The following is a 72089-nucleotide window of genomic DNA, read 5'->3' on the forward strand; positions in this document are numbered from 1 at the left end:
TATTCCACCAAACCTTCCTTCCCTTAATCTCAGAAGGGATCGCCTCCTCTGACAATCCATCATCTGTGAGGTCCACCCACTGCTGCTGCACACATGAAAGCTCCCGTCGAGTAAAAAAATATGAATTTGTACTGGCAAGCAAAGAATTTTGCAACTTCGCATTATGAAGGAATTCAGATTTCACTCGATGTTGAAATAAAGTTAAAATGACTGATTGCCCTGTAACATGTAGGTCACTAATATTTAATCACTAGCTAACTGGTCTTTTAAATATTCCAATTGAGATTGTGCCCTGCAGGCCCCACACCCACAGCTGCAGATTCACTGCCAAGCCAAAAGTAATATTACAATTAGACCACTCCATTACGATATCAGACAGGTGCATTGAAACTTGAACTCTCCTGCTCCGAACATGCCTCAATATTATTACCAGGGCCAATGGATCTGGCTAGAACAACTGTCCTGTATGTTCACTTTACTGTGAAATAAATGGCTTAGGACTTCTGATCTGGCCTATTCTTTGTTTTCTTGGTATGCTTTCATAGAGGTTGAAGAAGGACACAAACATCTTTACCAAGGTTAAAGGGAGAATTGTCCCTGGGTTGTGTTATCATTCAGGTAGATGTAGGATGATGTGAGTTTACTTTCTTAAAAGTGACACACTCCAACCACTTATTGGTGCTAATGAAGCCATTGAACCTTAAAAGGTAAGTTCAGATTGATAACTGTACTCTTTAAAGGAATAGTACAGCTATGGTATTACAGCTGAGTGTATGACAGAATAGTCTGATAGTGACTCTCCCAAAGAATCAGAGTCCAGGCAGCTGTGTTGCCTGTCCCGGGTTCAGGACATCTGCTGAGGGCTGGAGAGGAACTTGAAGTGAGAGGGGGGAGGATCCAGTTGTTGTGATCCATGTGGGTATCTCCAGAAACCTCTAGGAAAGAGGTTCTGCATAGTCAGTATGAGGAGCTGGGCATCAAATTAAGAAGTAGAACCTCAAAGGCAATAACCTGTGGATTATTATCTGAGCCATGTGCAAATTGGCATAGGGCAAATCAGATTGGAGAGATGAAAGCGTGGCTCAAAGACTGGTGTGGGAGAAGTGGGTTCCATTTCGTGGGGCATTGGCATCAATACTGGGGCAATTGGGGCCTGTACCATTGGGATGGCCTACACCTGAACCGTGTGGGGACCAATGTTCTCATGAGCTACTTAACTAAGGAGCTAGGGAGGGCTTTAAACTAAACAAGGGGAGGGTGAGAGATCAAACTTGTGTAAATGTTGCAAATCATGGGGTAGAGTCAAGCAGGAGAGCAAAATAGTAATATGGGAAATGAGGGTCAGGGAACGGCAGCAAGGGAAAGAGAGAAAAAACCTAAAAATTCACCAACAGTCAAGACTACAAAGATAACAAAAATATAAAACTAGAGGCTCTGTATCTGAATGCACGTAGCATTCATTACAAAGTAAATGAATTGTGAGCATACATTGAAGTGAACAAATGTGATCTGATAGCCATTACAGAGACCTAGCTGCTGGATGAGAAGGATTGGGTTTTGAATATTGAGGGGTATACAACATTCAAGAAGAATAGAAAGTTAGCTAAAGGCAGAGGGGTAGCACTGTTCGTTAAAGATGGTTTTGTGCAATAGTTAGAGATGACCTTGTTTCAGGAGATTAAGATGTAGAATCGGTTTGGGTGGAGATGAGGAACAGTAAGGGAAATAAGTCACTAATGGGAGTGATCTACAGGCCCCCTAACAGTAACCACAATGTAGGACAAAGTATACAAGAAGAAATGTTGAGTGCTTGAGATAAAGGGACAGCAATAATCATGGGTGATTTTAATCCACACATAAACAAAAAAATCAGATTGGCAGAAATAGCCTGGATGAAGAGTTCATAGAATGTTTTTGAGAAAGTTTCCTGGAGCAGCACATTCTGGAACCAACAAGAGAACAAGTTATATTAGGCTTGGTATTGTACAATGTCATAGGATTAATTAGTGACCTCAGAGTAAAGGCACCCCTAGGTAGAAGCAACTCCACAATATGAGTGAATTTCACATCCAGCTTGAACGGGAGAAGATTAGTATTTTAAACCTAAATAAGGCAACTATGTGGGCATGAGAGCTAAGCTAGCAGAAGTGAACTGGGATACCAGGCAGGAGGATAGATCAATAGAGGAGCGGGGGTATTTCAGAATATTCAGAATTAGCTTACTGCTTCTATAAAGAAATATTCTAGGCAGGGTCACCATCTTTGGTTAACTAAAGAAATTAAGGAAAGCATTAAACTTAAGGAAAAAGCATATAACTGTGCAAAGGTGAGTGCCGGTCAGACGATTGGTCAGAATATAAAGAATGGCAGAGAATCACTAAAAGGTTAACCAGGAGAAAGGAATTAGAGTTTAAGAGGAAGCAAGCTAGAAATGTAAAAATGGATAGCAAGTGTTTCTTTGGGTATTTCAAAAGAAAAAAAAATAAGTAAAGTGAGTGTTAGTCCTCTAGAATGTGACAATGGGGAGTTAATAGTACATAATAAGGAAATGGCAGATTAAATTAACATATATTTTGCTTCTGTCTTCACGGCAGAGGATACAAAAAACATTCCAGTAATAGAATAAATCAAAAGGTGGAAGGGAGAGGGGAAATTACACTCACTAAGGAAGTGGCACTGAGCAAACTGCTGGAGCTGCGAACTGACAAGTTTTCGGGTCCTGATGGACTTCATCCACAGGTCTTTAAAGAGGTAGCTAATGAGGTCTAAAATAAGAACATGGAAAATAGGAACAGAAGTAGACCACTTGGCCCCTCAAGCCTGCACCGCCATTCAACAAGATCATGGCTGATGTTCTTGTGTTTCAAATTCATATCCACATCTACCCCAATAACCTTTGATTCCCTTGCCTATAATAAGAACATAAGAAATAGGTCATGGACGACTTGATGTTAAGTTTCCAAAAATCACTAGATTCTGGAAAGGTTCCATCAGGCTGGAAGACAGCAAAATAATTATTCTATTCAAGAAGGGAGGGAGGCAGAAAACAGGAGAATATAGGTCAATTAGCGTGACGTCTGCTGTGAGGAAGATAATTGGGAAGAGTCAGTATGGTTTTATGAAAGGGAAATTATTTTTAACCAATTTATTGGAGTTCTTTGAAGGGGAGCTTGTAGATGTACTATACTTGGATTTCCAGAAGGCACTTGATAAGGTGCCACATCAAAGATTATTGTGGAAAATAAAACCTCATGGTATGGGGGTAACATATTGGCATAGATAGAAAATTGGCTGGCTGGGAGAAAACAGAAAGTATGCATAAATGGATCACTTTCTGATTGGTAGGATGTAACGAGCAGTCCCGGAAGGGTTTGTGCTGGGGCCTCAACTTTTTACAATTTATATCAATGACTTAGATGAGGGCAGCGAAGGCATGGTAGCTAAATTTTCAGGTGATACAAAGGTAAGTAGGAAAGTATGTTGTGAAGAGGACATAAGGAGGTTGCAGAAGGATATAAACAGGTTTAGTGAGTTGGCAAAAACTGGCAGATGGAGTACAATGTGGGAACATATGAAGTTGTTCACTTTGTTTGGAAGAATAAAAAAGCAGAGTATTACTTAAATGGAGAATGATTACAGAATTCTGGGGTGCAGGGGGATCTAGGTGTTCTAATGCATGAGTCACAACAAGTTAGTATGCAGGTACAACAAGTAATTAAAAAGACTAATGGAATACCATCCTTCATTATGAGAGGAATTGAACATAAAAGTAAGGATGTGATGCTTCAATTATACAGGGCATTGGTGAGGCCACGTCTCGAACGCTGTGTGGAGTTTTGATTTCCTTATTTAACAAAGTGTGTTAATGCATTAGAGGTGATTCAGAAGAAGTTTACTAGACTGATACCTGGAATGAGTGGGTTGTCTTATGAGGAAAGGTTAGACAGATTGGGCTATTTCTGCTGGAGTCTAGAAGAATGAGCGGTGACTTGGTTGAAGCATATATGACCCTGAATAGTCTTGACAAAGTGGAGTCGAAAGGGTGCTTCCTCTTGTGGGTGAGTCCAAAGCTAGGGGTTTTAGAATTAGGGGATGTCCTTTTAGGGCAGAGATGAGGAGAAATTGTTTCTCTCAGAGTGACTTTGGAACTCTCTGCCTCAGAAGACAGTGGAGGTGGGGTCATCGAATATCTTTGAGATGGAGGTAGATCGATTCTTGTTAAGCAACGGAATCAAAAGTTATAGGGGGTAGATAGGATTGTGGAATTAGTAATACAAACAGATCAGCCATGATCTTACTGAATAGCGGAGCAGGCTCGATGGGTCAAATGGTGCACTGCTGCTCCTATTTTATATGTTCGTATTTTGTGACAGTAATTGTTCACTCTCACTGAGACCGAGAGTCCAGGTTGTTGTGTTGCTTGCCCAGTGCTATGTTTCGGGACATCTGCTCAGGGCTGGAGACTAACTTACAGTGAGAGTGGGAGGATCCAGTTGTCGTGGTCCATGTTGGCACCAACAATGTAGGCAGGATGAGGAAGGAGTATCCACATAGTTAGTATGAGGAGCTAGGCACCGAATTGAGAAGCAGAACCTCAAAGGTAATAATCTCTGATTTGTTACCTGAGCCACGTACAAATTGGCATAGCAAAATAAGATTAGGGGACCAAATGTGTGACTCAAAGCCTGGTGTAGGAGAAGTAGGTTCCAGTTCATGGGGCACTAGCACCAGTACAAGGTGTGCCATTGGAAACATCTTCACCTGAACCATGCTGGGGCTGGTGTTCTTGCAAGCTGCCTAACTAGGGAAATAGAGAGAGCTTTAAACTAAATAGCAGAGGCAAGGGATCAAATTTGGGAAGATATGGTAGATCAAAGATCAGGAACAAGGTGAGGGAGAAAGGTATTATTATGTGAAATGATAAACAGAAAGTGGTAGGAAAGGATAGAGAGTACAAATCTAAGAGTGAATCAGCAGATAATGCTAGAGATGACAAAAATATTAAAAAGGACAAAACTAAAGGCTCTATATCTGAATGCACAAAACAAAACAGATGAACTGTTAGCACAAATAGAAATAAATTAGCCCAATCTGATAGCCAATACTGAGACATGGTGCAGAATTTTCCCTTCTGGGACTAAGTCCCATGGCTGGGGCAGGGATGGGGAGTGTTTGTTGCTGAGGAGGCCACAATGAATTTGTGCTGTATGGCGTGAGCCTGGCCTCATTTATTAAGTATGCAGTTGGGCATTTACTGATATTTTGCGCAGTGGGCAGGTGGATGGCATGCGCCCCACCGTGATTTCCAGTCGCTATTTTTAAAAGGTGCCTGGGCAGCAGTCTACACAATGCTGCATGAGGAGATGGCCAGAAGAGGACAGGGAACTCCGACACCTCCCGGGGTATCCTGCTTGACTAAGTGGAGGCCAGGAGGGACACCCTCTATCCACCAGATGGGAAGAGAAGGCTGAGCAGGGACATGAACCTGCATGGGAGCAAGTCTCAAGGGCAGTCTGTGCCTTGGGCCTCCAGCAGAGAGTTGCCCTACAATGCTGAAAAATGATGAATGACTTCACCACGCTGCCAGGGTATGTGAATCCCTCAACTACTCATACTCACCTCAATGAATGGCACAGGAGACATGGGCCTCAGTGGCAACATGATAAGCTGGTGCCTCAATGCCCCACTGCAGTCCATCTACTTTGCAAGTGGAGAGGACACTGTGGGTCCCTCAACCCTCCACATAGAGCGCTCACATGCTGCCTGGGAGTGGTGGGGGTGGGGGGGGGGTGGTGGTGGTGGGAAGGAGCTCAGGTATTGAGGGCATAAGCAAGCACCACTAATAACATGCCTCTTTGAACTGTATCCTTATCTCTGCATGGGCTCACTGCTCCAGAGGGTGAGGTCCCAGGACCCTTCTGGACAACCTGTAGTGCATCAATCAGATAGTGCACAATCCAGTAGGTTATGCGTAAGACTGGAAGCTTTGAAAGATAAATGAAACCCAATTGCTCTGATCCCCATCTTCCCTCTTTGTGCATGAGAAGTGAGGCCATACTAAAAATGGGAGGAGGCTGGAACACATAAGAGAACTGATCAACTTCAAGGAACGGGCAGCCTAGCTGGCAGGGGTGGAGCAGGACCGATCCATTGGAGATTAACCTGCAGCCTCCATCCAGTAAGGATCAAGGGTGCCTCCATATTGGAGACAGATCATGCAGTCACTCGCTCTCTCCTCTCTCACTTACAGGTGTCACCAGGAAAAGGGAAAGGCCTGAAAGTGAGGTAGCCCTGTTCAGCATGCACACAGGCCCAGAAAGGAGCAAGGACATCGCTGATAAGAAAGGGGCCTGTGGAGGCGTTACAACAGACACCTGCACCCTCCACCAGCCCAGAGACACACATCTTGGTGGGTATGAGTTCTAGTTTAGAAAGGGTCTCACATCCTGGTGTTCACTGAATGGACACATGTCTACAGTAGTAGGAGGAAGGGTCAGCCAAGCTCACAGACACTTGGACGAGTACTGGGGAAGAGGCACATGCGAGTCTGTGCCTGATGATGAGCCTCTGGAATCAGCCTTCCCAGAGATGCTGGAGAAGCAGGAAGAGAAGGGGTACTATCAGCCAGAGATGTCAGAAGCCATCAACAGGGTGGCATATGAAGCGGAGGAGTCCATCTGTCTGCTGGCTAATGAAGTGGTGATGACCTGTGCACACATGGAGGTCTCCATAGGGAGAGTGGCAGACCCCATGGAGACCCTGGTCCAGAAGATTCTGCCGGAGAGGCGTGCAGGCCTGCACTCCATCACTGTAGCCATGAGTGAGCTTCTGCAATGGCTACGCGAGAGGAGGATGGGGCAATTCAACTTCCCCTCCAGGAGTCAGACAGGGCCCTTGGGCGCCCAAAGGGAGCACGAGCGGCAGTTAGACACCTCGGGACCTCCACTCAGGACTCTCTGAGGGAGTCTGGCCCTTCGGAGTCCCATTTGCCTTTGACCCCTTCAGCCTCGTCCTCGCCCTGCGTGACAACAGAGGGAGGAGCTGCCCCACAGCAGGGCAGCCAAAGTAAGCTGGAGCCCTCCTGTCCTCAGGTCTATAGAGAGCGGCCTCCAAGGTTATCCAAGGCAACAGGGCCAATGGGTCAGCAGAATGCTTCCACCCCTGCTGCGGGTATTGGGTTGGGGAGGCTGCAGGCACTTAGAAGAAATGTTGGGGAACGAAAAATTAAAAAGTTCTGAATTCACAAGAGATTGCATGGGCGCACTATGAATGTTATACATACCGTACTTTTGTAATTATAGCTAATTTGAACTTTAATTATGTCTGATGTGGTTTATTTGTGATAGTTCTTAAGCCTGTGCACAACTCCTCCTCACCCATCATCTTCTGAGAGACCCCTCTCTCTGAACCCCTTTCCCCTCTACAAACCCCCAATGCTTTCCATACCTCTACACCTCATGCCCCTTCACATCTGCACAACACCCATGCCCCTTCACATCTGCACAAAACCCCATGACCATTCACAGCGGCACAACACCCTCCTCCCTGCTCTCCAGCACGGCCCTTCCTACCCTTCCTGCTCGTGCCAGCTCACCCATTCCACGATCCCCGCAGCAAATCTCTCTTTCCCCAACCAACCCCAACCTTCCCCACCTACTTCTAGGCCTCCACACCTGCTCCACCTCTTCATTCCTCTCCTCTCCATCTATTCCCCCACCCCTGCCAAGCACAGACCCTTGTCTCCCAGAAGTACCTCACATAGCCTTCCAGCTGCATCTTGCAGATCCGGACACTGGGAGAGGTTGCAGATTGGAGATCCAAAATCTGGAAGAAGGTTCTGTGCCAAGAGCAACTGCCTCCTGGATGCTGCTGTGCAGAGATGATCCATGTAGTTGATGCCCCACCTGCCCACTACTGCACATGGTGTCCCAAGATCCGGTCATTGGAGGCCTCCATCTTCTCTTCATCTCCGCAAACTGCCCCAGGCCTTCTTCAGGAAAATGTTGACTTTTACATACCATGTTGGTCCAGATGTGCTCTGGACCGGTGTGGTTTCCCGCTGGCAACGCGGATGATCGAGTGGGGGTGGGGTTTGTGCGATTCCAGTTGGGGTGGTTGGGCTTTCATCTGCGTCCCATTAGTGGGATGAAAATTGCTTTCATGCTGGCCTCTGGCTGGAATTGCAACCTGCCATAGCAGACTGGAGCGGAAGATCCCACCAATAAGGAGGGATGACATAAGTACAGGAAACCAGGATGTAGGAGTAGTTTGGGTAGAGTTGAGGAATGATAAAAGCAAGAAGTGACATGTGTGAGTGGTGTATGGGCCCCCTAACTGTACCTACACAGGACAGAGCATAAAGGAAGCAATAATGGAAGCTTGTCAGAAAGGTATGACGATAATCGTGGGGGATTTTAATCTACATATGAACTGGAAAAATCTGATTGGCAAAGGTAGCCTAGATGAGAATTCATAAAGATTTTTTTTGAGATAGTTTCTTAGAACAGCATACTCTGGCACCAGCCAGGGAGGAGGCTATAATAGACCTGATATTGTGCAATAAGATAGGGGTTAATTGATGATCTCATGGTGGAGGCACTGCTAAGTAGCAGTGATCATATAATGATTGAATTTTACATTCAGTTTGAGGGAGGGAAGAGTGGGTCCAAGGCTAGCATTTTAAACTTAAATAAGCGCAATTATGAGGGCATGAAAACAAAGCTAGCTAAAGTAAGCTGGCAAGTTAGATTAAGGAATAGGTCAGTAGAGATGCAGTGACAAACATTTAAGGGGATATTTCAGAATATGCAGAATAGATACATTATAATGAGAAAGAAAAATTCCAAGGAAGGACCTACCAACCTTTGTTAACTAAATAAGTTAAAGACAGTATCAAACTTAAAGAAAAAGCATATAATTATGCAAAGATTGGGCATAATATAAAAACAGTAAAGAATGAATAAAGGTTGATAAGGAGGGAAAAGTTAAAGCGCCAGAGAAAGCTAGCTGGAAATATAAAGAGAAATAGTAAGAGCTTCTATGTATAGTTAAAAAAGAAAAGTTATCAAAGTGAGCATTAGTCTTATAGAATGTGAATCTGGGGAATTAATAATTGAAAATAAGGAGATGGCAGTTGAATTGAACAGATGTTTTGCATTGGTCTTTACTAGAGAGAATACAAGTAACATACCAGAAATAGTTGTAAATCAGGAAATGGAAGGGATAGAGGAACATAAGAAAATTACAATCACCAGTGAAGTGGTGTCATAAAAGCCGATTACAGCAACTTACAGGTATGTTGAACTTCTTAAGGAAGACTTGTGTGTTTTAAAAGAAATACAAGCAAGGACACTGAGCAAAAGATGGCTGATAACTTAAAGTGACCACTTTCTGCAAAATTCCCATGTGGATTATATTGACAGACCTGTCCTGAGAGAACATGAAAAGTTGCACCTGAAAAGGTGCCTTGGGCTTGTTCAGGCAGAGGCACTTGAAAGGGAGATAGGGAAGGGGTAAAAGACTGAACTTTAATCTCCTGTGGTTGCAGAGAAAAAAGACTGATTACCACATCTCAGCCGTCAATTAAAATCCATCTCCTGTTGGTTCATATCTCAGAATGTGTAAAATGGTTAGAGATCAAAGGAAACTGACGCTGGGGGGCAAGACATGGCTTTTTCCCTTACAGGAATGCACAGGGCAAAATGGGTTAAAAAGCTAGCTGCAGAGCAGTGCTAGTGTGTTAGTGCACTGTGGGAGTGACAGCACAAGAAGATCAACTAGTTACCCCCGCAGTTACAGGTGAAATCTCTCATCCTCTCTCTGTTGCTGGAGGCAAGTTAGCAAAGCCACAATCACAAAGGAAATAGGATGCTTCTCCAACCAACCTGCAGAATCAAGTGTCTCCAAATCAACTACTAAACTGTCAGAATCTACCAGAATCACCCAACTTAACAGCTGTAATGTATCACCACCCACACTTCACAGACAAGCCAAATGCTGATTTGTATACCATCTTAAACTTTTATTGGGACTCAACGTCTCAATTCTGATCCATGTGTATGTGTGTTGCATTTTTATTACTTTTTCTTGGGTTTTTAGTAACTAATAAACTTACTTTTTCTGACTCAGGTAGCTTCGTTATCTGGGCTCCTTCTAAAACATAAATACATTTGGACAGGGAAAAGTTATCTATGGGGGAAGGGGTCCCTTTTAAATTAATCTTGTTGCAACCAACCAAGGGAGTGAATAAAGAAGGGGAGACAGCTCATTCCCCCTCAGCCAGGAGCATAACAGTATCGAGGTCTCATTCAGGAAGTTAACAAATTCAGGGAAATTCAGGGACTCTGAAGAAGAGTCATACAGAATCGAAACACTAGCTCTGTTTCTCTCTCCACAGATGCCATCAGACATGCTGAGTTTTTCCAGCATTTTCTGTTTTTATTTCAGATTCTCAGCATCCACAATATTTTGCTTTTATCTTGGACAATCTAGGCTTGTTGAAGGTTAAAAGAGTAAGTGGCAAGTTGATTGAAGGGTCTTGACAGGTGGATGTGGAGAAGATTCTTGTGGGAGAATCTAGAACTGGGGGGTCACTGTTTAAAAATAAGGGTTCACCCATTTAAGACAGAGATGAGGAAAAAGAAATTCTCTTAGAGGGTTGCATGCCTTTGGAACTCTCTTCCTCCAAAGGCGATGGAAACATTGGCCAGAATTTTTCCCTTGTCGGGTGGGCTCAGCGGGGGTGGGCGGGGGTGGTTGGAAACCCAACAGCTGCCCGCGATAGGCTCCGCACCGCGATTTTACCCAGGAAAGGGAGGAGGAGGCCCCCCCTACCTCACTGAAAAGGCCTGGGAGGAGGTGGCATCCAAGATCAGCAGCCATGATGTTGTGAGGCACACATGGGTGCAGTGCTGGAAGCACATCAATAATCTCCTGCGATCGGGACAGGTGAGTACCGTGTTGGCATGGGTCACTTAGCACAGCAGTTAAGATCTGCCCATCCCCCACTTGGACCTCAGAGGTCTTAGTGTGGGTGGCAAATGTCAATGAGGCAACATCTGGCTAACGGGGTGAGCTCTGGCTACTTGCACTGAGTGTCTTGCAGCTCCAGGGTCACCAGTCAGCTGAGCCCTGCGAGGTATTGCTCAGGTGGGGTTGGCCAGGCTGCAATGGCGCTGCAGGTACAGGGTGGACTAATCAATGTTCCTCTCTCCTCTCAGGAGAAAACATCCCATCATATTGCAGAGAGGTCGCAGGCTGGTGGGGGAGTGCCCCACCTACTCATCCTCACTCAGTATGAGCAGGAGGCTCTGGAGTTGGAGAGGCGCCATGTGCCTAGGTCAAGCAGCCGTGGTGAGGCTGGGGTGCTACAGGGAGGTAAGAATGCAGTGCACTGAGGTGAGAACATCTGTAATAGCAAACATTCCACTGTAGCCTCTATATTGATGTGAACCTTGGATTCCTATTGATGATGGAAAGTCTAGGGCACCCCGATGCATATCTCTGTCTCATCTGGGTGCCAGGCATGCACGTTAACAGTGTAATGACATGTCCTTGTTCTTCCTTTCAGGCTCACCAGCAGCCCATCGGGATGAGGAGCCTGAAGGCCCACCACTGACTCCTGAGGATAGCAACCATCACAATGCACCTGCGTCACCCACTCTTTGCCAAGCAGGCACTAGCGCAGATATCAGCACTTGGTGGGCATTAGATCAGTAGCTAGTATCCTGATGCACATTGGTGAGGGCACTTCACACTCGCTTGAAGTGCAGGTGGAGGCAGAGAGTGCCCAGGGCGCCAGCAGTCGGAAGACTGCTGGGGTCCAGGAACATGCTCAGCCGATGACTGATGATGTGCCCCTGGAGTCGTCCATGAGGCAGCAGATTCTGGACATCCAACAACGTTTTGGGGAGGATCTCGTGGAGATACATGAGGGGCTGTGTGCCATGGTCTCCGTTGTGGAGGAGTCCTTGCGGAGTGTGTGCAATGCAATGATCCTCATGGCTGAGCGCAATGCCTCCTCCATGGAGAGAGTGGCGACTCTCATGGAGTGGCTTCTCAAGGAGCTCAATCAGGAATTTCTGGGGATGCGCTCAGAGCTGCCAGCCCTCACACTGGCAATGATCTCAACTGGTCCAGTATCCCAGCCAGGTACCCATCCATCAATGGTGAGCAGGGAGTTTGAAAACGACCTCACGTTGGTGCACAAACTGCCTGTTGTTGCTGTGGGCTCCTGTCAGAGCACTCCAGATGATGGCAGCAGCTTCTCCCCCCCCCATTGCTAGTGAACATGGCATCCAATGAGGCTGTGGCGGCTGGGGAGATGTCAGCCACTCACTCCAAGGCGGGGCCAGCACAGGCTGCACAGGCCAGAGGATGCCCGCCAAGTTCATCAAGGCCAACAGGACAGCAGAGTGAGCAGGCTGTTTCCAATGCCAGTGCCAGCGAGGGGGGAGCACCTAGATGTAGCATCCACAAGCAAAAACTTAAAACATCTTAATCACAACATGGCCTGATCACAGTTGATATTTGTTTCCCCCACTTTTACATTGTCCATTGGTATGATGGATTACACCTCTCAATTTCATTTGTATAATGTATGCCAGGCACCATATCATTAAATGTGTTTTTGTGCAGCAAGCCTCTGGGTGCTTCATTTGTTCTGCAGGTGTAGAGTAACCCATGATGTTAAGAGTGACTTGTTTCTCATTAAACTTTATTGAAATGGCATATAGTGCATGTTGTTCAATAAGCAAATGTTCCTGCCAGAGATCGAGTATGGAGCCTACAGCCCTGGCATGTGGTTTTGGCTTGTATTTGGTAGGCTAGCTGAAGGAGCATTGGATCAAAGTGTCCCAGGTGTCCCTGCCTCCCTGGAGATTACCCAGGTCAGCATCTATCCCTTCACAGTTCTCCTGGCTGTAGTCATTCTCAAACTCATTACAAGTCTCATCACCTGTTTCCTGAGCAGCTGTGCCAAGATCTTCTTCCTCCACTGTTTTCCCCCTTTCTAGCACCAGATTGTGGAGAGTGCAGCATGCAACCACTATCAGTGATACACGATCTGGGGGGTATTGTAATGCACCCCTGAACAGTCCAGGCATCAGAAGTGCATCTTGAGAAGACCTATGGCTCTCTTTACCACGGCCCTTGTGGAGCCATGGCTCCTGTTGTACCGCTGCTCGGCCTCTGTTCTTGGGTGCGTGAAAGGCGTCATGAACTACCCTATGGGGGGATAGCCCTTGTCACCCAGCAACCGTCCATCCAGTCAGGCTGGAACATTGAAGAGCCTTGGCACCTGGAAGTGTCTCAGGATGTAAGTGTCATGGGAGCTGTCAGGGTATCTTGCACAGCCTTGCAGAATCTGCATCCTGTGGTCACTATCCACACGTTCATGGAGTGGAAGCCCTTCCTGTTGATGAAGGCACCAGGCTCACCCGCTGGCACCTTGTTGACAACATGTGTGCAGTTGATTACAACCTGGATGCGGGTGAGCCCAGTGATCATTGCAAAGCCTCTGGCTCGCTCTGACAGGCTGGCCTTGTCCACGCTGTAGTGAATGAAAGTCAATGCACATCTGAACAGAGTGTCTGCCAATGGCTTGACACAAGTGTGGACAGCTGATTGGAAACCTCCACAAAGATCTCCTGCTAACCCTGGAAAGAGCCAGAGGCATAGAAGTTGAGGGCCATCATGACCTTTAGCGCCTCTGGCATGGGATGTCCACCCACACAGCCGGAACTGGTCTCAGGGCTGATCATCTGACAGATGGAGGCCACTGTCTCCCTTAAGAGGCGGAGCCTCCTTCGGCACTGCACCTTAGACATATTGAGGTAGCTGCTTCACTGCCTGTAAACCCTGGCAGCAGAATAGTGGCGTCTTCTGTGGTCCCTTCTGCCTTGGACTTCCTGTTGGCCCTGCGCCCCTCGTACCTGCGCCTCTACCCCCCACAGGTCGGTCCCCTAGAGGCTGAATAGGGATACCTGGCCTCCTCCGCCTTCTGGCCCTCTCTTCCTCCTCAGAGGAGGTTCCTCCAGTGGAGACCACAATCCCCATTCCCAGGGTAAGGGAAGGCTGTCATACCTGGAAGGTTCCAAGTGGTATGGATCCTCCGGGGGCCTGGAAAACAACACTGAGTCCTGAACTGAAGCCTCTTATTTTTGTCAAAGCAGCTCTGAAACGAAATGAAGATGCTCTGTTCAAACAAGCAAGAAGCAGCAAATTATGAGATAAAGTACAAACTACTCGCATTAGCAAGCCCACTCACTCTTTTTATCCCGCCCGTGGATGAGGTTCTTGAAATTGTGGCCTGCCCGCCTGCCTGTTTTGCCTGTGCGATGGCCTGAAATTCGCACAGGCTGCGTAAACTCCGAGACAATTAGTGTCTCAAGGGCCTTAACTGGCCACTTAATTAATGGCGGGCGTGCCTCCACCTTCATTGAGTGCCCACCTAGCGAAATAGCTGGAGGGTGCATGTTGATGTTGGCACGCTTGGCTGACATCAAAGTCTTTATTTCTTGCTCGGATGTATTGGGCACACACCCGCACACCGACCTAAAAACTCTGTCCATTGTCTTTGAATATTTTAAAGGCAGAAGTAGATAGATTCTTGATAAACAAGGGGGCGAGAAGTTATCGGGAATTTGGAGTAGAGCTTAACAGCAGATCAGCCATGATCTTACTGAATGGTGGAGCAGGCTCGAGGGGTCACATAGCCTACTCCTCCTAATTCCGATATTCGCATGGAGATGAAGGTATAGGGAGCAGCGATTGAGGCAATGACACGGGAAAATGCCCTTTTTGCATTCCCAATTTTTCACTGGAGGGAACTTCTGATCATCCAGTACTAATTGTCATAGAAGAAGCCTGATCAGTCAGCTATGGTAGAGGAGTCAAAAGAGGTAGTGGTAAGGCTGGTTGTTTTCAGTGTACATGTTGAATCTGATATTGTGTTTTTGTATGATGATGCTGAGGGGCAGCATGTGGATGAGAAATAGGAAGGGACTAAAGGTAGGTCTTTGGAAGTGGGAAGAGCAGCTGGGGCAAGTAATTCTCTGGCTACATCTGGATAAATAAGAATGGAAGCTGGAGAGTGCAGTCCCACCCAGCTGGGCCATGGAGCTGAGGCACTGGGGGAGAATGGTGTGGTCACTCATGTCAAGGGCTGCTGACAGGCTGGGAAGGAAGAAGGTAAGTTTACCATAATTGCAACCACATAGGCTATAATTTGTTACTTTAGTTAGAGCTGTTCCACTGCTGAGGGTGGGACAGGAACCTGATTAAAGATCTTCAACACCAAATTAAAAAGGTCAGCTGCATAATAAGAATGCTTTATCCAATTTAATACCAATTTAAGAACAAACATGAGAGCCCTACAAAATGCTGACACGCCGGGTGGAAGTTAATGCCTCCCATGAGGTGAGTTTGGTGGCGGTGGAGGGTGGGGGGCACTTAAGCAGGCAAGAGTGTGGCAGTTGGGGACTTGCCTCCTTCCTGTCTCTGCCCTGATTAAGTCCAGGGCAGGAAGGCTTTATGTCATAATGGGGGAATCTATAAGGCTAAGACAGGACTTATAAGCCATCTGTAAATCTACAGCCAACACTGACATTTCATTTCCACCCAGCCAGCTGCAAAGGAGGATCATCCTCGGCACGAGGGATTGCCGATGATGATGATAATGATGATGACGATGACCATTTCACAACTTCTGATGTATGTTCAACATATTTTATGCTGAAAGGCAAAATCATTAAATCAAGCCAATGATTTAATATCTGTGGAGCTGGAGGTTCAATTAACATTTGCTGTTCTTAGCATTTTATACGGTCCTTCTATTTGTGCTTTAATTCACACAGATCAGGGGAATAATAAACAGTTGGATTTCAGTTTTCACAATTTAAAATGGGAGTATACATGGCACACTGGTATATGTGGAGGCATTGTGCTTTGATTTTGGTAATTACCCCCAATATTGTTGAATCAAGTTATCTCAATGCATTATCTGAATTTGCATGTTGGAAGTCAATGAAAAGGTGACATCCAAATGCGAAATATTTCACTGTAGTAAATTGCAGGTCTCTTACTCATATGTTAAGAATGATTAATCTACATAAATACTCTTCAGAATCTGTACAAGGTATTGGTTAGGCCATAGTTGGAGTTTTGTATATAGTTTTCTACGCCAGGGTAGAAAATGAAACCATGGAAATAGTGCAATGTTGATTAACTTGATAAAACCAGGAATAGTAATGACAAGAGACTTTAAAAATTAACTCTGTATTCCTTCAAGCTGATAACGTTAAGGGGGGAGCTAATAGAACTGTTTGAAATTATGAAAGGCTTTCAGAGTATAAATAATGAAGAATTATTTTCACCAGTAAGTGAACTGCCAACAAGAGGAGATAAAGCAAGGATGGTGGCATTTTTCTTTTATTCAAAGGGTTATTTGAATATGGAATATATTACCACAAGGGACTACTGATGCTGAATCAATTGCAACCTTTGAGAGGGAGATTTAAGAACACAATTAAATGGTACAGTGAAAGAAAAAACATCAGACAAGATTAGATAGGGCTAATTCTCTAGAGTAGTTGCTGTGAAGAGTGAAGAGTTGAGCACTGTGTTCAAAAATTACATTGTGCCCCTAGAAGCTTTAGAGAAGATGGATTTCCCATTCTTATTACTGGTATCTCCTGACTCTGGACTTCGCATTATGAGGGAAATTTGTAATCTGTGAGGGAATGCAGCCCAGTGAGTGGCTGGCTCACTCAGTTGCATGTCACTTGCTGACTTTTCAGCCAGAGTGCCCAGGATGTCAGCAGCTGCCCAGCTGGTGGAATTGGGCAGCTCAATAGCTACCACCTCCAACCCAGAGAGATCCCTGACACAAGTTAGATGCATTAGATGTCAGTGAGGAGGCGAAATTGCTTGGCAGCAAAGCCACTACTTCTCTCCTGCTCAGCCTTAAGGTGAAAATGGCAGTGGGACCCTAATGATGTCTTCTATTCAAAAAGGTTACTCTTGTGATGTGACCATTGCTACAAAAGGTAGCTTGTGATGCCTATCCCTTCCTCACTGACCTGAGAGGATTGTGATGAGCTTTCTCCAACTGCCTATCCTTGCTCAGCCACTTCTGAGTACAAGCGACATTGGAGTGGGAGTCAGTATAAACCAGGCCAGGTAAGGACAATAGATTTCCTTCATTAAAATAATCAGTTGGCTTTTACAATGATCCAATGATATTTGGACAGCTTTACTGCTACCAGCTTTTTCCTAAGTACTGCATTCAAATTCTCAAACTGGTTGTTCTACAGGATAATTAGCCCATGTCTCTGACTGTTACATTAATACAACCACTGCACTTGCCTCCTTGGGCAGAATTTTCTGCCTAGCGGGCGGAGTGGGAGTGGGCACGGGCGTGCGCGGACCCGATCGCCCCTGCAAACAGGTCCAAGCCGCCATTTTACGCGGGCAGGCCAATTAAGGCCCGTTCAGTATGAATCGCAGCTCCCGAGGACAGCGGGAGTGGGCGGGCGGCGGTGGGACTGCAATGACCACTGGGTCCAATGGTGACCCGATGGCCTGGTTTAAAAAGCTGCTGCAGCCTTTCAAAGGTTGTGAACCATGGCCAATGGAAGGTCTTCCCAGAGCACAGCTGGTGTGCAGGCCAGGCAGGAGGGTAGGGCAGGGGGTCACTGTGCCCCTTGTTTTTCAGATGATTGCCTTGCTGCCCTCCTCGAGGAGGTTGCAGCATGGCGGGAGGTCCTCCAGGATGGGAGGAGAAGGCCCCACCACATGACCAAATGTGCCTGGGAGGGGGTGGCGGAGATACTGATCTCCTGCGATGTGGTCCGGCGCACCTGGATCCAGTGTCGCAAGTGCTTTAATGACCTGTTACGCTCAGGAAGGGTGAGCACCATGTTGGCATTGGTCACTTAACCCAGCAGGTAGGCTTTCCCACTGGTGCCTCCCCCCCCGCACCCCCCCCCGCCCCCCCCACCCAAGACTGAGTGTAGTGACTGCATTGAATCATTGACAGCATGTGTCCTTCACAGGGTGGGCCAACAGATATAGCCCATGCTGAGGTCACCCTGAGGATGGTGAGCAGATGGGTTCTGCACCCGCAGCATGTGGTACACTGAGACCCACATTACTGTTTTGGGGACAACGTGGAGGAGATGCACCTAGGCGCAGTGCTGGAACTCCAGGACATGTCAAAGTAAGGGTGATGACATGCTGGGAGGGGAGCTTCAAGGTGGCATGGCACCGATCGATCTGCTGTCCTCTGTGCTCCACGCGCTTGTGCCTCCTTGCTATGGAAGGTTAGACCGTGTGGTGCCTAATGTGATGTAGGCAGCATTTGGCCAAGAGGGTGGGGAGTGGGGGGACAGGCCTAGCATCTTTGTGTGAGTGTTCGGCAGCAGTGGGCTGAGGAGGCACTGGAGCCCTGCAATGTCCCACTCTGGTTGGGGTGGGCCGTCCGCGAAGAGAATCCAGATACAAGTAGCACTGATCAATGCTCTTCTCTCCTTTTCAAGAGAAGAATGCATATAATGCTGCTAAGCTGGTGAGGACAGCGGGCTGTCACAGTTGATGATTCTCAGCCGCTTCGAGCAGGAGGAACTAGATTTGGAGAGGCTCCATGCTCCCAGGTCCACTGGTGTTGGTGAGGCTGGGGTGCCACGCACAGGTATGTTTGCCCAGCAGTGAGGTCAGCATTGTTCTCCCAGCAGCCATGGCAGTGCTGAATGTTCAGTGATTTAATTTTGCCACATGGCTTGACCATTGCTTTTGGAAGGATGAGCGCATAATGATCTGGGGGACAGGGATGCACATTGACATTGTCTCCATGTTAACTGATCCAGTGTCCTTGTTCTTCCTTTCAGCATCAGTGGGGCAGGGCCAGGAGGAGAAGCAGCAGGGGCCCCCTCTCACACCTGAGGGCCCTGAAGTCTCACCAGTGTCACACCATCTCTGTCAGGCAGGCACCAGCGCAGATACTAGCACCTCGGTGGAATTAGACATCGGCTAGTGTCCCGGGGCACAGCGGTGAGGGCACTTCACAGTCGCTGGAGCAGCTGGCAGAGACAGAGAGTGCCCATGATGCTGCAGTCGGAGGACTGTAGGGGACCAGGCACAGGCCCAAGTCGGTGCCTGATGATGTGCCTCTGGGGTCATCCGTGATGCAGCAAATGCAGGAAATGCGGCTGGGTGTGCGGAAGCATCTGGGGGAGATACATGAGGCTATACTTGGCTTGGTGTCTGTGGTGGAGAAGTCTACACGGACTATCACCGAAGCAATGAGCCTCATGTTCAAGTGCCATGCGTCTTCCATGGAGAGAATGGCAACTCTTGTGGAGAGGCTCCTCCAGGAGACCAGTCAGGGCTTCGTGTGGCTGCGCTTGGACCAGCAAGCCTTCACATCGGCATTGACCTCGGGTGGTCTGTGCCAGTGTGGGAGATGGTCTGGGCAACAAGTTTCCCAGCTCAGTGTCCATCCATCTATGGTAAGCAGGGAGGTCCGAACTGACCTCGTGTTGGCGCAGTAGCTGCCTGTCATCTCTGTGGGCTCCTCTAAGGGCATTCCAGATGAAGGTAGCAGCTCCTCCGCCCTTCTGCCAGTGACTGTTGCATCTGGTGAGGCTGCGTTGACTGGGGAGTTGCCCGCTGTGGAACTGGCAGATCCCGCCCAGACTGGGCCAGCACAGGCCCCACAGGCCAGAGGGCAACCACCAGTGTCTTTGAGACCAACAGGACAGCGGAGTCAGCAGACTCAGATGCCACTCACAATGAGGGGTCAGCACCAAGACATAGCACCAAAAACGTAAACATAAGGCACCTTAGGCAGACCACAGGTTTATCACTGGTGCTTTTGTGTTGGCCCAAGATGAGGTCTTTATGAGTTGGAGTGATTATTAACACTTTTGTCATTTTGCTTCTTTGAGTTTCTTTGGTTGTAATATTAAATTCAGGCATGTCACCATGGCTGAGGGTACCTCTTTTCTTCTGCAGGTGGATGGTTTCCAAAAATTTTATGAGTATTTTGTGGGACATTCAGCTTTAATAACAAGGCCCTTAGTTAATGTTCCTAACCAGGCAGATTTTGCACTTAGGTATCGAGTATGGAGCCTACAGCCCAGGCTTGTCCTGGAGGTCCATCTGTGGTGTGCTAGCTGAAGGTTCATTGGATTAAAGCCTCTCTGGAGTATGCCCAGGTCAATGTCTACCCGCTCAGCATTTCCCTGTACGTGCTCATCCTCGGACTCACTGTTAGACCCATCATGTGCAGCTGCAGCCATTGCGTCTACATCTTCATCATCCACTGCATCTCCTCTTTCCAGCGCAAGATTGTGGAGAGTGCAGCATACAACCACTATCACTGACACACGATCTGGGGGGTACTGGAGTGCACCCTCTGAGTGGTCCAGGCATCGTAAGTGCATCTTGAGAAGCCTGATGGTTCTCTCCATCACAGCCCTTGTGGTGCCTTGGCTCCTATTGTACCACTGCTCAGCTTCTGTTCTTGGATGGCGGAGAGGCATCATGAGCCACCTTCTGAGGGGATAGCCCTTGCCACCCAGCAGCCATCTATCCAGCCGGGCTGGAGCACTGATTAGCCCTGGCACCTGGTATTGTCCTAGGATCACAGTGGGAGCTGCCTGGGTACCTTGTACAGACTTTTAGAATCAGCATCCTATGATCACACACTATCTGCACGTTCATGAAGTGGAAGCCCTTCCTGTTGACAAAGGCACCGGGCTCACCAGATGGCCACATGTGTGCAGTCTATTGCACCCTGGACGGGGGGAAGCCAGCAATGGGCGCGAAGCCTCTGACTTGCTGTGTCTGACTTGCCTGGTTCCAATGGTATTGGATGAAGGTCAATGCACGCCTGAACAGAGCATCTGTAACCTGCTTGATACAACTGTGCACAGCTGATTGGGAGACACCGCAAAGATCACCCACTGACCCCTGGAAGGAGCCAGAGGCATAGACATTGAGGTTAGCTGTGACTTTTAGAGCAACTGGCATGGGATGTCCACCCACACAGTTCGTGAGATCTCAGGCCCAATCATCTGACAGGTACTGTTGACTGTCTCCCTTGAGAGACGGAGCCTCCTTTGGCACTGCACCTCAGTCATATTGAGGTAGCTGCCAAGCCGCCTATAAACCCTGGCAGCAGGATAGTGCGTCTTCTGCAGCCCCTTGCACCTTGGGCTACCTCTTGGCCCTGCGCCCCTTGTGCCTGTGCCTGACCTCCCTGGAGGCTGAATGTGCACTCCTGGCCTCCTCCCCCTTCTAGCCCTCTCTTTCTCCTCAGAGGAGTTGCCTCCAGTGGACAGTTCAACTCCCATTCCCAGGCTAAGGGAAGGCTTCCTGAAACCTGCAGGCCCAAAAAAGATTCCTCACTGCAGAGTTCTGAGCTGAAGGTTGTGAGTCCAGTCCAAGCAGCTGGTATGCATTTTAAAGTATTGCAGATCACAAAGGCAAGTATCAGTAACTTTGAAAAATCAATATCTGACACAGCAAACTCGCGACCCCACTGAGCCCTCTTACCTCGCCCGTGGATGAGGCTTAAACAAATGTGTCCTACCCGCCTGCCTGTTGCACCAATGCGCTGACCGGAAGATTGCACGGGAGCTGAAAAATTGACATCGATTGGTGCCTCAAGGGCCTTAAGTGGCCTGTTAATTAATGGCGGGCGCGCATCGGATATCATCATGCTCCCGCCCAACAAAATATCGCGATGACACGCGGCGAAGTCAGGACGCTTGCCCGGCGTCACCACGTGTCATTTTACGCGCAGGCATGCAGGGCCCATCCCTCACATCAACGGGAAAATTCTGCATCTGGTCCCAGCGGTTTAAAATCACAGTCGGCCAGATTAGGGCACCGACAGAATGGGTAAATTCCCCCACTCCATTTTAACAGCCCCCTACAGGGTTTCTGCTGAGCTGGGAGAAGCGGGTGGAGAGTTCAAACTGATGCCCATCTTTCACTATTTCTCATATGTTTGGAGTGGATCATTCACACGGATCACATACTGGTTAGCTATAATTGTTCCAGGGAGATTTCCTGTTGGCTTTTGGGACAACAAGATTTTCCTGGGAAACTGGATGTGGGGGCAGAGTGTAACAGGTGGCATTGTTTCCTTCCATCCCCCCCACCCCCCCACCCCACCCCCACTCAAAGAGTTGGTGGCGAACGTACCACCTCCCATGCCAGCTAGCCCTGAGCCATTTAATTCCCTGACGGGTGTTAATCAGCTGGAGGTGAGGCTTCAGCCCCTCAGTTGGGAGGAAGACCTGCCTCAGACAGCTGCCTGCCACTGGGAGTAGTGGCCACTGCTGGGACTGCAAGTAGTCCCAGCAGTCAGTCCCAGAGCCAGGATGGAGGCAAGTGCCAGGGTGTGCCGTGATGGGATGGGAGGGGAATCCCCCGGGCGGAAGTATTAGAGAGGGTTGGTGGTTTTTTGTTGGAGATGCCAGGGTGGCAGAGAGGCCCTATTGGAAAAGGAAGCCTGTGAAGGAGGTGCCCTCCCTCCTTTTTCCCACCTGGGACCCAAGCAGGGTAACCTGCTGGCTTTCCCCTCTCCATCCTTGACCTCCTCCTGCTGGTCTCAAAAGCTGGTCTTAAGTCACTATTAGTTGGCCACTTAAGGGCCTCAATTGGCATGAGGGTTCACTGGGCACCCTAGGCCTCTCCCACCCCTTATAAAACTAAGGACAGGTTGGGGGCAGGCAGGAAGGTGGTGGGATGGACACTTAGGAATTTCATTGGTTCCTGGCCACCTGCAAACGCACTAGCAGGGGCCTGTAAAATTCTGCCACTAAATCCATTCAGTCCTCAATGCGGGTGATCCTGCCTTATAGTTCCACAATCATACATAACATCACTATGTACTGCAAACTGTGCTTAAAGTTGATTAGATCACCAGGACTGGATGAGATACATCCAAGGACCCTGAGGGAAGTAAGGGTGAAAATTGCAAGGGCAGCGGCCAAAATCTTCCAATCCTTCTTCGATACAGGGTTGGTGTCAGAGGGCCAGAGAATTACAAATGTTACACTTTGGTTAAAAAGAAAGGTGTAAGGATACACCCTGCAACTACAGCTCAGTCAGCTTAACCTCAGAGGTGGGAATGTGTTTAGAAATGATAACTCAGGACAAAATTAGCAGCCACTTGAACAAATGTGGATTTATTAATGAAAGCCAGCACAGATTTGTCAAAGGCAAATAATGTTTAACTAACTTGCTTTGAGTTTTTTGATGAAGTAACAAAGATGGCTAATGAGGGCCATGCCGTTGATATGGTGTCATTGGACTTCCAATTTACAGAATTGTCAGTAAAGTTGAAGCCCATGGAATAAAAGGAACAGTGGCAGTGTGGACACAAAGTTGGCTGAGTGTCAGGAAACAGAGTAGTGGTGAATGGTTGTTTTCAGACTGGAGGAAAACATATAGTGGGGATCCGCAGGGATCAGTGTTAGAACCACTGTTTTTCATGATATACATATTAATAGCTGAGACTTTGGTGTAAGGAGAACAATTTCAAAATTTGCAGATGACAGAAAACTTAGAAGCATTGTGAACTGTGAGGGGGATAGTGATAAACTTCGAGAGGTTAGTGGAATGGGCAAACTAGTGGCAGATGAAATTTAAAGCAGAGAAGCGTGAAGTGATTCGTTTTAGTAGGAAGAGTGAGGACGGACAATGTAAATTAAAAGGTACATTTCTTTAGGGGCTGCAAGAGCAGAGGAACCTGTAGTTATATGTGCACAAATCATTGAAGGTGGTAGGGGAGTTTGAAATAGTGGTGAATAAAGCATAATGGATCCTGAGCTTTATAAATAAGGGCATAGAGTACAAAGCAAGGAAGTTATGATGAGCTTGTATAAAACACTGGCTTGGTCTCAACTGGAGTATTGTGTCCAAATGTGGGCTGCACACTTTAGGAAAGATGTAAATGCATTAGAGTGGGTTCAGAAAGGATGAGGAACTTCAGCTCCATGGATAGATTGGAAAATTGAGGCTGCCATCCTTGGAGAAGAGAAGATTAAGAGGAGATTTAGTCGTGGTTTTCAAAATCCTGTGGGGTTTGGACAAAGTAAGTAGGGAGAGATTCCCATTGGCAAAAAGGTTGAGAACCAGAGGACATCGATTTAAGGTGATTCGCAAAAGAATCAATGGTGACATGAAAAAAACAATTTTACACATTGCGTGGTTAGGATCTGGAATGCTCTGCCTAAGAGTGTGGTGGACGCAGATTGAATCGAGGCCTTCAAAAGAGAATTGGATAATTATCAGACAATCGTTTGCAGGTCTACAAGAAAAGACAAGGGAGTGGGACTAGATAAGTTGCTTTTCCAACGATGGGTGAAATAGTCTCCTACTGTATTGTAACCATTCTAATATGCGCTCTACAATTCTATGACATGACACCACCAAACTGCTGGTTTTTATTGTCTCCAAATAATGCAGATGTCAATTAGTTATTCCTCAGTGTGACAAGTTAATTTTGGGTTGCAAAGAATCAATCTTGTTACTCTTTCTATTGTAGATAGGAAACATGTGAATCTAGGAACCAGAATAGGCTTTTTAGCCTGTTCCACCATTTATTGAGATCATCACTTATCTGTGACCTAACTACACAAAGCCACCAAAATACCTTTTGATGACAAAATCTATCCTTCCCAGTTTTAAAACTTACAATTTATCTAGCATCAATTTTCATATGCATAAGAGTCCCTAACTTTTAATGCCCATTGTGTGTGGAAGTGTTTCCTAATTTCGGTGTTGAAAGGTCTGACTCGAATTTTTATGCTTTGGCCCCCAAGTCCTAGACTCCCCTGTCAGCAGAAAAAGTTTCTCCCCTTTCTACCCTAATTGTCCCTCTTAATATCTTCAAATCTTTGAGGAGATCACACTTTACCTTTTTAATTCAAATCTATATAAACAATAAAAAATAAAAATTTTATTTTGTACAAAGTACAAGGTTAGACTTTTTAAAATGGTGTTTTATTTTTAAAAGCCATCTAGTTAGTTGCCAGGCAGACTTCATTACAAATTAATTAAAAAAAACTACAAGCACATAAAGGGAACAGGACTAAAATTTAAACATGTTTTCAATGCATTGTTCCTTAGTTCCTGCAGATATGACTCTAGTCGGAAATCTTGTTCTGATCTCCAGGCGCCAAGCAAGCACACTTGGTAAATAATTTAGAGAAACGGGCTAGACCATGAGCATTATTTTGTATGTTCCATTGTCCTTCCTTGCTCATGCATTGGACTTAACATTTTTTTCAGCAAAAATAAAAATAAATTGGCTTATTTATTTTAGTTTCATGTATAAGTAAAAGATCTAATAAGTGTTTTTGTAACCTAGGCCATGCTCATTTGCTTGTCCCTACCTTAAGGATGAAAGGATAAAGAAAACATTTGGAAGGTGTGGGAAACTTAGCAGCTAGCAAACATCAGTTAATTAAATATCTGTGTGGGAGGCGAGGAGACAACAGGTACAAATGGCACAAAGTGATAAATTCAATTAAGCATGATATAAATTTAGCTAAAATTAAAAAAAAAGTGTTGAGTTTCTTTTCAAAAGAAACAGAAGCAAATTAAAAATGAATTGACAAACAGAGCCATGAAAATACACAGAGATCATTAGGTGTGGAACAAGGCAATTAGTGAACGGTAATAGCAGAAAGTAAACAGCAGCACTAGGGAAAGCAAATATTCACTATCAGCAGTTATTATTGAGTATCTCCATGACAGTGCCAAGCAACATTTCCCCGCTGTGATTCACATTATTGTTAGTTAATGCTCAATATAACAATAGAAAATTGAGCAGCTATCTGGTGAATAGTTGAACCCGCTTTGTGGGGTGGAACCAGGGAAGGGTTTGAGGAATCAGCCAAGCTTTCTATTTATGGTCACTATCCAAGAATGCCTGCTAAAAATATGAACGATTGGATGCCAGATAAGGAACGAATCAACCTCGGCTGATCCAATTGTTTGCCAGCACTCTGTCAAAGCTTAGACATGAATAATAGCTAATTAGACAAGGCAGTGGTGTACACTTGCCTTGGGAAGATGAGGAGGGCAGGGAGAGAAATATATGAGAATAAGGTCTTAATTCTTTACCAGTTGGTTGTTTTGTATTTTCCCATGTTATATGGGGTCACCACAATGCTGGTTAATCACCTTCACAACAACCACCATTTTTGCATTTGGCAGGGGGCTTTACAGCAAGATAACCTTCCTACCTCCAACCCTCCCTACTGATCCAGGCTGGCAACTGGCACAGATGATGACAATGACCTGCTTACACCATTGGCTGGTTTCATTTGTAGCCAACAAGTCCTGGAGTGGAACTTGAACCCAGGAACCTTCCAGCTCAGGGGCAGCAGAGCAACCCACGAGCCACTCCAGATCCCTGCCTAAAAGCTTTGCCAAAAGAGGCTATTACAAGGGTTGGCGGTGAGGGACTGGGACAATGAAAATTTTAACAAACTCAGCAGCTTTAAACAAGTTTCACAATAATGCACCAAATCTTGCTGGAGCATCTCGTGGCGTGTATTGTTAGATTTTTCCTGCACCATTCAGCTTGCATATTTTTTGCAGGACGATTAGCTGGAAATTTGAGCTGATAACAGTGCGGTGGGACGTTAGGGAACTGAGTGAATGATAGGGCCAACAGTCTCTCACCTTAATCAATGAGATTTAAGCAATGAGAAAGAAATTGCGGAGCGACTGAGGAGGAAGCAGGGCAAATCAGAAATTAGAAAGGCAGAAAGTTGGAGCAATCTGAGAAAAATTATAGCAAAACAACACCTAGTGAGAAGATGGACAACTGGAGTCATCACTATTATCCCTATTCTGGACCTCAGCTGCCAGACCTCCTTGCAGATTGGTATGCTGGGTGTGAGGAAATACTAATATAGAAATACTGACTTTATTCATGGGAATAAGGGTGACCAGATAACTACAAGAATGTCGACCTGCAAATAACAAAATCAGTGAGATAGCCTTTCCAAAACCTGCGGTGACCTGGGAACTGTCTGAAGGTCCCAGCATTTTTCAGGGAGAGAGTCCAGAGGGGGAAAAGTCCTTCCACCCTCTCAGATACCTCAAGCATTTTTGGGAGCCTTCTTGTGAGATGATAGCTATTTATTTGGATGAGCTTACCCGAAAAAAAAAGGAATATAGTTTGAAATGATCATGCTACCAAATGGGTACTGATGTCCAGCTGTTTCCATTCTTGCATATTCACTGGAAGTCACTTTAATGTGGTTCACTATTCCCTTGTTCTGTTTCCTGCTGCTGCAGCAAAAAAAAAAAGCCCTTGGAGGTTCAAACCTATGTATTGGGCCATATTTGTAGCCACTATCCCTCCCAGTATTGCTTTAGGGTCCAAATAAGGCCTGAAGAAGGTATTGCTTTTCCAAATGAGGACTGAAATGCAGCCTAGTATAGAGGGGGCAGTCATCTGCATTACTCCTGGTACCAAGTTATTCCCATACAAAGTCCATTGAGCAGATGCTGCTTTTACTGATTTGGAAGAATCATTAAGGATTGTTGCAACTTTTTCTCAAGCATCAGCACATGAATTGCATTCTCCCAGCTACTGATAGATGAACTCATCCCTCAGATTTTTTCATTTTTGATGGATGAGCGCATAGACAGGAATACCTTCCATAAAGCTGTCACTTGAGACAGTCATTCAACTCTCCTTGTGTTAACAACCATGCGACATGTGTGGCACTGAGAGCTTCCTCTTACACTGAGAACAGTCTGCCAGTGCAGGAAAAGGTCAATGACCTGACAAAGATAGGCAATGCAACAGGTGGGCACTGACTCATTCTCTTTCTTAAGTTTTAACATACTGTTAGCTCTACAATATGGCTGGCTACACAAATCACCCACCTCACAGCGCCATGGTTTAAAGGTACATTGACCCAAATCTTGTGTAACATGTTAATAACTGCCTATGATCGGTAACCGCCCTTAGAAGAGTGAAGGAAAAGCACTTCTGCCACTTTATTAAGATGCTACCAATGGACATGCTACAATCAGATAAAAATCAATATGCCAAGTAGATCAAGGGCTGTCTTTCCCTCCATCCACTGGATAAAAGTATTTTGTAAGGAGGTCAAAATGATGAAGTTGAATCTGTCTCTTGCTGTGTACCAGAGGATAGTAAATGCATATATAGAAGAGGTTAAATGCAAATTGAGGCTTTACAGAAGTCACTTGATTCCTCCCTGGCATGTCAGCCAAGGAGTTGAAGAGATTTCTCCTCCTGGGTACTTACGTGTCTGATAGTTATCACTCCTCCCAATAATGTTTATTGTCAGTGACCTTTTCCTTTGCAAGGGGAACACAGGTTGAATTAAGTGACTAATTCAACATTCAATTTCGCCTAGGAGTCTGAAGACAATCTATTGAAAGAATGTTGTCAGGTGCAAGTTCTGCATCACCTTGTAATTTTTCACTCCAACATCTGGCAGCCTTGTTTTGATGTGGGATACAGGCACAGTGGAATGATGGGATAGGGAAGTAATGTGTGAGATCTATTGTGAATATTCATTCACCTGTTCAGTTACACTGTTAGGACACAGTGCCTATATCAGTCCATCATGCTTTTAGCAATCGTTCAAGATGTGTGGGTGCTCATGCCTTTAATTTACTTTGGCCAACCTCAAGAGGGTAATGAAAGTTCCTGACACAGTGCCATTCCTGGGATGTGTAAGATGGTGTTCACTATTCCTACGTCATCTCCCTCCATGCTGTGATGAGGCTTCCAATCAGGAGTGCCAGTGAGCCAATCCCTCCTTGCCTTTGTCTCTGCCAATATAACTGCCCCACGGATTTGTCTGAAAATCTTGAAGCTCTTACCACCACGGACACCCCCGATGCTGTTCGTCCTGCCATTGTAAACCAGTTTCTGCTCTTTCTCTCCTGAAAATACCTCTGACACTTTAAGCAGCGAATATTTTAAATGTTACAGCTGATATTTCCCATTCTTCCCCTTACCACCCTTCAGGAAGAAGATGCGGGTTTCCTGGTTTGTTACTGGAACTAAGGACAGTATTTTCTGCCTGTTGGGCGGGCGGTGCAGGAGTGGGCATGGATGGGTACGGCAATCGAGTCCGCATCGCCATTTTACGCAGGCGGACCAATTAAGGCTCGCAAAGCGTGAATCATGGCTCCCGAACAGCGGGGGTGGCTGGGCGGCAGCGGTGCTGCAATGACCCGGCAGCCTGTTTTAAAACATTGCTGCAGCCTTTCCAAGGCTGTGAATCATGGTTACTGGAAGGGCTCCCCAAAGCGTTGCTGGTGAGCAGGCCAGGAAGGAGGGTAAGGCAGGGGGGCACTGTGCCCCTCGTTTTTCAAATGATTGGCTTGCAGCCCTCCTCGAGGAGGTGGCAGCACGGGCGGGAGGTCCTCGCACCCCAGGACAGGAGGAGGAGGCCCCACCACATGACCAAACGTGCCTGGGAGAAGGTGGCGGAGATAGAGATCTCCCGCGATGTGGTGCGGCGCATGTGGATCCAGTGCCGCAAGCGCTTCAATGACCTCTTGTGCTCAGGAAGGGTAAGTGCCAGGTTGGCATTGGTCACGTAACCCAGCAGGTAGGCTTTCCCCAGTGGCGCACCCACCCCCAAGTCTGAGTGTAGTGACTGCATTGAATCATTGACGGCATGTCTCCTTCCCTGGGTGAGCCAAGATATTGTCCATGCTGAGATCACCCTGAGAGGGTGATGAAGAGATGGGTGCTGCACCCGCAGCATGTGGTGCACAGTGACCCACATTACTGTTTTGGGGGCAACCTGGGGGAGCTGCACCTAGGCGTAGTGCTGGAACTCCAGGACATGACCAATTCAGGGTGATGACATGCTGGGAGGGGAAATTCAAGGTGGAGTGGCACCGATCGATCTGCTCTCCACGTGCTTGTGCCTCCTTGCTATGGAAAGTTGCACCATGCGGTGCCTAATGTGATGTAGGCAGCATTTGGCCAAGGGGGTGGTGGGGAAGGTTGGGGAGAGAGGTCAAGCATCTTTGTGTGAGTGTTCGGCAGCAGTGGGGTGAGGAGGCAGTGGAGCCCTGCAATGTCCCACTCTGGTTGGGGTGGGCCGTCCGCGAAGAGAATCCAGGTACAAGTAGCACTAATCAATGCTCTTCTCTCCTTTTCAGGAGAGGAATGTACATAATGCCGCCGAGCGGGTGAGGACTGGCAGAGGGCCGGCCCAATTGGTGATTCTCAGCTGCTTGGAGCAGAAATCCCTAGATTTGGAGAGGCGCCATGTGCCCAGGTCCACTGGTATCGGTGAGGCTGGGGTGCCACGGGCAGGTATGTTTGCCCAGCAGTGAGGTCACCATTGTTCTCCCAACAGCCATAGCAGTGCTGAATGTTCAGTGATTGTAGTTTGCAACATGGCTTGACCATTGCTTATGGAAGGATGAGCGCATAATGATCCGGGGGACAGGAATGCACATTGACATTGTCTCCATGTTAACTGATCCAATGTCCTTGTTCTTCCTTTCAGCATCATTGGAGCAGGGCTGGGAGGAGGAGCAGCAGGAGCCCCCTCTCACACCTGAGGGCCTTTAAGTCGTGGGCTCACCAGTCTCAAACCAACTCTGCCAGGCAGGCACCAGTGCAGATACGAGCACCTCGGTGGGAATCAGAACATCAGCTAGTGTCCCAGGGCACAGCAGTGAGGGCACTTCACAGTCACTGGAGGAGCTGGCAAAGACAGAGAGTGTCCATGGCGCCAGCAGTCAGAGGACTGTAGGGGACCAGGCACATGCTCAGTCGGTGCCTGTGATGTGCCTCTGGGGTTATCCGTGATGCAGCAAATGCAGGAAATGCAGCTGGGTGTGCAGGAGCACCTGGGGAGATACATGAGGCTATGCTTGGCTTGGTGTCCATGGTGGAGGTGTCTACGCGGACTATTGCTAATGTAATGAGCCTCATATCTAAGTGCCATGCATCCTCCAAGGAGAGAGTGGAAACTCTTGTGGAGAGTCTCCTCCAGGAGACCCATCCAGCTTCCTGGGGACGCATTCAAACCAGCAAGCCCTCACATCGGCATTGACCTCAGCTGGTCAGTGCCAGTGCAGGAGATGGACTGGGCACCAGGTTTCCCAGCTCAGTGCCCATCCATCCGAAGGGAACTCATGTTGGCGCAACAGCTGCCTGTTGTCTCTGTGGACACCTCTCAGGGTGTTCCGGATGAGGGCGGCAGCTCCACCACCCCTCTACCAGTGACCGTTGCATCTGTTTCCTTAAGTTCCCTTAGTTATAATATTAAATTCAGACATGTCACCATGGCCGAGGGTGCCTCTTTTCTTCTGCAGGTGGATAGTTACCAATAATGTTATGATTGATTTGTGGGACATTCAGCCTTATTAACAAGGCCCTTGGTTAATGTTCCTATCCAGGTAGATTTTGCACTTAGCAAGTATGGAGCCTGCAGCCCAGGCTTGTCCTGGAGGTCCATATATGGTGTGCTATCTGAAGGTTCATTGGATTAAAGCCTCCCAGGTGTCCCTGCCTCCCTGGAGTATGCCCGGGTCAGCATCTACCCCCTCAGCATTTCCCTGTGCATGCTCATTCTCGGACTCACTGCTGGACTCATCATGTGCAGCTGCAGCCACTGTGACTGCATCTTCTTTGTCCACTGCCTCCCCCCTTTCCAGCGCAAGATTGTGGAGAGCGCAGCATGCAACCACTATCAGCGGCACTTGATCTGGGGCGTACTGGAGTGCGCTCCCTGAGCGGCCCAGGCATCGGAAGCACATCTTGAGAAGACCGATGGCTCTCTCCACCACAGCCCTTGTGGAGGTGTGGCTCCTATTGTACCACTGCTCATCCTCTGTTCTTGGATGGCAGAGAGACATCATGAGCCACTTTCAGAGGGAATAGCCCTTGTCACCCAGCAGCCATCCATCAAGCCGGGCTGGAGCACTGAAGAGCCCCGGCACCTGGGAGTGTCTGAGGATGTAGGCGTCGTGGGAGCTGCCTGGGTACCTTGCACAGACTTGTAGAATCTGCATCCTGTGGTCACACACTATCTGCACGTTCATGGAGTGGAAGCCCTTCCTGTTGACAAAAGCACCCGGCTGACTTGCTGGCGCCTTGATGTCCACATGTGTGCAGTCTATTGTACCCTGGACACGGGGGAAGCCAGCAATGGCCGCGATGCCTCTGGCTCCCTGTGCCTGACTTGCCTGGTCCCAACGGTAGTGGATGAAGGTCAACGCTTGCCTGAACAGAGCATCTGTAACCTGCTTGACAGAAGTTTGCACAGCTGATTGGGAGACACAGCAATGATCACCCCCCGACCCCTGGAAGGAGCCAGAGGCATAGAAGTTGAGGGCAGCTATGAGCTTCAGAGCCACTGGCATGGGGTGTCCACCCACACAGTTAGGAGATATCTCAGGCCCAATCATCTGGCAGATATAGTTGACTGTCTCCCTTGAGAGACAGTGCCTTTTTTGGCATTGCACCTCAGACTTATTGAGGTAGCTGTTTCGCCGCCTGTATACCCTGGCAGCAGGATAGAGACATCTTCTGCGGCCCCTTCTGCCTTGGACTACCTCTTGGCCCTGCACCCTTTGTGTCTGCGCCTGACCTCCCAAAGGTGGCTCCCATGGAGGCTGAATGTGCACTCCTGGCCTCCTCCCCGTTCTAGCCCTTCCTTCCTCCTCAGAGGAGCTGCGGTGGACAGTTTAGCTCCCATTCCCAGGTTAAGGGAAGGCTTCCTGAAACCTGCAGGCCCAAAAAAGATTCCTCACTGCAGAGTGCTGACCTGAAAGTTGTGAGTCCAGTCCAAGCAGCTGGTATGCATTTTGAAGTACTGCAGCTCACACAGGGAAGTATCAGTGAGTTTGAAAAATCAATATTTGATAGAGCACACCCGTGACCCCAATGAGCCCTCTTATACCCCTGTGGATGAGGCTTATACAAATGTGTCCTACCCACCTGCCCGTAGCACCCATGCACCGACCCGAAAATTGCACGGGTGCTGGAAAATCGCCATCGATTTGGCGCCTCTAGGGCCTTAAGTGGCCGGTTAATTAATGGTGGGCGCACATTGGATATGATCATGTGCCTGCCCAACAAAATATCGTGATGACGCGCGGTGACATCGGTACACTTGCCTGACATCACCGTGCGTCATTTTACGTGTTGGCATGCGAGTCCCGCCCCTGTACGCCAACGAGAAAATTCTGCCCTAAAAGTAAATGTCTTAAACTACAGACTTTAACTCCAACATAAAATTGAAGTTATCTGTATTCTACACTTAAAAAAAAACAAAACTAGGAACAGGAAAAAAACATGAAGAGGAATTGGTTTTCAGTGAAGTGTTGAGCTGACCTAATGGTTTGCCTATAAAAATTTTATAAAGTTATAAAAATTTCCTGCCCATAAGCCTTGCTTCTTCACAGGTGAGTCTTGGAATTATCAGTATTGTGGAATAGGAAGGGGTGAATTTTATGATCTAAAAGATGGAGGCAGATCGCAAACCAATTTAAACATGCTTATAACTTTATTTTTAAGAGAGAGGTACGTCAAAAATGTTCGCGCTTTCAAGTAAATGAGACATCACTAACTCTTGTTATGAAACTAATGGTGTAAAAAAAATCTCAAAGTTCTGGACATTCCACTTCCATAAAATATTTATATTTTTTGGTTTGTACCCATAGCTGAGAACATCTTACACCTGGTTACGAAATGACATTGTCAAATATGAAAATATGTCAATTGTGGGAGCTGCTAGTTGTGAGCAAATGCCCTCTTGGAGTTGGACATGAGATCTGGGTGAGGCACGAAATAGACAGTGGTGTCTAAGAAGTCAGTTCACTACACTAGGTACAAATGAACTTCAAAGAAAGGCCACAGCTTTCAAACCTCTTCACAGCCTGTGTTTCCTGAATGATAATGCACCTGTCCCATTGCTTTAGTCACGCAAGGCCACATTGCCATGGTTACGGAATAGCACAGACTGTGACATTTTACTGCTGTTTTAAAGAAAGCATAATTCTTCCGCATAACCAATGTGTTTCCAAATTAGATTCATAGAAACTAGTTTCCTTCCAGCCAAGGCTTGTTTTATCCCTGATGAAGCTTTCGTTTATAAGCTGTCAGCAATTGCTATTCCTCCCTCTTTCCTCTCTCATTTTAGTCCAGCTGAATTTTTTGAAATAATAATTTTGAGGTTACAGGTATAATATTGAAGCATATTGTTATGATGTGCTTACTTACTTTGAAAAATGCATGGGGCTGGGGTGTGATTTTCCAAGGATACTGTAGATGTTAAAGAGCTTATGGCATGGTCAAGGTGCAGCCTTGAGCTACAATGATGGTTTAGTCTGCCTTTAACACAAGGTTCTATCTTGGTAAAGGAATTTAACCGCACACTAGGAACAGCCATCCTGGGGATCATTAAGGCTCTGACTGAAAATTAAATTACCTTCCAGCACTCATTAAAGAGGTTGCACACCATTTTGCTAGCTAGTGTTGGGATTAACAACTTCTCATTACAACTTCCAGCTGAAGGGGGGTATTAAAATCGTTGCTGAGAATTTTGAGTGCTGTTTACAGCCGTGCTCAGCTTTCATTGTCCACTTGCTGCTGGAGGGCGACTGATGGCATTGTGTCCAAGGAGGACTTTCAGGTGCAATAGGAGGCTTTCTGGGACAATTTGTCACAACTTCAACATTCTATCAACATTTTTCTCACAAAATCCCTGTGGACTTGACCTAAACAGAATGAGCGCTGTGGTACTCTGCTTTCAGGAGAGGTGGCTGAAGTCATCAAGAGAAAGGGAGCGCTTGGTTGCAAGGATCTTGCTAGATATCCAGCTTGAGCAACCAGTGGGAGTCCTAAAGTGTTCAAGCTGGGCAGCCCGCACCTTTAAGGAACACTCACCATGTCTCATTAAAGGCTGCCTTTCAGGCATATCCTCCGACATCTGACTTTGGAGCACTGTTGCCACATGCCTTACCTTCTATGACTAAGAAACCATCAATCGGTCCACCATCAGCACTCAATCCATTCAAACCCTTCCCCATGAAGGGAAATAAAAGGGACCACTGAATCCAGCACTACCCAATCACCATGATCACTCTATTTAAAGCAAAAACAAACAGTTGGAATATGACAAAACCAACAGCACCTTCACATACTGAAATATTTACCCAGGTGCTTACCTGAGTGACTATCCTGTAAATGGTTCAAGGCAAAATACCACGGACGTGGGGGTTTCAGCAACCCCTCTCCCCTCTTCCTGATGCCAAGTCCCTTGATTGGGAGCAAAGTGCCTGTGAATGAGGGACCCTCCCACCTCCCCCCCACAACACAGTAAGGTCACAGGCAAACCCAACAGGGTTCGCTGCCCTGGCTTGGGAAGCATGGGAAAACTGTTAAAGTTTGAGGGAATCCCTGAGCCGCAGTGAATGGCTGTTACTTATTTTGTTTAGCTGAAACAGATGCAATGTGTTTACATGTTCTTTCTGTCTGCAAAGAACAGGACCCTGTCTATTAATATATGTAACTTCCAGTACACACAAATGCACCACACTGCGAGCTTAACTGATAATCTTAAATTGGTTGTCAATTGGGCTTGCAGTGTGGTGCATCTGTGTGTACTTGAAGCTACATATATTAATACACAGGGCCCTGTTCTTTGCGGACAGAAAGAACATGTACACGCATTGCACCTGTTTCAGCTAAACAAAGTAAGTGACAGCCATTCACTGGCTCATTCCCCAGGCAATGTCTTGACCAATCTGACTAATCAGAGTCAAGCTGCCTAGTTTAAATTTCAAACAAATCTTGACAGTTAACTGCCAGTTAATATCAACTGGTGCATTCTCCATGGAAACACTTCTACTAATCAAAGTCCACTTGCTAACCAATCAGCACTCTCTTCTCCTACAATATAAATTTGCCGTTTCCCCTGACATTGGCATTTTCTTGTGAATTGTCCTGATGAGTGCAAGACAAAAAGATTCGACAAAAAATGTTTCTTTTTTCAGCAATACTCAAGTTCTGTTCTACCAAATGACTCTCCTGTTCTTCATCAAAATCCAGCCGTGGGATCTTTTACATCTACGTGAGACGGCTGACTGGGCCTTGCTTTCAGGTCTCATCTGAAAAATGTTCGGCAGCATTGCCTGTGTAGCAATGCCTCAGGACAGCAGTGTTGTGTCAGCCTTGAGTTTTGCATTCAAAACTTATGTGCAACTTGCATCCTCAAACCTCCGAGAAGCTAGAGTGCCACCAACTAAACCAAGGCTAACACCTGACATTCAGGTAAGTAATAACTAAAAAGTGTTTATACTATGAGGACCTATATATATTGCATATTATACAAATACACTCTGTGAGTCAATTCAAAGTCAGGAACCTAATGCCTGAATCATGTTCTGGTCCTGACCCTGCACAATGTTATTTTGAAATGGAAAGTCATTAACTGGGCAGGAGTTGTGCTCAGTGATGCTAGACACTGCTTAGAGAAGGAAACTGGCTCAGATTGCACTGCTCAAAGGCAAATGAAAGCCATAGAACAGGGTTTGCTATTGCCTTGCAGAATAGAGCAGGCAGGAGGGTCAGCAGTGTCACAGTACGTACCAGTGGCTAAATGGTCAATCATGAGGTAGTTTGACCCGCTTTGTTTGAATCACCGTAGTCTTCCAACAATTTTATTCATCACTAAGTTAAAAGCAAGACTGCGGATGCTGGAAACCTGAAATAAAACCAGAAAATGCTGGAAAAACTCAGCAGATCTTACAACATCTGTGGAGAGAGAAACAGAGTTAACGTTATGAGTCTGTATGACTCTTTTTCAGAGCTCTTTTCTGAATTTTTCAAGCGTTTTCTGCTTTCATTGCTTTTATTCATCAACCAGGTCACATAATGGCTCCCATGTTGCACCCGAAAGCTAAGCATTTACATGCACCAGACCATTCGCCTTCCTAGTCTCCACTTTGCAAATTTCCATCTGACCCTCCCAACCCATTAACATACTCTTTCAGAAGCTTAACAGGCGTTAATTGGAGCCGAGTGGGTTGATGGCTGCACCCCACTCCCGCCCAGGCTTTGAAAATAACAGGGTGTTCCAGAGGTATCAGAAGACGGACACGCTATTTGCAAAGTGTGCCAAGAGCCGGCCTCATCTACATGGGTGTTTGAAAATCAAGCCCTCTGTTCATTAGACAACGATGCCTTTCGTCTCCCTGACAACTATCTGAGTCTGAATCAGGCCATTCACAACCTTGTTATCCTATTGGACCCTCAGCTGAGCTTCTGACCCCAAATCCCTTCCTTAATTGCTCTTGTGAGCCCTTTCGGACATTTTACTACATCAAAGCTGCTTAATAAATGCAAAATGTTGTTGTTAGTATTCCCAGCAGTGAAAATAATATCAATAGTAGGCAGGCAAATTGGCAGTTAATGATTCATGGAATTAAGTTAATTACGGTGATAGCTGCAGAAAGAACAGACCATCCAATTTAGCAACAGACCACTCTATCGTTTTTCACCCTATGAGAAAGACTTTCCATGTGGGCCATTATACCTCAGGACGGAACAATAGGGATGTCCTGCGTCTAAATGAATATCTCATATCTATGAACAAACAAATATTTTTGGTAAGTGAGCAATTGAGTTAAAAAAAAGCATAATTTAAAAAGGCTGCCTTTGTAATAATATCTTTTATTCCGATAACAGGTTGGAACGCTGTGAGCTATAAACAGCTTAGCGTGAAACTGAAAATAAACGTATTTGCTGTAGGAATTGTTTGAACAGCGCAAGGTGACCACCAACAATGTATATCGCTATTGCTAGGAGCAATCAAGAGAAATGTCACTCCACTCAGCAAGTGATAAGGTCTGACATATGGCATCAAAGCATCATTAAGAGTGCATCTGCTGCAAGATGGGTTACATCATTCAGGGGCATTTCAACCAGAAGAGGTCATGTTGTGGAGCAAAAGAATAAGGATCATTTCACTAAGCAAGCAATTACGCCTGTGATTCTTTCCTAAATAGAATAGTTGAAAATGGGCCCTCCCAAAAAAAAAGTCTAATTGTTAATCATATTAGTCAGGATATTGCGCTTGTCGGGCGGGTGCACGACCATCCCAGACGAACGTAAAATGACGCGCGATATTTTGCCAAGCGGTTGTGCCCGGGAGTCGGCAGCACGCCCGCCCACAATTAATGGGCCTATTAAGGCCATGATCTAATTGAATTAATTTTTTCACTGCCCATCCAACCTTACGGTTGGCAGGCAGGTGAAAAGGCTAAGTGGCCATTGGATTTTTTTTTAGGAAACTTTATCCACGGGCAGGATGAGGTTTCGAATAGCTATTAAAAATTAAATTAAAATGTTAACATTTCATTAATAACATGTCCCTGCCCACGTGACTGGGTCATTTTTAGCATTTAAAATTCTTTACTTTTAACTTTCAAAAATCCTCATCTCCCTAAGGCAGCTCTGTGCGTAAGGGGGCATTTCCTGCGCACACCCACACGCGTGCGCAAACTTGCGCGCTCGCCCCTCTCACCCCCGACACACAGGAGGCGCTGCAGCGCACGTTTCATGCTGGCCGGGCATTAATTGGTCCGTCAGAGTGAAATCGCGGCCGGGCTCCGATCGCAGGCAGGGGTTGGCTTTCCGACCGCTCCCGTTTGCCCCCAGCGAGCCCGCCCAACAAGGGCAAAATTCTGAGCAACGCTTCAGATGCACAAGTTCAAAAAATAATTTATCGCTTTAATGCAATTACTATCTTTTTGGATATCGATATTTATCTGCAATGGGAGGTCTTGTGGTGCAGTAGGTCGTCTTGCTACCCGTAAGATAGAAGCTCTGGGTTTGAATCCCACCCCAGGACTTGATGGTTAAGGAGTGCTTTCATATCATGGACCTGCCATCAGGTTGAATATCAACCGGCATAATTAACTTAATGCATGTCAGTGGCAGGCCGTAAGAGTGGGAGAGATTCCTGGTCAGCCTGTGATAAAAAGAAAGTTGGAGCCTCTACCATCACTATCCATAGCTCCTAGGGTTTCCAACCCTTCAGGGTTGACCTGGAGTCTCCAGGAATTGAAAATCAATCTCCAAATCCCCGGGTCCTGACTGACTTCATCCTATGGTCTTGAATGAAGTCCCTAGTGAGATAGTTTATGCTTTGGTTTTAATTTTCCAAAACTCCCTGGATTCAGGGAAGTTTCTATTCGATTTGAAAAATAGCAAATGTAACTCTTTTATTCCAAAGAGTGGGGGGGGCTGGTGGTTGACAGAAAACTGCAGGCCAGTTAGCGAAACATCTGTCATAGGGAAAACATTGGAAGCTATTATTAAAGATGTTATAACAAGGCACTTTGTAAAGTTCAAGTTACTCAGGCTGTCAACATGGTTTTTTGAAAGGGAAATCATGTTTAACCAATTTATTGGAGTTATGTGAAGGAGCCACGTGTGCTGTGAATAAAGGGGAACCGGTGGACTTACTGTACTTAGATTTCCAGAAAGCATTTGATCAATTGCCATATCAAAGGTTATTGTGGAAAATAAAAGCTCATGGTGTAGGGGGTAACATATTGGCATGGATAGAAGATTGGCTAGCTAATCAGGAAACAGAGCATAGCCACAAATGGGTCTTTTTCAGTTGGCGGGATGTATTGAGTGCCACAAGCATCAGTGCTGCGGCCTGATATTTTACAATTTATACAAATGACTTGGATGAAGGGACTGAAGACATGGTTGCTAAATTTGCTGATGACACAAAGATAGGTAGAAAAGTAATTTGTGAAGAGGATGTGATATAGACATGTTAAGTGAGTGGGCAAAGATCTGGCAAATGGGGTACAATGTGGGCAAGTGTGAAATTGTCATTTTGGCAGGAAGAATAAAAAAGAGGCATATTATCTAAATGGTAAGGAGTTGCAGAACTTTGACATTCAGAGGGATCTGGGTGTCCTAGTGCATGAATCACAAAAGGCTGGTGTGCAATTACAACAAGTAATTAGGAAAGTTATTAGAATGTTATTGCTCATTGTGAGGGGAATTGAATACAAAAGTAGAGAGATTATGCTTCAGTTATATAGGGCACTGGTGAGACCACATCCAGGATACTTCATACAGCACCGGTCTCTTTATTTAAGGAAGGATGTAAGTGCATTAGAAGCAGTTCAAAGAAGATTTACTAGACTAATACCAGGGATGGAAGGGTTGTTTAATGAGGAAAGGTTGGACAGGTTAGGCTTGTATCCAGTGGAGTTCAGAGGATTAAGAGGCAATTTTATTGAAATCTTTAAGATCCACTTAGATTAGGAGAGATAAACATGAGAGGATATGGCTTTATGGTGAAAGGGGAAAGGTTTAGGGGGAACATTAGGGGGAACTCCTTCACTCAGAGAGTGGTTGAGAGTGTGGAACGAGCTATCATCTGACGTGGTAAATGCGGGCTCACTCTTAAGCTTTAAGAGTACATTGGATAGATACATGGATGGGAGAGGTCTAGAGGGTTATGGGCTGGGTGCAGGTCAATGGGATTAGCGGAATAATATTGCGTCACAGACTAGAAGAGCCGAATGTCCTGTTTTCTGTGCTGTCGTGTTCTATGTTCTGTCTGGAGGGTTCTTGACTGAGTGGATGTTGAGAGGATGTTTCCTCTTGTGCGACAATCTAGAACTAGGGGTCACAGTTTAAAAATAAGGGGTTGCTCAATTAAGACAAAAAAGAGGAGAATTTTTTTCACTCAGAGGGTCATGAATCTTTGGAACTCCATTCCTCAAAAGGCTGTGGAAGCAAAGTCTTTGAATATTTTCAAGGCAGAGCTAGAAATATTCCTGATAAACAAGGGGTGAAAGATTATCGGGATAGGCAGCAATGTGGAGTGGGGGTTGTTACAAATGTTACAAAACTCACACGTTTGATGGGGAATCGAAAATGTTATAGTGTTAATTGTCAAGTAGCATTACTAGGGATTAATTAGGAATAGCAGCTTGACATAAAAAGTTAGCAATATGGCTGATAAATTGAATTGTTGCAAATATGTATCATGTAAACGATAAGTCCTTAAAACCTTGTAAGTTGGGAAGCAGCCAAATTCGCCACCTGCTTTTTTTTAGGCATTTGGAAGATGCTTTGAGGTCGTTCTTAGATTTGATAAGAAGTGTGTTTTTCAGAAGCATACAATACACAATAGAAGCCTTTTTGGTCTCTGTTAAAATTCCTATTAAAAAGACACATGGTTGAGGACACATTTTTAGTCAGCTAGCAGTCAGCCATCTTTACCGCCAAAGATTGAGTCAGACTCTGAATCCCAAGAACTGAGCCTGAGACACTTCAAACTGTAATATAATCATATTAGATTGTGAGTATAATATTTGTTAATCAATATTTGTTTGACGATCCAAGAATTGCTGAGTAAGGTGGATTGAAAATTGCATGCATTTTTATGACATTATTATGTTATGAATAGCTTTGTTTACCATATATGGTATCATAAGATCCTCATTTATAAACTGTAATCTATAATTTTCTTCAATAGAAAAAATGTGTTAGTAAAACATACAAGGGGTTATAGTCTCAAATCTATATTATCTCGAGGTCCCCCATATATAATCACACTACTCTAAGAACCTAAGTTAGGTTCCTAAGGGAAACTTTAAAGAATTTTTGTTTGCTAAGATGTGCCTTGATGTATATTTCATCCTAAGGTAAATTTATTAGGTTAGAGAGTCCTTTGGGGGAGGTCCTTATATTTGAGGGCACAGTCTATAGTCATTCTGGAGACTATGTTCCTTTAATGCTTCGGCATTTCTTTGTTGAGATTCTAAGCTACCAACAAGTTCGCGGGCATTGGCTTACCTTGCAGGGGGATAAAGATAGTAGGAACATTAATAAAGTTACAATCAAGTCAGCCATGATCATTTTGAATGATGGAGCAGGCTTGAGAGGCCAAGTGGCCTACTCCTGCTCCTAATTTATGTGTTCGTAGAGTATGTTCATATTTATGTCCAGGACATTTCTGTGTGCAACCCTGGAAAAAAATCATCGCGACATTAGAAAATAATTTTTTTTTTGTCTTTTGCTTTGAACATTTCTCTTTACCAGATATAAAAATATTGAAAATTCGGGGGAAAAAAAGATCTGTTTGGCTGACAATCAAGCTTTCAATTGGGTAATGAATTTTTTTGCCTTCCAATTGGCGTAGGAAGGCAGTATATCACAAGGATTTGTCGGCAGACTAATGGCTGGAGTATGGGCAAGTCATGTGATAAAACGTCCAGGAATGCATTTAATCACAATTAACAACCCTAATAGCTCCAGACCACAACATGCATGTAAAAGTGCATGTTGCCACAGCAACTCAGACTCCCTGAATGAACTATAACACATCGCCACCGTTTCTTAGAAATCTGTAAGATATTTTAACTGCTAATACAATTTTCCTATTTCACCTCATGAAGTGGCCTGCAAGATGAGATTCCCCCATTATAACAAAAGAGTTGAAAATCTTCAGAGTTCAGTGAAACCCCTGCAGAACTCCAGCCCCCATATTATTTATTTATGCTTGTAAAATAACACAAAATGAACTTTTTTGTCACGCTTTTGAAAAATGTTCTGATGTCAACCTAGTTCTGAATATCAGAACATAAGCAGTTTTGGGGCTTCATTTCCCCTGTACTGTTTTAGATAAGAATTAATAGTTTACCCGTTGTTAACTCACTCAGAAAGAAAAACAGGAATTTGCACTGTGTTTTTCTCAATATTGCACAGTATGTTACTTTTGGTTAAGTGAAGGAATGCACTTAGCATGGTATGAAAGAGATTCAACAAGCTCAACAGTTTATTATAACTCTTTTAATATACTGCACTAAATGGGTATTATTCCCATTTAAAATGTGTAATTAAGTGGCATTACCTGTAATGAGTTTCTAATTTGTGAAATAGTTCCTGGCTTGCAGAGATTGGTACCATTCACATGCTAATGAATGATGCCAAGAGCATTGCCAAGCTGTCAGTATCATGGATGTTTGCCGATTTAGAACCATCTGATGCTGTCGTAAATTTCAAGATGATAATGAATTTTGGAAGCATGCAGAGATTTGAAATGTTTACAGTCCTCCGCAACAAACTTAGAAGGAAAGCATAGCCATTAATTATGGAGTTATAATTTGTAATAGGGGATCATCAGTCCATGGTATAAGTGGTGATAGTAATAAAGATTGTATGATAAAGGTGGGATATAATATTTACCCAAGAAATATATTATTCTAATACTTCACTATTGTTACTATGAGCCTCAAGAATTCAAAATATTGAGCAATCCCTCAGTAAGTCTGAGGATTTAATTAATAGTATATACATAAAATGTACAGATACATGTACGATGATACAGTTTAACATTTATTTGTCTGCATTAAGAACTAGACTAGAAACATGGGCCCAGTTGTGTTCCCGTTCCTGCTCACTATTACTAACTTCTACTGGGAGATTTTAGGCCTGTGGGCATCAGAAGCTAAATTTTCCCATCGACACCTAGAGCCTGATGATTAGGGAATAATGGGAATAACACCCATTTAGTGCAGTATATTAAAAGAGTTATAATAAACTGCTGAGTTTGTTGAATTTCTTTCATACCATGCTCATCACATTATATTTTCATGTCTTGAGCCGGCCAGCTTAATTCTATGGGGATCGGTCAATTAGTCGGCCACATTTGTATTTGCCATCCAATTCGGGATGGCAGGTGGCATACTCACGCAGGAAGGACAATCAGAGGGGACAAAGGGAGGCCCAGGCAGTAGCCCACTGTGAAATGTGAGCACTGCTCAGGCACACTGAGTAAGGGGGCACCACAGGATTTGCGGGAGAGGTGGGGGTGGTGAGGGGTGGGGTGGGTGCGGTGCAGTTGTGGGTGGTGAGGCTCATCTAATTGCCCAAATTGCTAACAAAAACAAGGACTGGAACTGTCAGAGACTCAGCCTGCAGGGGAAATGCTTCCAGAGGAATGAATTTGGCTGTGAATGCACTGCATACAAATTTTCCTCTCCTTTGTACAAGAATGTTCAATAGTATTTGATGGCTGTCTGACCTCCTGCTGTGAGGCTTCCTCCAATGCATTGCTGGGCTCCTTACACAGCTGGTAATGATGGAGATATAAATTTTGTAGTGCTGGTAAGATTCTTTCAGCTGACAGGAAGGCCTTACGAATCTCAGTTGAGTTCCTGCCGCAGACTGAGGGGAAGGGGGGCGGTGGGGGGGCGGGGGGTGGGGGGGGAATTGCAGGCATTGGATCCAGCCCACCCTTGGGAAAAGCAGCCAGAGGGAGGAACTCATCAGGGAGCTGGCCTGCATTCTAAATTTCCGTGCACCCGTTCTCTAAAGCTCCCTCCACAGGGCTGGGAAAATCTGGCCCAGGTGAGAACATGGTCAAGTTCTCTCAAAGATGAATGGCTTGTCAACATTCACAAGTTAACACATGAGGATTGACCACTCGGGCCATTCACCAAATGTTCCTCAGAGAGACCGCCTTTAATTATTCATAAACTTATACTTAACCCCATTTTTTTTTACTTCTTTGAATTCTCATTTAGCAATGACAAAGATATAAATTTAGTAGTGTGTGTGAGATTTTTTCAGAATGTTTGTGGAGAAATTTACAGCACTAATACATTATTAATACTTTTTTTCTGTGTGCTAATTACGGGCAATTGATTGAATTGATTTTGTATGTCTGGTCACAATTTGGAGCTGACTGTACTGTCAAGTAAGTAGCTCCTGCTTTAATTAGATATCAATAGGCAGAACAGATCGCAGACATAACAAAACTTTGCCTCCTAGGTCTGCAGGCAGACAGATAGCTTATGTGAACTGATTTTCCAAGCGTGCAATTAATTTGTTCATTAGATTATCAATTTTCCCAAACCCTCATCAGATGTTTTCTACCTTACCGGAATTTTCCCAGAAATCCTTTATCCTTTCTCATAATGTTCCCAGAGGAGCCAAATCACAGTGTGAAAGGTATGGAAGCAACTATAATAACATTTTCTTGAATATAGCTAATTTCCACAATATTCTCCATGCAATGAAAGTCAGAATATGATAGTACTTGGAAAGGACTAAGGAGATTTTCCATTTTTCCCAGTTTTAAAGTTACCCCCTCTCACAAACACTTTGACACAACATGTCAATGCCCAGCATGCAGGTAGTTGCTATATTGCCTTTATCCTTCATTGTTTAGCCCTCTTTGATTTTCAGTGAAGAGAATTAGATCCACAGGTAGCTACTGGGTGATAATGAAGTATCCCTGCTCCCATGGTAATTTCCCCAAACAGAGGGTTCCAAATAGCAAGATGAGCACCATAATGAAGTATCTGCTACTATAGTGCTGGTAATCACCTAAAGGATGAGCTCACTGACAGAAAACAGAAAGTCAGGATAAATAGGCCACTTTCAGGCTTGCAAACCAGTGGGATGCCACAGGGTTCAGTGTCGGGGCCTCAACTATTTATAATCTATGTTAATGGTTTGGATGAAAGAACCGAGTGCGGTGTAGCCAAATTTGCTGATGAAGGGAAAGCAAGTTGTGAGGAGGACACAAAGAGTCTGCAAAGGGATATAGATATGTTAAGTGAGTAGGCAAAAAAAAATAGCAGATGAGCATAATGTGGAAAATGTGAGGGTATCAACTTTGGTAGGAAGAATGAAAAAAACAATGTTATTAAAATGGAAAGAGACCACAGATTGCTGTGGGGTACAGAGATTTGAAGGTCCCCAGACATGAAACACAGGAAGTTAGCATTCAGGTAAAGCAAGTAATTAGGAATTAAAATGGAATGCTGACCCTTATATCAAGAGGGTGGGCTATAAAAGTAGAGACACCTGGCTACAAATGTACCTGGGGTTGGTGCTGGTCATTACTGCCAAAATGTTGTGGGTAGGCGCCACAGAATTCTCTCATTCTCTCGGTGTGCTCTTAGCACCTTTATGGAGGGGCTGCCCCCCATCTCTTCAGCATCTGTGACCATTGTTGCTGTGCTCCAGCTCCTGAAGGGTTCAGGTGCTGAAAGCGGACAAAGCATCAGAACTTGAAAAGTTTCATGGCTGCGTCTCTATGATATGGCCCTGATCGCAGAGCACACGAGGCCAGGCAGCAGTTAGACATTCTCGGAGGCTGTGTGAAGATTTATGAAGTGTCCTCACCGCATGTCATCATCATCCTCCTGCAATCAAGTGACTATTAGGGCTTCCTCCATGTCTCCTTGCACGATCATTCTCACAGAGGGTACTCATGCCGCCATAAGTCAGACTGGAGTCAACCGTTCACAAATGCAATGTGAGGACTGCATGTCGTCATTATCCTCCACAAATCTAGCAGCTATGAGGGCCTCCTGAGCACGTCTGCCTCGTCTAGCCAGTGCGAGGGCCTCCTCCTCGTCATCATCACCTCCGAGGTCCTCCTCAGCCTCATCTCTCCTCATTGGAGGAGACGTGCAGCTCCTCCATCTTCACCTCAGCTAGCTTGTCTCCCTGTTTGAGTGCCAGGTTGTAAAGTGTGCAGCAGACGCTGACAAAACGTGACACCATCTGCGGACTATATTGCAGGGCTCCACCAGGCTGGTAGGCAGCAGAACCTCATTTTCAGCAACTCCATGGTCTGCTCCACCAAGTTGAGAGCTGCAGCATGAGCATTATACTGTCCTCTGCTGCAGTCTGAGGATGCCACAAGGGTATCATCAATCACAGTCTCTGCGGGTAACCCTTGTCCCTGAGGAGCCATCACTGCATCTTCTGTGGATCCTGGAATACTCAAGGGATCTGTGGTCAACTGACGATGTAGGCCCCATGCACACTCCCTGAAAATCATGCGCAGACCTGCAGGATGCATTTCTGGTGATCGCACACTGTCTGCAAATTCAGCGAATGGAACCCCTTGCTGTTGATATAGTCCACCGTGTGTTGCGACAGAGAGCTGAGAGCCTCATGAGTGCAGTTGATCGACCCTGTACCTGTGGGACACCTGAGATCTGGGCAAATCCAATCGCTGTTGCATCCTGACTGTCCCGGTCCTGGGTGAAATGCACAAAGCTGTTGCCCTCACGAAGATGGCATCTGTCACCTTATGGATGCATTTGTGGATGGAGACTTGAAAGATCCCACAGAGGTCACCTGTGGAGCCCGGAAAAGAGCCACTTGCATAGAAACTGAGCGCCGTGGTCACCTTCACGGCCACTGGCAGTAGATGCCCTCCATGTCCCCTTGGCGCCAAATCTTGCAGTAACTGGCAGATGTTAGCGACCACTTCCCTAGACATTCGCAGCATTCAACAAAACTGGTTCTCGGTCACCTGTAGGAATGAAAGGCGGCGCCTATAGACCCTGGGTTTCGCAAGGTGCCATCTTGCGACGGCTCGCTGTGGCTTTTGGGTGGCATGTGCAGGAGCCCCAGTTGCCCTTCTTCCTGATGTTGCTGCCCCTTTCTCTGCGCAACCAGGAGCATCAGTTGCTCTCTCCTCCATCTTCTTCATGCTCTATAGGCCATAAGGCATATGGCTAGTTCACCAGGCTCCATGATCCTGATGTACTCCTCCTGCAGGATGAAAGAGAGATGAAAGTTAGCATGGGTGTACGATGAACCTATCCTGGTTAAGTGTTAACTCCTCCCAGAGGGTGGTGGCCACCACTTGGATGGCCAGGATTTAGTGCACTGCATGGCTGCCCTGTTAGCTTGGGGTGCCAGGGTGGGGAGCTCTGGAGGACTTGGTGACACTTTGATGCCTCTGCATTGCTTGAGTGGGCAGATAAATTAGGAGCCCGACCCCAATCATATCAATGCGGCTGGGCCTCAACCTGCTCAGTTGCAGAGAAATGGTCATTTTCTACAGGTTTCCCTAATGCTTATCCACTTTCTCACCCACCCTACCCACCCACCCCAATGCTTGTGCGCTATATTCAACGGCAGGCTCCCCCTCATCCTCAAAAGTCACCTCCAAGGCAGGGCAGAACTTAACCTTGACCCCCGGTGCCCCTGAAGCCTGAAAAGCAACAGGCAATCCAGGCGAGCTCTGCAGGACGTTGCTGTGCACTCACCTCCAGTTCATCCAAATTGCAGGCCACTGTGCTGTTATGAAACATGTCGGTGTGCTTTCCCGTCAATGTGGACAGACGATCCAGCAAGGGGGGGCAAGAGCCTGATGGGATGGCCTGATAATGATATGCTGATGAATTACAATGAGGTTCCTGATGACCGATGGCAGGAAATGTGGCCTGCCATTGGTTGGCCGAACGGACAATTGCCTTCCTGCCATCGTGAAACCGATAACGCCATATTGTCCGCTCATGCCACCTATCACCCCCCAGCGAGCATGTAAAATTCTGCCCCTGGTTTTTGGGAAAAGGAGATTCATGCTTGACTAATTTATTCTTTGAGGAGGTCATAAGCAATGTGGATAAAGGGGAACCTGTGGATGTGCTGTACGTAGATTTCCTGAAGGCATTTGACAAGGTGCCACATCAAAGGTTACTACACAAAATACAAACTCATGGTTTAGGAGGTAACTTATTATTATGAATAGAGGATTGGTTAGCTAACAGGAAACAGTGAGTAGACACAAATGGGTCATTTTCGGGTTAGGATTTTGTGACGAGTAGAGTGCCACAGGAATCAGTACTGGGGTCTCAAGTATTTATAATTTTGTATCAATGACTCAGATGAAGGGACTATGGTTGCTAAATTTTCTGATCATGAGAAGGTAGGTAGGAAAGCAAGCTATGAAGAAGGGTTAAGGAGTCTACAAAGAGATATTTATAGGTCAAGCGAGTGGGCAAAAAATTGGCAGATGCAGTATAAAGTAGGAAAATGTGAACTTGTCCATTTTGGCAGAAAGCAGCATATTATTGAAATGGAGAGAGATTGCAGAATTCCGGGGTACAGAGGGATCAATGTATCCTGGTACATGAATCACAAAAAGTTAGCATATAGATACAGCAAGTGATTAGGAAGGCAAAGGGAATGTTGTCATTTATTGCAAGGGGAATATGAACATATGAACATCCGAACAAGGAGCAGGAGTAGGCCATTCATCCCCTTGAGCTTACTCCGCCATTTAATAAAATTATGGCTGATCTGATGATAACCTGAAATCTGTATCCCACCTACCCATTATGGATTGGTATTGTCACTGAGCTAGTGTTCCAGAAGACCCAGGATAATTCTCTAGGGATTCGGGTTCGAGTCCCATCATGGTAGATGGTGAAATTTGATTTCAATAAAAAATCTGGAATTAAAAGTTCGATGATAACCATGAAACCATTGTCGTAAAAACCTATGTGGTTCACTAATGCCCTTTGGGGAAGGAAATCTGCTGTCCTTACCTGGTCTGGCCTACATGTTACTCCATGTAGGATGTGGTTGACTCTTAAATGCCATATGAACAGGGCGATTGGGGATGGGCAATCAATGTTGGCCTAGCCAGTGATGCCCACATCCCATGAATGAATAAAAAAACCCCGATAACCTATCACCCCCTTGCTTACTAAGAAACTATCCACCTCTGCCTTAAAAATATCTGAAGACTCTGCTTCCACCACCTTTTCAGGAAGAGAGTTCCAAAGACTCACGACCCTCTGAGTGAAAAAAATTCACTTCTCCTCTGTTTTAGATCGGCGACCCCTTATTTTTAAATATGACTCCTAGTTCTAGATTCTCCTACAAGACGAAACATCCTCGCCACATTAACACTGTCAAGGCCCCTCAGGATCTTATATGTTTCAATCAAGCTGCCTTTTACTCTTCTAAACTCCAGCGGATACAAGCCTAATCTATCCAACCTTTCCTCATGAGACAACCCACCCATTCCACGTATTAGCCTGGTAAACCTTCTCTGAACTTCTTCCAATGCATTTACATCCTTCCTTAAATAAGGTGACCAATACTGTGTACAGTACTCCAGATGTGGTCTCACTAGTGCCCTGTACAACTGAAGCATAACCTCCTACAATTGTATTCAATTTCCCTCGCAATAAATTGTAACATCATATTAGCTTTCCTAATTACTTGCCGTACTTGCATACTAGCCTTTTGTGTGATTCATGTGCTGGGGCATCCAGATCTCTCTGCGCCTCAGAACTCTGCAATCTCTCACCATTTAGATAATATGCTTCTCTTTTACTCTTCCTGCCAAAATGGACAATTTCACGTTTTCCCACATTGCACTCCATTTGCCAGATCTTTGCCCACCCACTTAACCTATTTATATCTTTTTATAGCCTCCTTATGACCTCTTCGCAACTTACTTTGCTACCTATCTTTATGTCATCAGCAAATTTGGCAACCATCCCTTCAATCCCTTCATCCAAGTCATTTATATAAATTGTAAACAGTTGAGGTGCCAGCACTGATCCCTGTGGCAAACCACTAGTTACATCTTACCAACCTGAAAAAGACCCATTTATGCCTACTCTCTGCTTCCTGTTAGCCAGCCAATCTTCTATCCATGCCAATATGTTACTCCCTATACAATGAGCTTTCATTTTCCGTAATAACCTTTGATGTGGCACTTTATCAAATGCCTTCTGGAAATCTAAGTATAGTACATCCACTGGTTTTCCTTTATCCACAGCACATGTCACTCCCTCAAAGAATTCCAATACGTTGGTTAAACACAATTTCCCTTTCACAAAACCATGTTGACCCTGCCTGATGACCTTGAGCTTATCCAAGGGCCCTGCTATAATTTATTTAATAATAGCTTGTAACATTTTTCCTATGACAGATGTTAAGCTAACTGGCCTGTAGTTTCCTGCTTTCTGTCTCTGTCCCTTTTTGAATAATGGAGATATATTTGCCATCTTCTAATCTAATGAGGCCTTCCCCAAATCTAGGGAGTTTTGGAAAATTAAAACCAATACACCAGCTGTCTCACTAGACACTTCTTTTAAGTCCCTAGGATGAAGTCCATCAGCACCCGGATACTTGTCAGTCTGCAGCTCTAACAATTTACTCAGTACCACTTTTCTGGTTACTGTTATTTTCCTGACTTCCTTCCCCGTTTCCAACTCCTGGCTTATAGCTGTTTCTGGGATGTTACTTGTATCCTCTATTGTGAAAATTGATGCAAAATACTTGTTCAATTCAACTGCCATCTCGCTGTTTTCCATTACCAATTCTCCAGACTCACTTTCTATAGGACCAGCGCTCACTTTGTTAATTTTTTTCTTTTTTAAATATTTATAAAAACTCTTACCATCTGTTTTTATATTTCTGGCTAGTTTTCTCTCAGGTACTAATTTTTCCCTTCTTATTAGCCTGTTGCTAAAATGGGATATAAAAGTAGTGATGTTTTGTTACAGTTGTACAGGGCATTGGTGAGAACCCACCTGGAGTACTGTATTCAGTTTTGGTCTCCTTATTTAAGAAAGCACATCAGTGCATTAGAAGCAGTTCAGAGAGGGTTCACTTGACTGATACATGGGACAGGGCATCATTCTATGAGGAAAGATTGGACAGGTTGGCCCTGTATCCATTGGAGTTCAGAAGAATGAGAGGTGATCTTACTGAAACATATAGGGCAGGTTTTTGACCTCAGTCTGCGGGCGTGGTTGGTGGACCCGCGAGTAGCTAGGAAATCAGCCACCGCCCATGATTGGCCTCCGACCACGATTTCATGCTGGCTGGCCAGCTAACGGCCAGCCAGCGTGAAAGGTGCGCTGAAACGCTCAGCGCTGTCTGAGTAGGAGCTGGAGGTCGGCGAGCACTGAAGTTAGCATGGGTGTGGGAGGGTGTGGAAGGAAAGCTTTCTGAAGGCAGAGAGTTGCTTCAGGGAGCTGACAAATTTAAAATCAAAAGAAACATAATGTAAAATCCAGAAACAATGTCCTCACTTCAGAATGAGTCACCTCAACGTATGGATTTTGAAAATTATGTCCACACGTTTTTATCTTTTATAAAATTAATCTCGGAAACCTCATTCCCCCCTTGGATGAGGTTTCCTCAAAAAAAGGCCTGGCTGATTCGTCTGCCTACCAATCATAATATTGGACAGGCAAAAAATCCCTGCTAATTGAAACTTTAATGGTTTTAATTGGCCTCTTAATTGTCGGAGGGCGCACTGCCAACTCTCGCGCGCGCCTTCCAGCCGAAATATTGCGCAAGTGCGTGATGATGTCAGGACCCTCACCCAACGTCATCGGGTGCTATTTTACGCTCCAGTGTGTCGGGCACATGCCCAGGTCAAAATCCTGCCCATAAGATCCTAAGGGGACTTGGACAGAGCAGATGCTGAGAGGATGCTTCCCCCTGTGGGAGAGACTAGAACTACAGGACAGGTTTAAAAATAAGGTGGCGATGAGGAGAATCTTTTTCTCTCAGAGGGTGGTGAGTCTTTGGAACTCTCTTCCCCAGAAAGTATTGGAGGCAGGGTCATTGGATACTTTTAAGGCAGAAGTGGCTAGATTCTTGATTAACAAGAGAGTCAAAGGTTACCGGGGTAGGCGGGAATGTGGAGTTGTGTCCACAATCAGACCAGCCATGACCTTACTGAATGGCGGAGTGTGCTCGAGGGGCTGAATGGCCCACTCCTGCTCCTAATTTGTATATTCGTATTATGTCTCAAATTGGATATCCAAAAAATGACAGCCTGCTGCACCGTCACTATTCATGACATGGAAGGCAGGACTATCAATGGTGGAGCCAGAACTATCCAGGGCAGACCATCAGGAAGAAGCCTCACTGACTGCAGTAAGGAGCATTAGAGGACAAATCATCTCAGGAGTCTTATCCTCTGCCTAAATCAGTCTACCTAGAACTATAGAGCCATAGAAAAGTTACAGTACAGAAAGAGGCCATTCAGCCGATCATGTCTGCACTGGCCAAAAAGGGAAAAAAGAAGCTAGCTGCTTATTTCATCTCATTTTCCAACAGCTGGTCCATAGCCTTGCAGGTTACAGCACTTCAGGTGCAGATTCAGGTACCTTTTAAATGAGTTGAGCATGTTAGCCTCAACCAACGATTTAGGCAGTGAGTTCCAGATGCCCACCACCCTCTCGGTGAAAAGGTTTTTCCTCGTGTCCCCTCTAATCCTTCTACCAATCACCTTAAATCTATGCTCCCTGGTAATTGACCCCTCAGCTGGGGGAAACAAGTCTATTCTGTCAGTCCTATCTAGGCCTCTCACAATTTTGTACACCTCAATTTGAGCAACTCCCTCAAGATAAGGGGGAGGCAGGGCCTTCTGTGTATGCAGCTGAAGATCCACAGCAAGCCATCGTCTGAAGGCGCCTTGCTAGACTCAGGGTCTATAGACGGCGCCTGTCATTCTTGCAGATGACTGAGCCTATGTCGCCGAAGACTGCGCATATCCAGGGAACTGGTCGGTCATATATGCTACCTGCTGTAGGATTTTGTGCTATGGAGAGACGGAGGGCATCCACTGCAGGGACCATGAAAGTGACCACAGCACTCAATTTTTACACCAGTGGTTCTTTCCAGGGCCCCACAGGTGACCTGTGCGGGATCTCGTAAGCCTCCATGCACAATTGTATCCAAGAGTTCACAAATGCCATTTGGCAAAGGCACAGAACTTTGTGCATTTCGCCAAGGATCAGGAAAGCCAGGAAGCAAGACCGCTGGGATTTACGCAGATCTCTGCTTTTCCACAGGTACAGGGCATCAACAATTGCACTCACATGGGGCTTAGATCTCCATGGCAACAAACAGTCAACTACATCAACTGCAAGGGCTTCCACTCGTTGAACGTTCAGCTGGAGTATGACCACTACAAGCTTGGCCTAAATAGCCAAGTGGTTATGGTACTGGGTTTGTAACCCCAAGATCAAGAGTTCAAATCTCACAATGGCAAACTATGAAACAATGTAACTTCATCTGAAACAGATGGAAATGGGTTTGTACTCGAAAGAGTTACAAATGCATCCTGCAGGTCCGCACACAATTGCCAGGAAGCATCCACGACTCCTACATCCTTACCTTAGCAGGCCTCAGATCTCTGGCATCTACCAGGGTCCAGAGAAGCTACAGGGTTGGCCCCTCAGGGCAAGGGCTATCCACAGAGGACATGGCATATGACGTTTGTGTGGCAGCCAGTGTGCAGGAGAGCGACGGTATAATGAGCGTCACAGGCTTTGGTGGAGCAGACAATAGGCATTTTGAAAATGAAGTTCTGGTGCCTCAACAGGTCTTGTGGAGTGCTGCAATACAGTTCCCAGAGGGTGTCAAGATCATCGTAACTTGCTGCGTGTTACACAACCTGGTGTTGTGACGGGGGAGGACCTGGATGAGGAGGAAATGGAGGAACTTCAGTACCCTCCGATGAGGAGGATGTCGAAGGAGGTGACGTCGATGAGGTCCCCGAATGTGAGGATGCTGGCGATGAGGTCATCGCATGGGCCAGACTCGGCAGGCATGTTTGGGAGGCCCTCATAGCTGCAATACACATGGAGGATGTTGACGAGATACAGTGAGGACAGTCCTGATAGTCTCACCTTGAATCTGTGAACGTTTGACTCCTGTGTGGCTAATGGCAGCGCACATATCCTCAGTGCTCAAGTTCATGTCGTGGAGATACAGTGAAGGCCCTAATGGTCGCTCGATTCCAGGAGGAGGATGACGACATGCAGTGAGGACACTCCATAGATCTTCAAATTGTCTCTGTGAATGTCTGACTCCTGTCTGGCTGAGGGCAGCTCACTTGTGATCAGGGTCATATCATAGAGACGCAGCCAAGAAACTTTAAATGCACCTGATCCCTTGCCAGCCTTCAGCACCTGAGCAATTCAAGAGCACTGCATCACTGGTCACAGATGCTGGTGAGATGGGGGCCAGTCCCACCTCAAAGGTGCTTAGAGCACACAGAGAGAATGACGGAACTCTGTGAAGTCTGCCCGCAATATTCTGGCTGCAATCACGGGATACAGGCATCATTGATGTGTCCAGTGAGTATGAAGCCGGACCATCACTTTGGTCTGAAGATTACACATTGCAGAGGGAATAGGCCCTGGAATGAAACACCTACCTTTATCTTTTTCAGGAACCAAGGTTTCAGATCTAAGTGAAACGAACATTGCTCATCATAACAAGGAGCCATAGGCAAGGGACATTCTTTGGCGTTTATTTACAACAGTGGACTTTTTTTATTCATTCATGGGATGTGGGCTTTGCTGGCTGGGCCAGCATGTATTGCCCATCCCCAGTTGCCCTTGGGAAGGTGGTGGTGAGCTGCCTCCTTGAACCGCTGCTGTCCATGTGGTACAGTTACACCCACACTGCTGTTAGGGAGGGATTTCCAGGATTTTGACCCCGCGACAGTGAAGGAACGGCGATATATTTCCTATCAGGATGGTGAGAGGCTTGGAGGGGAACTTCCAGGTGGTGGTGTTCCCATCTATCTGCTGCCCTTGCCCTTCTAGATGGTAGTGGTTGTGGGTTTGGAAGGTGTTGTTGAAGGAGCCTTGGTGAATTCCTACAGTGCATCTTGTAGATGGCACACACTGTGTGTCGGTGGTGGAGGGAGTGAATGTTGTGAGGTGGTACCAATCAAGAGGTCTGCTTTGCCCTGGATGTTGTCAAGCTTCTTGAGTGTTGTGGGAGCTGCACTCATCCAGGCAAGTGGGGAGTATTCCATTGCACTCCTGACTCATGCCTTTTAGATAGTTGACAGGCTTTGGAAAGTCAGGGGGAGAGTTAGGCATCGCAGGATTCCTAGCCTCCTTCCTGCTCTTGTAGCCACAGTATTTATGTGGCTAGTCCAGTTCAGTTTCTGGCCAATGGTAACCCCCAGGATATTGATAGTGGGGGATTCAGTGATGGTAATGCCATTGAGCATCAAGTGACGATGGTTGGATTCTCTCTTGTTGGAGATGGTCATTGCCTGACACTTGTGTGGCGTGAATGTTACTTGCCACTTGTCAGCCCAAGCCTGGATATTGTCCAGGTCTTACTGCATTTGGACATGGACTGCTTCAGTATTTGAGGAGTTGCGAATGGTGCTGAACATTGTGCAATCATCAGCAAACATCTCCATTTCTGACCTTATGATGGAAGGAAGGTCATTGATGAAGCAGGTGAAGATGGTTGGGCCAAGGACACTACCCTGAGGAACTCCTGCAGTGATGTCCTGGAGCTGAGATGACTGACCTCCAACAACCACAATCATTTTCCTTTTTGCAAGATATGACTCCAACCAGCTGAGAGTTTTTCCCCTGATTCGCATTGACTGTAGTTTTGCTTGGGCTCCTTGAGGCCACACTCTATCAAATGCGACCTTGATGTCAAGGGCAGTCTCTCTCGGCTCAACTCTTGAGTTCAGCTCTTTTGTCCATGTTTGAACCAAGACTGTAATGAGTTCAGGAGCTGAGTGGCCCTAGCAGAACCCAAACTGGGCATCAGTGAGCAGGTTATTGCTAAGCAAGTGCTGCTTGATAGCATTGTTGATGACTCATTCCATCACATTACTGATCATAGAGAGTAGACTGATAGGGCAGTAATTGGCTGGGTTGGATTTGTCCTGCTTCTTGTGTACAGGACATACCTGGGCAATTTTCCACGTAACCAGGTAGATGCCAGTGTTGTAGCCGTACTGGAACATCTTGGCTAGGGTACCGCAAGTCTTCAGTACTATTGACGGAATATTGTTAGGGCCCATAGCCTTCGCAGTACCCAGTGCCTTCAGCTGTTTCTTGATATCACATGGAGTGAATTGAATTGGCTGAAGACTGGCATCTGTGATGCAGGGGACCTCTGGAGGAGTCCAAGATGGACCATCCACTCAACACTTCTGGCTGAAGATTGTAGCAACTGCTTCAGCCTTATATTTTCCACCGATGTGCTGGGCTCATCCATCATTGAGAATGGGGATATTTGTGGAGCATCCTCCTCTAGTGAGTTGTTTAATTGTCCACCACCATTCACGGCTGGATGTGACAGGACTGCAGAACTTAGATCTGATCTGTTGGATGTGGGATTGCATTGCTCTGTCTATCACTTGCTGCTTATGCTGTTTGGCACACAAGTAGTCCTGTGTAGTAGCTTCACCAGGTTGACACCTGCTCCTGGCATGCCCTCCTGCACTCTTCATTATACCCGGGTTGATCCCCTGGTTTGATGGTAATGGTAGAGTGGGGGATATGCCAGACTATGAGGTTACAGATTGTGTTCAAGTACAATTCTGCTGCTGCTGATGGCCCACAGCACCTCATGGATGCCCAATCTTGAGTTGCTAGAGCTGTTTGAAATCTACCCATTTAGCATGATGGTAATGCTACACAACACAATGGAGGGTATTCTTAATGTGACGGTGCGAGTTGGTCTCTACAATGACTGTGTGGTGGTCACTCCTACTGACACTGTCATGGACAGATGCATCTATGGCAGGCAGGTTGGTGAGGACGAGGTCAAGTATGTTTTTCCCTCTTGTTGGTTCCCTCACCACTTACCACAGACTTAATCTAGCAGCTATGTGCTTTAGGACTCGGTCATCTCGGTCAGTAGTGGTGGTACTGAACCAATCTTGGTGATGGACATTGAAGTCCCCCACCCAGAGTACATTCTGTGCCCTTGCCACCCTCTGTGCTTCCTCCAAGAGGTGTTCAACATGGAGGAGTACTTTTTTTTAACTTCATTCACAGGATGTAGCTTCCACTGGTTCAGTCAGCATTTATTGTCCATCCCTAATTGCCCTTGAGAAGGCGGTGGTAAGCTGTCTTCTTGAACCGCTGCAGTCCATATGGTGTAGGTACACCCACAGTGCTGTTAGGAAGGGAGTCCCAGAATTTTGACCCAGAGACAGTGAAGGAACTTTGCATCCAAGTTTGCTGGTGAGTGGCTTGGAGGGGAACTTCCAGGTGGCAGTGTTGCCATCTATCTGCTGCCCTTGTCCTTCTAGATGGTAATGGTTGAGGCTTTGGAAGATGCTGTCTAAGGAGCCTTGGTGAATTCCTGCAGTAAATCTAATAGATGGTACATACTGCTGCTAATGTGCATTGGTGGTGAAGGGAGTGAATGTTGGTGGATGTGGTACCAATGAAGTGGGTTGCTTTGTCCTTTCACCGTACGGCAGCTAGAGCAGTAAAAAGGGAGTGTGCTCTGTCTTCCCACAACTCTATAGCGATCCGATAGAGCTCTCCAAAGGACACAGCATTTCTGGGAAAGCCATGCTTGGAACACCAGGCAAGAAATGCAGAGCAGCATTGAGATGGGAGAAACTTCAAGCAGTGCAGCATTCCAATGATGCTTGCCACTGCGCAGAAGATCCAGGTCAATGAGTCATTGCACTTGATAAGATTACCAAGTTGCAGATTAGTGAAAGGGATTGGAGGAATATGGCATTCGGATTTTTTTCTTACATTCAGCCACTTTTCATTTACAAGCCAGAATTTCTAACAAAAAAGAGAACAATCCACATGTTTACATAGTTTTAATGGTAAAATACCTGTTATTATCTGAAAATTAGATCATGGAAACATTGAAACAGAGGATTCGAAACTTCTTTCCCCTTTTGGGGGATTCATGCCCTCAATTTGCCACCCTCATTCTAAGGAACATTTTTTTTGCATTGAATGAGAGGCTTTCATGTTCTCAGCTAACCATATTTATTGCTCAAGACAGAAAGAACCATAAATAGCACAGTGCCAGCATGATACTATTGAATAACCTTGAACATGAAAGACCACTCAACTCAAGATTATCAAAGTAAGTAGAATGTATCAGTTTGCTGGTGCACAATTTATCGAATCTCAGTTTGACTTCAGAGTTTCAACCAAAAATTGGTTTAACCATTCAAGTCGCTTCCATATTTGTTTTCAATGCAGTGTCAAGTACTTCAATAGTTCTTTGAGACAATCAATGAACTCTTTTTGAATTGAATTGACAGCTAGAACTGATCAAGAAGCACAACTTTAATATGATCCTTCAAAACAAGGCCACCAGCAATGTTGATCAATTTCTGATTTGGGCTTTTGGCAATTTTGACCTTTGCTACCCTTACCTGACAGCTACATGAGTGTTTCCCGCTCATTTGAAAACCTAGATCTGTTAGTCATGCTGGGTTCCTGAACCAACACCATTTGTGGGGCTTTAATGTCCCTCTGCTGCCTGCACCACAATCTCTTCTGCCATGCCCCCCCTTCCCCAAACCCCCACAACCTGGCAGTTAAAATTCTGCCCTGCATGCCTCAGTGAGGATTCTTCAATTTAATTGGCTGAAGAGCCTTGCTGTTTCTTGCCTTGCTCACAAGTCCTCTGTAGAGGGCTGGATCAGATGTCAGATTTTAGAAAGCCTCTGCACAAAAGTCTGCAAATATTTTGTGGGAAGCCATCAATGAGGTAAAAGGTGGTTTGGGACTGATCGTATACCTAGGCGTTTGGTGAATGGGGGAGTTCGGTGAAGAGGGGAAGGAGGTGTTCCTTTCCTTTTGCTTTTACTTTTTTCTAACTTTTTTACCCTGCAATTTTTTCTTACCCTATTACAGAGAAAGAAGCTAGTTGTTTGGTGAGTATCTGGTAAGTCATTAAGGTCTATTCTACCCCTAAGGTTTCAAATAGTACAGAAACTGGTGGTCAGTTTAATAAAATATATAAAAAAGGAAAATAAATAATATAATTAAGTAGTAAATTAAAACACTACTCAGGATGGCAGGACAGGTGATGTGTCGCAGCTGCAGCATGTGGGAGCTTCTAGCTGCCGGTGTGATCCAGGGTAAACACATCTGTAGTAAGTGTTTGTGGCTCGAGGATCTTTAGATCAGAGTCATTGAGCTGGATCCTGAGCTGTGACACATCAGAGAGTGGAAAAGTTACCTGGATGCTTTGTTCCAGGAGGCAGTCACACCCCTAAGGATAGGGTCTTCTGATTTGGTCAGGGACAGGAGGGTGTGACTGCAAGTGAGGCAGGCAAGCGGATTCAGAGGGCAGGAGTGCAGGAGCCTCAGTCTTTACAATTGTCCAATAGTTTTGAGGTTCTCTCAGCTTGTTTGGACGAGAGCAGGGGCTGCAGGGTGGATGAGATGACTGACCTTGGTACCATGGTACTGGAAGCCATTCAGGTGGGGGGGGGGGGGTGGTAGCAATAAGAAATGTAGTGGTAGTAAGGAACAGTATAGTGAGCGGGATTGACATTGTTCTCAGCAGCAAAGAGGAGAGCCCAGATGGCTGTTTTGCCTGCCCAGTGTCAGGGTTCAGGACATCTGCTCAGGGCTGGAGAGGAACTTGCAGTGGGAGTGGGAGGATCCAGTCATCATGGCCCATATAGCTACCAATGCCATAGGCAGAACTAGAAAAGAGGTTCTCCATAGTCAGTATGAGAAGCTAGGCACTAAATTAAAAAAGCAGATCCTCAAAGGTATTAATCTCTGGACTATTACTTGAGCCATTATTATTACCTATGCAGATTGGTATAGAAAGAGGTGCATGCATGGCTCAAAGACTGGTGTGGGAGAAGTGGGTTCTGGTTCATAGTGGGGATGCTTTTCTAGCAAGCTGCATAACTAGGAAAATAGAGAGGGCTTTAGACCATATAGTGGGGAAAAGGGATCACATTTGGGAAGATGTGTTAAATCAAAATGTAGAGGCAAGGCCAGAGAAAAAGATATTCAAGTGGGAAATGATAAGCAGGCCTTGATAGGAAATGACAGAGAGTACAAATCTAAGGGTAATCAGCAGATAATGACAGAGGTTACAAAAATAATAAAAGGACAAAACTAAAGGCTCTGTATCTGAATGCATGTAGCATTCAAAACAAAACAGATGAACTAATAGTTGTAATATAAATAAATAACTTTGATATGGGAGCCATTACAGAGACATAACTGCAGGATGACATAGATTGGGGCCTGAGTATTGAAAGATACATGGCATTTAGAAAGGACAGGAAGCTCAGAAAAGATGGAGGAGTGTCTGTCTTAATTAAGGATGATATTAGCACAATAGATAGGGATGACCTAAGTTCAGGAAACCAGGATGCAGAAATTTTAAATGATAACAGCAAGAAATCACTTGTGGGAGTGGTGTACCGGCCCCCTCACAGTCACCATGGCCAGAACTTTTATCTCATCGGGCAGGCGCAAGCCCAACCTGAATGAGTGTAAAATGACCCGCAATGATATTGGAAGAGCAACCCGACGTCATTGCGCATTCGTGCGACATTTTGGTCGGCAAGTGCGCACGGGAGTCGGCAGTGCACCCACCAACGATTAAAAGGCATATTAAGGTCATTAAAGTCATAACTGAGAGAAAATTTTCGCTGCCCATCCAACCTTACGGTTGGCGGGCAGGTGAAAAGGCCAAGCGGCCTTTAGATTTTTTTAGGTAACCTCATCAACAGGTGGGATGAAGTTTCCAACAGCTATTAAAAATTCAATAAAAATTTAAACATTTCATTAATAACATGTCCCCACTCATGTAACATTTTACAATTCTTCATTTTTCATTTTCAGAACTGTTCATCTCCCTGAGGCAGCTCTGTGCCCCAGGGAGCTTTTGCAGACTGTGCCCGTGCACATCCATGAACTTGCACTCATCCTCTTCCCCCCAACTTCCCCCACCCCCCTCCACTGGCAGCGCTAGGCACTTAATTGATTGACTGTCACTGCCCGCACCCGCCGGGCCCACCCGCAGAGGGCAAGATTCTGCCCCATAAGTAGCACAGGAGGAATTATGGGAGCTTGTCAGAAAGTTAAGACGATAATATTACACAAGATAAGAGCTCACGGTTGGGGGTAATGTATTAGCATGGATTATGGATTGGTTAACACACAGAAGACAGAGAGTTGGAGTTAATGGGTCTTTTTCAGGTTGGAAAGCCGTAACTAGTGGAGTGCCACAAGGATCAGTCCTAGGACCTCAATTAGTTACTATCTATATTTATGGCCTGGAGGAGGGGGCAGAGTGTAATGTGTCTAAATATGGTGATGATAAAACTATCGGTGGGAGGGCATGTTGTAATGAGGACATATGGAACCTGCAAAGGGATGTAGATAGATTCACTGAGTGGGCAAAAACTTGGCAGATGGAGTTTAATATAGGCAAGTGTGAGGTCATGCACTTTGGTAGGAAGAATCAAAAAGCAGACAATTATTTAAATGGAGAGAGACTCCTAAAAAGTGCAGCACAGAGGGATCTGGGTGTTCTTGTGCATGAAACACAAAAAGTTAGCATGCAGGTGCAGCAAGTAACTAAGAAGGCAAGTGGAATTTTGGCCAGTATTGCTAGGGGATTGGAATTTAAATATAGGGAAGTCTTGTTACAATTGTACAGGGTGTTGGTGAAGCTGCACCTGGAGCACCATGTGCAGCTTTGGTCCCCGTAATTAAGCAATTATATACTGGTGTTGGAGGCAGTTCAAAAGAGATTCACTAGGCTGATTCCTGGGATGAAAGGGTTCACTTATCAAGAATGGCTAAACAGGTTAGGCCTTTATTCATTAAAGTTTAGAAGAAGGAGAGGTGATTTTATTGAAACGTATAAGATTTTAAGGGGGCTTGACGGGGTAGATGTTGAGAAGATGTTTCCACTAACGGGGGAATCTTGAACCAGGGGACATAGTTCCAGAAAAGGGTACACTCATTTAAAACTGAGATGTGAAGGAAAATCTTCTCTCAGAGGGTAGTGAATATCTGGGATTCTCTACCCCAGAGAGTTGTGGTGGCTAGATCATTGAAAATATTTAAAGAGGAGGTAGATAGATCTTTTATTTGAGGAGTTGAGGCTTGGGGTGGATCAGCCATGATCTTTTTGAATGGCGGGGCAGGCTGGAGGGGCCAAATGGCCTACTCCTGCTCCTATTTCTTATGTTCTTATATTATAATCATGGGGATTTTAACCTGCATTTAGACTGGAAAAATCAGATGAGCAAAGGTGGCCTAGGTGAGTTTTTGTGATAGTTTCTTAGAACAGCACATTCTGGCATCAACCAGAGAGTGGGCTACACTAGACCTGGTATTGTGCAATGAGATAGGTTTAATTAGTGACCTCATAGTGAAGGTGCCCCTTGATAGCAGTGATAATAACATAATTTTGAGTTTTCATTCAGTTTGAGGGAAAGAAGAGTGGGTCTAAGACTAGTATTTTAAACTTAAATAAGGGCAATTATGGGGGCATGAAAGCAGGGCTAGCTAAAGCAAACTGGGAAATTAGATTAAGGGTTAGCTCCATAGAGATGCAGTGGCAGACACTTAAGTTGGTATTTCAGAATAAACAGAATAGATACATTCTAAGTGGAAAGAATAATTCCAAGGGGAGGACCCACCTTCCATGGTTAACTAAAAAAGTTAAAGATAGTATTAAACTTAAAGAAAAAGTATATAATTATGCAAAGAATGGTGACCGATCAGAAAATTGGACAGAATATTAAAAGAATAACAAAAAATGATTAAAAGATTGGTGAGGGGAAAATTCAAGTATGAGAGAAAGCTAGCTAGAAATATAAAGATAGATAGTAAGAGTTACTGTGTATATTTTAAAAAGAGTTAACAAAGTAAGCATTAGTCCTATAGAGAGTGAGCTTGGAAAATTAATAATATAAAATAAGGAGATAGATGAATCAAACAGGTATTTTGCAGTGGCCTTTACTACAGAGGATTCAAGTAACACCCCAGGAATAGCTATAAATCAGGAAATGGAAGTGACGGAGAAACACAGGACAATTGCAAACACCAGGAAGTGGCACTGAGCAAATTGTTAGAGCTTCTGACAAGTCTGGGTGCTGATGAACTTCATGCTAGTGTCTTAAAACAAGTGGCTAGGTTGATATTTGATGTGTTGGTTTTAATTTTTTTTAAAAACCCTAGATTCAGGGAAGGTTCCATTAGATTGGAAAATAGCAAATGTAACTCTTTTATTCAAAAAGGGGTTGGGGGGGGGGGGGCGGGGGGAGACAGAAAGCAGGAAACTACAGGCCAGTTAGCTTAACATCTTTGATAGGGAAAGAGTTAGAAGCGATGTCATGAAAACATAATAAGTTTCATAATATTATTGTGGTTTATTTAAAGTAGTTTATGGATGTTAGTGTAGCTGGTTCTGTCTGTGTGATTTAATTGAATTAGAGTCAGATAGGCTGCAAGCTTGAAATTATCAAAAGAAGTTAGGGGTAAAAGGCATTTGAAATGCCAATGAATAAATATGGATGAGGTCTTAGCATGTTATTTGCATTTTTAGATAAGTGAAGGAGGTGTTTGGGTTTCAAAGGGATGGTAGAGTGTTTACAGCTAGCAACGTGAATAGGATAAGTTATTATGTTTATTTTCCCCAAAAGGTACTAGCCATATTGACAACATGAAATATTTTTATATTATGGAAAAAGTAAATTTCCAAAAACATATAGAACAATGGAATTTACAGATTAAAGAGAGAGGCACATATAAAGAAGGAAAGTAGAGGATGTTGTGGGGCCATATAAGAACTAAAAGGAGCGTGTAAAGCAGTCTCAGGGGAGTCTCCAGCCATGTTTGCAAAAGTCTGCTGTGTCCAGTAACTAAAGTCGGAGAAAAGCCTTTGGAATTCCACTGTCGAGTGGGTGCTCTGGTAAGTTTGCTCACTTGCTATTTAAATTTAAAATCTATTTTTGACTGTTGCCTCAAAGGAGGTGTATAGTTGGGAGTCAGTTTAATTAGGAATTTTCAGAGTTGTTATAATAAGTAACTGTAATCTTATGCATGTGCTTGAACTCGTTTCTTTTATTAATAAATGTTTTAATTCAGCTTTTAAAAATTTCTAAAGGTATTAGTGGACACATGACTTCTGAATTCAGTGCCCAAATCTTCCTGTAATAAGTACAAATTGCAAAACTGTTGTGATAGCATGGCTCAGTTTCCCTTGTGGATTTGGTTCACCTGGCACACATTAGCTGTCACATTATAACAGTTATTATTAAATATGTTACAGCAGGGCACTTAAAAAAATTCAAGGTAATCAGGCAGAGTAAACATGGTTTTGTGAAAGGGAAATCATGTTTAACCAACTTAAAGTTCTTTAAAGGAGTCATGTACTGTGGATAAAGGGGAACAAGTGGATGTATTGTACTTAGGTTTTCAGAAGGCATTTGATAAGGTGCCACATCAAATTTTATTGCAAAAAATAAAAGCTTGTGACATAGGAGGTAACATATTAGCACAGATATAAATTGTCTAGCTAACAGGAAACAGAGGGTAGACATAAACAGAGGGCCATTTTCTGGTTGGCACAATGTACCAAGTGGCATGCCACATGGATCAGTGCTAGGGACTCAACATTTTACAACTTGTATAAATAGCTTGGATGGTATGATTGCTAAATTTGCTGATGACATGAAGATAGGTAGGAAATTAAGATGTGACGAGGACACCAGGAAGCTACAAAGGGATACAGATAGGTTAATTGATTGGGCACAGTTCAGGCTTATGGAGAATAATGTGGGAAAATGCAAAATTGTCCATTTAGGCTGGAAAATTTAAAAAAAGCTGCATATTATCTGAATGGTGAGTGATTGCATAACTCTGAGATGCAGAAGGACCTAGGTGTCCTAATGAATGAATCGCAAAAGGTAAGTATGCAGGTATAGCAAGTAATTAGGAAAGCTAATAGAATGTTATCACTCATTGCAAGGGGAATTGAATACAAAAGTAGGGAGGTTAAGCTTCAGTTATATAGGACATTGGAGAGACCACATCTAGAGTACTGTGTACAGCATTTGGCTCCTTATTTAAGGAAGGATGCAAATGCATTGGAAGCAGCTCAGAGGAGCTTTACTAGACCAATCCCTGGAATGGGCAGTTTTCTTATGAGGAAAGGTTAGGCAGGCTAGGCTTGTACCCAATGTAGTTTGGAACATTAAGAGGGGACTTGACTGAAACATATAAGATCCTGAGGGGTCTTAACAAGATGAGTATGAAGAGGATGTTTCCTATTGTAGCAGAATCTAGAACTAGGGGTTAATGTTCAAGAATAAGGGATCACCCATTTAAGACAGAGAATTGTTTTTCTCTCAGAGCGTCTTTGGAACTCTGTCCTTCAAGAGGTGGTGGAAGCAGAAACTTTCAATATTTTTAAGGTAGAGGTAGATAGATTATTGATAAGCAGGGGGATGAAAGGTTATGGGGGTGTGTGGGAATTTGGAGTTGACATTACAATCAGATCAGCTATGACCTAATTAAATGGCGGAGCAGGCTTAAGGAGCTGAGTGGCCTATTCCTGTTCCTAATTCACATATTTGTATGGTAAGCAATGTCCCTTCACCACTGACTTGGCAAAATACAGGCCATTCTCTACATTCGGCCTAACCAACAGCTCTTAAAGGGATCACTGGAGGTCACCACCAAAAATACCTGAATGCAGTAGACTAAGTTGGAGGAAATGCAAGTGAAATGCTGCTTCACTTGAAAGGAGTGCCTTGTCCTCACTTATCACTCCACCAGCCTTCGCATTCAAAGGATCATCCTCCGTCATTTCCGCCAACTCCAGCATGATGCCACCACCAAACACAACTTCCCTTCAACCCCCCTGATGGCATTCCATAGGGATCATTCCCTCCGGGACACCCTGGTCCACTCCTCCATCACCCCCTATTCCTCAAACCCCACCTACGGCACCTCCTGATGCCCACGCAAAAGATGCAACACCTGCCCCTTCACTTCCTCGCTCCTCACCGTCCAAGGGCCCAAACACTCCTTTCAAGTGAAGCAGCATTTCACTTGCATTTGCCCCAACTTAGTCTACTGCATTCATTGCTCCCATTGTGGTCTCTTCTACATTGGAGAGACCAAACGCAAACTGAGCGAATGCTTTGCAGAACACCTGCCGTCTGTCCGCAAGAATGACCCAAACCTCCCTGTCGCTTGCCATTTTAACACTCCATCCTGCTCTCTTGCCCACATGTCTGTCCTTGGCTAGCTGCATTGTTCCAATGAAGCTCAAAGCAAATTGGAGGAACAGCACCTCATCTTCCAACTAGGCATTTTACAGCCTTCCGGACTGAATACTGAATTCAACAACTTTAGATCTTGAACTCCCTCCTCCATCCCCACCCCTTTTCCTTTTCTTCCCCCTCCCTTTTGCTTTTTCCAATAATTTATATAGATTTTTCTTTTCTCACATTATTTCCATTATTTTTAAATCTATACCTCTTATGCCCTGTTAGTCTCATTTCACCCCACCCCCAGTAGAGCGGTACCTTATGTGTCCTGCCATCCATTCTTAATTAGCACATTGTCTTAGATACTATCACCACTTTCAACACCTCTTTGTTCTTTTGTCTGAGACATCTTTTGATTATCTACTCCTATCACTGCTTGATTGTCCCTACAACCACCCCCTCCCCCCACTTCTCTCCCCCCATGCCCCTCCCCCCACCTTAAACCAGCTTATATTTCACCCCTCTCCTAATTTTACTCAGTTCTATTGAAGGGTCATGAGGACTCGAAACGTCAACTTTGCTCTTCTCTGCCGATACTGGTAGGATGGCGGCTGCCATGGAGACCTTGGGAAAGGACATCATTCGTGCACTGATGCGTGGGCTGAATTCCACTGCTGACACAATATTGGCCTCCAACAGTGTGTACGCGAGAGGTTTGTGGGGCAGCTCAATCTCACTCCAGTTACCTCTTCTCCTCAAGGAGTCAGTCAGTCAAATCAAATCCCCCTAGCACCCTGATTAATAAATTGAATATCACTCATGGAAATGGTGTGCTTCAAAGGTCAAGCATAGCACAACTAGCTGTAGAGCATAGCTTCCTCTGCTCTGCCCCAACAATACACCTTAATTATAATCGCTGAGCACGTCCACCTACCCTGCCTACTGCAGCACTTTTATATTTCCATTTCCACAGTGGCTATCTCTGTTCAATCTCTGAACACTGCTACCATTTTAGTGCCACATTAGGAGCCATTTGGAAAGGAAAAAGCAAAAAGGGAAATCACTGGAGGCTGGATGAATCATTCCAATCATATTTCATGTAGATTCCTTACAGAGAGCACTGATGGGAGACTCTCATGCCATTAGTCTAGTTAGATTTAAAGTTACATGCTACAGGTAATGACTCACAGCATTATTCAGTCTCCCCAAAGGATTAGAAGTAATTCTAGTTATCAGTGTAATAAATTAAAGTGGAACAAGCTTACAACTGAATGTGAGTTTTTACAAAATTCATATATATGTAAATTTGTAAGCCTATATCACACTTGAAATGGTTTAAAATACCTAAACATAGTTTGTATCTTCTCTGAGCATGCCTTCACCTTAGCCCTCAACTACATACTTACACCACAATTACCCCACCATCCTCAGTGCACCTATATCAATAATTACTTAGGATTTATAGTCCATGTAGTAATTATAGTTTTGGGAAATGCAGGATTGTAGCTTTAAGAATAATCCTGTGTTGTAAGGTCACCGGGGCAGAATTTTTGGTTCATCAGGGCAGGCATGTGCCCGACCCGAACGAGCGTAAAATGATGCACAATGACGTTGGGCAAGTGTCCTGATGTCATCGCGCACTCATGCTATATTTCAGTCGGCGGGTGCTAATGGGAGTCGACAACAATTAAGTGGCCTATTAAAGTCCTTAATGATCTAATTGACTGAAATTTTTCTCTGCTCATCCAACTATTCAGCTGCAGTCGGGTGAAAAGGCCAAGTGGCCTTTGCATTTTTGGTGAAACCTCAGGATGAGGTTCCGACCAGTGATTTAAAAAAATTAAAAACTTTTCAAATTCATCTCTAACATATCCCTGCTCATGTGACAGAGTCACATGAGGGGACATGTTTTTAACATTTCTAATTTCTCTACTTTTTATTTTTAAAGTCTTCAGTTCCCTGAGGCAGGTCTGTGCCTCAGGGAGCTTTTACTGTGCTCACATCCGTGCTCGCACTCCTCCCGCTCCACCCCAGCAGTGCTGAGTACTGCAGCACGCGTTTCACACTGGCTGGTCGTTAACTGGCCAGCCAGTGTGAAATCATGATCAGGGCCCGATCACAGGTGGCGGTCCATTTCACGGCCGCTTCTGCTTTCCCCTGCCAAGCCTGCCCGACGACCAGAAAATCCTGGCCATGATCTGTGTAAACCACTGTGCTTATGGCATAGGGAACCTCTACAGGGGAGTACTTCTTTAGTTATGGAGTTTGATGCACATGTGTAGTTGCTGCTACAGCCTTGTAAATAAAGTTAAAAGTTGTCCAAAGGTCAACTCTATAACAAACTGGCGATGAGGTTAAATCAGATTCAGTGCTGTACCTCACCCAACAATTGTGAGTACCTAAGTTCATTAAAAAGAAAAGAAGATATACTCATCCAAAATGCCACAGATTGGCAGAATTGATCCCTTTGAGCCAGCGACGGATGATTGGTCTCAATATATAGAATGTCTTGCATTCTTCTCTCAAGCAAACAAATTCACGGGGAAGGAAAAGTAGAAAGTGATTCTCCTGAGTATTTGTGGGAACAAGACCTACAGTTTAATTTGAAGTTTGACGGCCCGCAGTGCCCCAGATTTGAAGACCTTCAGTGAATTAGTGGACTTCGTTAAGGGACATTTTCAACCTAAGCCCTCAGTCACAATGCAGAGGTTCAGATTCAATTCATAGAATAGAGCCCTGGGGGAGACACTTGCTATCTATATGGCAAAATTAAAACAAGTAACGGAACATTGTGATTTCGAAGAAACCATGAATGACATGCTCAGGGATCGTTTAGTATGTGGCGTGCAGGAGGACACTATGCAATGAAGATTGCTGGCCGAAGTGAATCTTGATTATAAGAAAGCGTTAGAAATAGCGTTGGTGATGGAAAGCACTGTAAGGGATTCACAAGCCTATGAGGGGGCGCTGTACTCCAAGGGCAGGATTTTGTCCTTGGCAGGGTGCTTGGCGAGTGTGGGCAGGGACAGTCAGGAAGCTATCCGTCACCCGCGATCGGCTCCACACCGCAATTTCGCGCGGGCAGGCCAATTAAGGCCCGCCCTACGTGGATTGCGAGTGGCAGCAGCAGGTGGGGGGAGGAGGGAGAGCAGGTCTGGCACGGAGCTGCCTCAGGGAGATTGAAGCACTTTGTAAAAAAATTAATAAAGACAGTGAAAATTTAATAAAACATGTCCCCTCATGTGACTCTGTTGGGACATGTTTTTAATTCCAAAATACATTTTTATTTAATGTGTATCAGCTTCAGAAAGCCTCGTCCCATTTGTGGATGAGGCTTGCCAAAAAATGTAAAGGCCATTTGACCTTTTCGCCTGCCAAGCAACCACTTGGTTGGGCGGACAGCATAAATTTCAAGTTAATGAGGTTGTTAATGGCCTTAATAGACCTTTTAATTATCGGCGGATGCACAGCTGACTCTGGTGCGCGCCCGCCGAACAAGATCCCGCGCGAGCGCAAAATACGCCGGGACACACACCCGACGTCCTCTTGCATCATTTTACGCTCAGGCGTGTCGGGCACGCACCTGCACGCCGAGTGTAAAATCCTGCCCCAAATCAGTCAGGAATAGTCAGCCGAAAGAGGCGCAGAAAGCTGGGACTCTGCCGCGAAGCAGGAAACAGCCCCCCCTCGCTAATCAAAGAAATGAGAGGAAACAGCTCAGCAACTAAATTGAAAAAAAATAACTTTCATCGACGTGAAGACAATCAGCCTTCCAGCAACTGGCAATTTAAGAAAGTAGAATGCTATTTTTGTCACAGAAGTGGACATATATTGAGATAGTGCAAAGTGAGATTTAAACAGATGTCCAAACAACGAATGAAGTCCAATGAAGTCTATAGTGTAGGAGAGCCAGAAACAACCAATTCTGACATTTATTCATTATTCAGCATGAAAGTTGGGAAGGCAGAGCCAATATTTGTTACAATGCAAGTGAATAGTAAACCATTAAAAATGGAAGTAGACACAGGCGCTTCTACCACTGTAATAGGAGAACACACTTTCAGATATTTAAATAAAGGTGATCGACAATTAAATTTGGACTAACATCTGCCAAGTTGAAAATGCACACAGGCGAATAAATTCAAGTAAAAAGGTATTACCAGAGCAACTGTTCATTACAGACACCAATCGGTACACGTACCAGTGACGGCGGTAGAAGGTGAAGGGCCAAGCCTTCCAGAGCGAGATTGGTTGAAGGAGATTAAATTAAACTGGTCCAAAATCTTCCAGTTGCTAGCAGGTGGACTACCAGAGCTGCTAAAAAAAAATGATACTGTCTCCAAGGATGAACTGGGAAAAATCCAAGGCCTAAAGGCCAAGATTTATGTGGACCCAAAAGCAACCCCTTGCTTTTTGAAAACAAGACCTAGTGCCTGAGAGAGAAGGTTGAAGCTGAGCTGAACCAACTAGAGAGGCTGGGTGTCATAAAAACTGTTCAGTTCTCAGAGTGGGCAGCACCCATAGTCCCTGTCCTTAAACCAAACCAGACCATCCGGATCTGTGGGGACAATAAACTAATGGTCAACAGAGCAGCCAAACTGGACAGGTACCCTGCTCCCAGGGTTGAAGACCTATATGCCAAAATAGCAGAAGGGACAACGTATACAAAGCTTAACATGAGTCATGCGTATCAGCAACTGAAGATGGATGATGTCTCCCCGGAATTTGTAACCATAAATACCCACGGAGGGTTATACCAATATCCATGCCTGCCCTTCAGTGTTTCCTCAGCCTGTGCCATTTTTCAGAGGACAAAGGAGAGCTTACTGCAGTGACTGCCTCAGGTTGCCGTCTACCTGGATGATGTACTGATAACCGAATTCACAGAAAAGGAACACTTGGCTAACCAAAAGGAAATCCTGAAACAACTTTTAGAAGCAGGAGTGCACCTGAAGAAGGAAAAATGCATTTTTCAAGCAAATGAAGTAATTTATTTGGCCCAAGGGTTATACCCGGTTGAAGAGAAGGTTAAATCAATAAGAGAAGAACCTGCAACTAAGAACATCTCTGAACTTAAATCATTTTTTGGGATTATAAATTATTATGGGTGATTTTTACCAAATTTATCCACAGTTCTGTCCCTCTGTAGTCACTGCCAAGAATAAAAACAGTGTTGGTTTTGGGAAGCACCCCAAGAAGAAGCCTTCATGGAAAGTAAAACAGCTCTTACAC

This window comes from Carcharodon carcharias, chromosome 6 (assembly GCF_017639515.1).
Source record: "Carcharodon carcharias isolate sCarCar2 chromosome 6, sCarCar2.pri, whole genome shotgun sequence".
NCBI lineage: Eukaryota > Metazoa > Chordata > Chondrichthyes > Lamniformes > Lamnidae > Carcharodon > Carcharodon carcharias.